Genomic DNA, 72,089 nt, shown 5'->3' on the forward strand with positions numbered 1-72,089 from the left:
AAATTTGAAGAAAATGATCATAACAATCTTTAATGTATGTGACATTTTTCATTTTTCAAAGTACTTTCAACACTTTAAAAATGTTCATAGCATTTTTGTGACAGCTGTAAGGCATGTATTAGTTTTCCTATTATAGATGAGACAACCCAGGAAAGACATCTGATTTATTCTCACGGTTTGAATTCATCAGTCTTACATTTATTGACTGATGAGATTAAATCAACATTTTTAAGTTCCACTGTCAATATCAACATTAATCTCCTGATTTTGATAACTATAGTATAATTATGTCCTGTTCTTACAAAATATACACCAAAGTATTGAGGAATAAAGGAACACAATCTGTTACTCATTCTCAAATGTTTTAAAAAAGAAATATTACGTGAGTGTGTATATATATATGTATATACCTATATACCCCTACGTATCATCTATATATCTATATCTATCTATCATTTATGTAGAGAGAGGGTGCAAACAAAGTTCTATTGGTCACCTTTACAGGTAGATAGGACACTACCCTATTAGAAACCCTATCTGAAAATTGGGAAATAAAAAATTTAAACATTTCTACTAGTCTTATATTAGTGATGCAAAGGTCATTTGTTGAATATTTTGTTTAGAAGGTACCCTCCAGGTATTTGCTCGCACATCACAATCAGTAAAAAATCGATTTTTTTCTTTTAGTTTTATTGAGATGTAATTGAAACCAGCACTATATAAGTTTAAGGTGTACAGCATGATTAGATTTGACTTACATACCTCATGAAATGATTACCACAATAAGTTTAGCAAACATCCGTCATCTCATTTAGATACAAAATAAAAGAAAAAGAAAAAAATGTGTTTCCTTGTGATGAGAGCTCTTAGGATTTACTGTCTTAACTTTCACATATAACATAGAGCAGTGTTAATTATACTAATCGTTGTAATTTACATCCCTAATACTTATTTTTCTTATAACTGGAGGTTTATACCTTTTGACCACCATTAGCCATTTACCATCCCACCTCTGGTAACTGCAAATCTGATCTCTCTTTCTATGAGCTTATTTGTTTTTAAGGTATAATTGACCTACAACACTGTTAATTCCTGGTGCACGACGTAGTGATTTGACATTTCTATACATTACAAAATGATCACCTTGATAAATCTAGTTACCATCTGTCACCATACAAAGATATTACATTATTATTGACTACATTCCTCACTCTGTACATTTCACCCCTGTGACTCATTTATTTTGTAACTGGAATTTTGTACTTGTTAATCTCCATCTATTTCACTCAGCCCCCTAACACCTTCTTCTCTGGCAACCGCCTGTTTGTTCTCTGCATCTATGACTCTATTTCTGTTCTGTTATATTTGTTCGTTTGTTTTGTTTTTTAGATTCCACATATAAGTGAAATAATACAGTATTTGTCTTTGTCTGTCTGTCTTATTTCACTCAGCAAAATGCCCTCTAGGTCCATCCGTGTTGCTGCAAATTGCAAAATTTCATTACTTTTTTATGACTGAGTAGTATTCCATTGTATATTTATACCAGTTTGCCTTTAACCATTCATCTGTTGATTGACACTTAGGTTGTTTCCATATCTTGGCTATTGTAAATAATATTGCAATGAACATAGGGGTTCATAGTAAAAAACTGTTTAAGCACACTCCCCTACGTGTGTTTGTTGGTTTATTTACAAATAACATACAGTACTAATGTACTGAGAGGGAACGCATGAATAGTAAATAAATCATATTTTTAAATAATACACATTTTGTTTATCGAGAAGAGAAAAGCCCTTTTTCCTTTTTTAAAATTAATTGATTAGTTAAGTAATTAATTTATTATTATTGAAGTATAGTTGCTCTACAGTATTATTTATATAAGTTACAGGTGTACAATATAGTGATTCACAAGTTTTAAAGGTTCTACTCCATTTATAGTTATTATAAAATATTGGCTATACTCCCTGTGTTGTACAATATATCCCTGTAGTTTATTTGATACCTGATAGTTTGTACCTTTTACTCCCCTACCCCTTAACTGCCCCTCCCCCCCACTGATAACCTCTAGTTTGTCCTCTTTATTCGTGTCTCTGCTTCTTTTTTGTTATATTCAATAGTTTGTGGTATTTTTTAGATTCCACATATAAGTGACATCATACAGTGTTTGTCTTCCTCTCTCTGACTTATTTCACTTAGCATAATGTCCTCCAAGTCCAACCACGTTGCTGCAAATGGCAAAATTTCTTTCTTTTTTATGGCTGAGAAGTATTCCACTGTATATATGCCTATACCAAACCTTCTTTATCCATCATCTATTGATGACTGCTTCCATATCTTGGCTACTGTAAATAACATTGCTATGAACATTGGGGTGCATGTATCTTTTCAAATTAGCGTTTTCATTTTTTTCAGATACATACCAAGGAGTGGAATTGCTGGATCATGTGGTAGTTCTAGTTTTTTGAGAAACCTTCATACTGTTTTCCATAGTGGCTGCACCAATTTACACTCCCACCAACAGTGTTCAAGGGTTCCCTTTTCTCCACATCTTCGCCAACATTTGTTATTTGTGGTCTTTTTGATGATAGCCATTCTGACAGGACTTTTTAATCCCACTGAAATTAACAAATGATAAATGGAGAGAGCAATGTTATTGAAGATGTTTATTTACTTTTTAAATCTGGGCTTCGCACATTGTGATTCGGCAATTCAAAGTGCTGTTTCCAAGCTTAGTCTACCCCGATTCTTCATTTTGAAGACGACCACAGTGAAAAAGATATCTCACAACATGTGTAGATCCAAATAGGAGAGGTGTATCATTGCCTGCGCATACTGGCTTTCACTGAAATTTGGCTATAGTGAAATTCCATTCGTCTCTGCTATAAACCACTTCTTCTTGCACACCAGTCAGAAGGCATTGAATTTTATTATTTACAACTTCTGGATTTAAAACCCATTGAAAGCCCTTGTTTTGGAAAAATTTTAAGAGAAATAGTTTCTAAATTATTTTTAAAAGTACAGATATGAGTTTTTAAATAGGTGACACACATTTTTTTCTGGTGACAAAATCAAATGTTCATCCTTCAAAATAACTACTCAAAAGCACCTGTTGCTTTTGAAACATTGTTACTTTCTCACTTTTTGTTACTTTGAATGAGCAGATTAAGTCTGTTTATTTTTTTGAAAATATATGCTTGGATATAAACTACTTCCTGTCATAAATTGTCATAGAAAGTCAGTAAATTTGAAGCACTTCTCTTTTGGTAAAAGAAAAATGTTAAATTCCATCTCTAAGTTCACAACTCTTCAAAGTAATTTTTCATGAGTTCACCAGTACATTTCTATGAGGTATAAACAATTTTCCTGGTCACTCCTCATCTCATAAAACGTACTGTAGGACTTCCCTGGTGGTCCAGTGGTTAAGACTCTGCACTTCCACTGCAGGGGGTACGGGTTCCATTCTTGGTCAGGGAACTAAGATCCTGCATGCCACACTGTGCAGGAAAAAAAAAAAAATGTCCTGTAAAGATTCTTCAATGTTTTACTGTTCTTGCTTTAATGAAACCAGCCACACCAGTGATGTCTTATAGCACTTGGAGTACAATGCATTGCAGTTCACTGAGAGCAAAATATCAAGTGAGGTTTCCACTGCTAGCCCCTCCTTGCACAGAGTATACAAGTGGCTTGTGGCCACCAGACACCCATATAGTGAGGTCATCACTGTTGGTCTGTGTGTTAAGAAATAGTAAGACTTATTTATTTCAATTTAGTTAAAACTTAAATATATGGTTCTAATATTTTATTCATGTACCCCAAAGGATTAATTTGCACTTCCCCTGGGGTACACATAACTCCTCTTTAGGGACCACTGACTTAAAGAATATATTCCAACTCATCTTTTCTTCCTTTCAGTGCTGTATCCACCATACTGTAGCATCATTTCCCCATAGTGTTGCTTTTCCATCATTAAGTTCGAACTGCACACAGCTGTCCATTCCCTAATGTCTTCCATGTATTTCAGTGCTTTCCCTCTCTGGACCTCAAGACTTACAGATCTACCCAGAAAAGTATGAAATGGAACATCATTTTATTTTCCAAAATTGATGCTAATTAAGATATAAGCATAAATATTGACTATAATTGTAACATATTGGAAACAACCTAAATGGCCATATGTAGGAGAGTACAGGACGTTACACACTACAGTACCATGCGATTATGAAAGAGAATGCAGAAGATCTCTATGAATGGAACTAGAGTGACTTCCAGGATATGATGGCAGGGACTCTGTTTTCTTGTTTGTCCCCAGTTCCTAGCTCAGAGCCAGGCAGGTAGTAAGTAGTCAATAAATATTTTTTAAATCAATAAATAAAATCAGGCAATATCAAGCAGCCAGAATACAGTCCCAATTCTGGAGGAAGACACAAAGGTCTCTGAGCAGCAAATAGCAGTCACAAAGTCTAAGCAGGCGATGTCTTTAGGGAGGCAGGGTGGCCTTCATGACTTCACCTGAACAGTGATGTGAAGAATGAAACAACTGATTAGAAGATGCAGGACACGCCAGGCCCAGAGAAGTGATAGGTGGAGTAAAGGCAAGAGAGAGAACCATCAGTGACAACAACAAAGCGGACCTAGAGGCATCAAGTGGGTCTGTTAGAGACTCCCTGGTAATGCAGCATGGACGCTGACATCGGTCTATTCCAGGAATCCCTTGAGCATCAGCTGTAGTATAATGTGATGCATAACTGTGTCTGTAGTGATCACCCTCGTCATCACATTCACTTATTTATTGTCTATATGCCCCCTCCTTTGACAACAGACACGAGGCCTCTTAGTCATTAAGAAAAATTAAATCATACTTCATATGGTTCATTAAGCAAACAAATTTCCATCAAAAACTTTTATCAAAATTGGTAAAATCAAAAACTTGGCCAATCTCTATTATGAAATTTTAAAATATAAAATTGCCTCTGGAAGGGCAAAGCTTCTGTCATTCTGGAAAATGAACAGAAACTCTTTTTTCCCGTGGTACTACCAGTGTTACAAGCTGCCACGGCTCCTGGTCAGGGGAGATGCAAGGAGAGGGGAAGGGTGCTGGGGGAGGGAGGCATCTAGGGAAAGCAGAGTAAAAGGAAAGCTGGTGTGGCAAGGTGGAGGCTGAGAACATAGGAGCTAGGACAGCTCTTCTGGCCCACCTCGGCCCTGGAAAATGTCTGTGAGGGCCCTGGGGCCCCTGGGGCACAGACCCACCCCAGCCCACAGGCTCCACTTCCTAGGTTGATTGGGCCTCCAGCCTCCACCCAGGTGCCTCAGATGCCTTCTCACCAGGCAGCTCTTTGTGCAGCTGAGGCCCCTGGGCCTCCAGCCCTGTCATCCTTGCCCTCTGCTCTAGCTCCAAGCCTGCTTTGTGTTCAAGCCTTCCCTACTCTCAGCCCGAACTTCTCTGTGCTTCCTCTTCTCTAATTTGACCTCCCATTGCTCCCCCCCACACACACAGCTCCCAGACATTTTCAGTGAGTCTTCAGAAACCCCTGCTCTGGGTTAGGGATATGCAAGCCACATTTCCCACCTGTCTTGGCCTTAAGCGAAACCTAAGGACATTGCTTCCCCTGGGGCTCTCTCTCAGGAAGGTGGCTGATTCTCCACACCTTCCAGACCTTCAGGTCATCCTCATTTGCCAAGGCTGCTTCTGCACCACTCTCTTCTACCCTCAGATAAATATCCCTACTCCGTTGAGTCTGACATCACTGTGCTTTACCATCTTCCGCCCCTCTCATCTCTATCGCTTAGCAACCTTTTGCCATTTCCCCAAATGCACTGAAACTGTTCAGACTCACAATCTCCCTGTTCATCCCCTGGTGACTTCAGTTTCCATGTGGACAGCCGGGCCAGCTCCCAGCCTAACTCTTCATTGACCTCCTCAAGGTCACCACCAGTCTTCTCTGGCCACTTCTCCCATGGAACCCAGAGTCTTTCCTGGAGTTCTGCTCTCTGGCCACAGTGCACTCCTTCCCATTTTCCTGCTAAACCTTCTCTTCAATCCCAGAGCAACTTCCATTCTGAGGTTCCTCTGGTTTCTCTCAGTCTGTTGGGACCCACTTCCCTTTCTTCCTTTCAACCTGGACCCAGGAGAATCTGGGTCCAGCTTTCACCACTGAAACTGCTGTAGCGAAGATGGCCAGTGCCCTTGACATTGCCAGATCCGAGGGACAATGTTCATTCTTTCTTTTCTGGAATTCTCTGCTACACATGACACCAGAGTCACTCCCTCCTTCTTGAAATACTTAACCCTTTGGCTTTGGAATCTCACCCTCTCCCGCTTGTTTTTGTACCTCTTGGAACAATTCTTTGCTGTTCTCTATGGACTTCTCTTTCCTGCCCCTGTTGTAAATGTTGCTGATGCTTCAGGGACTGCCCTTGGTTCTTGACAGGAGCAGTGGGCTGTTCACAGGAGCAGGGTTTGTTTACTTAGGTGTCCAATTCCCTGATTGCACGCTCATCGTGTGTGAAGCACAGTGACTGCTCCTTTCCATACCAGCTGCACAAATGCTGATATTCCACAGGGCCCTGTACTTGCCCCCTACTCTTTAACCATGCACACTTCTCTGGGTCATGTCATTCACATCTCATGGTTTCAGCTATCACACATGAACTGAAGATTATTTCCAGCCCAAGCTGCTCTCTAAAATCCAGGTTTTGTGACCCAACTGCCCTACAGAAATTTTCACCTGGATTTTCCATTGGTCCCTCAAACTCATTATGCTCAAAATGAAACTCGTCACTGAAGTTACATGCACCCCAATGTCCAGAGCAGCATTATTCACAATAGCAAAGACACGGAAGCAACCTAAATGTCCATTGACAGATGAATGGATAAAGAGGATGTGGTGCATATATACAATGGAACATTTCTCAGCCATAAAAAAGAATGAAATAATGCCATTTGCAGCAACATGGATGGACCTAGAGATTATCATACTAAGTGAAGTAAGTCAGAGAAAGACAGATACCATATGGTATCACTTATATGTGGAATCTAAAAAAAAAAAAAAAGACACAAATGAACTTATTTCAAAACCAGAAAGAGACTCACAGACATAGAAAACAAACTTATTGTTACCAAAGGGGAAAGCGGGGGTGGGCGGGAGGGATAAATTAAGAGGTTGGGATTAACATATACACACTACTATATATAAACTAGATAACAAGGACCAACTGTATAACACAGGGAACTCTACTCAATATTTTGTAACAACCTATAAGTTATAGGAAGAGAATCTGAAGAAATTATCTATCTATCTATCTGAATCATGTGTTGCATGCCTGAAACTAACATATTAAAAATCAACTATACTTCAATTAAAAAAATAAAACAAAATACAAACACCCCCCCACCCCAAACTCGTTATCTGCCTGTAAATCTTTTCTCCTTTTGATTGTCTCCAACCCGTTTCAAGGTAGAGATTTGAGCTCCATCCATGGTCTTACATCCAATTAGTCAAGTCCTGCTATCACCATGGACATATTCTTTGTAGCCATCCCCTCTTCTCTACCCTAACTCAAGCCTCTGTCATCTCTCAGCTAGATCAGTCTGGCAATTTCCCAGCAGGTCTTCTTCCTCCAGCCTGCTTTTGTGCTGCCGACGCAAAGGTAATATAATTCAGATCTTTTCTCCTGTTTAATCTCTTCTAAGTTATGTAACATGTTGTTTAAGACCCTCGATGAACAGGTCCCTACTTAACTCTCTAGATTAATCTCCCTCTACCACCTGCCTTATACTTTTCAAATGAGTAGCATTTGTTTTTCCTCTGCTTAGAATAGCTCCCTTATTCCCTCATTACCTAAGTAACTCCTACTCAACCTTTAAGACTCAGATTTTTTGTTCATTTCTCTAAGAAGCTGTCTCTGCTGTGTACCATTCCTCTTCGTTCCTTTTCCCCTTCCCCCAGAACTGGATTAGTTCTCTCTCTTCTGATCTCCCATAATGTATTGTGCAAACTCTCTCTTGGCACTTGGTGCATGATATGTAAATATTCCTTTTACGCGTCTGTCTCTCTCATAGGACTAAGTTCCTTAAAGGCAGGAATTATATCTTATTCGTCTTTAACTCTGATGCCTTGTATAGTATTTGCCTCATTTTATCACTAAATAAATATTTGTTTTTGAACCTAAATAAGCTAAACAAGGATAAATTTATGCATTAGAGGGGTGATATGGAGGGAGAAGAGGCCATGGTGATACACATCCTGCTGTGGCTTCTGTGGTCCTGTGGCTGCCCCAATGAATTGGCTTCTGCTGAATCAGCTGCAAGGCACTGGAGAGCAGAAATGACCACCACAGTTTGTGCCAGTGAGTGTACGTCTGCCTGAAAAAGTTCCTCAGCCCTCCCCTGACTCTCAGGCCGCTGGTCATTATCCCTTATGACCACCTACCCACCCAGACCCTGTCCCTGCTCCACTTTGCTTGTGCTGTTTCCTTTGATGCAAAAGGCCACTTTTGTCTCTGATGACTGCAATGCTCCCCAGTGCCAAGGCTCAGCCCAAGTGGAACGTCTCCATGTACCTCTTTCCAAGACTCCCTCAATTTGTATTTAACTCCCTTTCTCTACAATCAAGTGGATGTTATCATCAACATGATACAATTTAGTTAATCTATAGTATCTTGGATAGAATTCTATTTTTTTTCACATGGCTGTCATAACTGACCCAGTTCCTTTGGTGAAAGATAAGGCTTCTTGAAAGTAGGGGACCATGTGTTCATGGTACTTATTCAACAATTACAAAATTTGCCTAAGTACAAGACATCAGGCCTATACCAGGAGTTCGGAGGAATAGCAACTGAGATACAAGTTCCATCCTCAGTGGACTCAGAGTCTAGTGCAGTGTCTTTTAAGTAAGGGTGTATGCAAGCCAGGGAGAAGAACAAGAAGATCTGCTAAAATTTAGGGAGAAAAATTATAATTTCTAACAGTTCTAATTTCTCTTTCTAATGTTCTAACAAACTTTTTATCTAAAAAAAAGAAATTAAGGGCTTCCCTGGTGGTGTAGTCGTTGAGAGTCCGCCTGCCGATGCAGGGGACACGGGTTCGTGCCCCGGTCTGGGAAGACCCCACATGCCGCGGAGCGGCTGGGCCCGTGAGCCATGGCCGCTGAGCCTGCGCGTCCGGAGCCTGTGCTCCGTAACGGGAGAGGCCACAACAGTGAGAGGCCCGCGTACTGCAAAAAAAAAAAAAAGAAATTAAGCTTTACTAATATGTAATATGAGGATTGATCCTGGTTCCCTCAATTGATATTTATGTCTTATAATCATATGTCATTCATGGTATAAGAGGATCCTCAGGGAAGAGTGGGAGGTCTCAAACTTACAGGGGTTGACAGTGGAGACCTCTGTCATTTAAGCACTTTCAGTGTATTGTGAAGTATTGTAGTTTGATATGCTTGGTTAAGAGGACTTGCAATTATATTATCTAGCTTTAAGAAAATTAACCCTCACAAAGAGACAAGCGGCTTAAAAATAATTCGTTTAAAGACGTCATAAATTAAACATAATACTAATAACGCAGGCACAAACAAACAAGAAAATGGCAGCTGTCACTCTGTCCACTGCTAAAATGAACCCTTCATCAGCCACATTTTAATAAAAAACAATGTTGGTCTAAACAGATCCAATAAGAACATGTCCCCAAATTCTAAATTATCAAGAATGTTAATTAATTCACAATGAAATTCAACCTATGTGTATCTTTTACCTTGAGATATAGCTAACGATAGTTCAATGCTATCATAATAACCAAGATTTAAAAATATTGAGCCTGAAGTTTCACTTCTGCTTAAGATGTAAAAAGTTGCAGAGAATGTCATTCCCATCCTGACAATGAGAAAAATCCAGATAAAAAACAAAATCTTAAGTTTTATTGAGGGCTTCCCTGGTGGTGCAGTGGTTGAGAATCTGTCTGCCGAGGCAAGGGACACAGGTTCGATCCCTGGTCTGGGAAGATACCACATGCCGCGAAGCAGCTAAGCCCATGCACCTCAGCTACTGAGCCGGTTCTCTAGAGCCCGCGAGCCACAACTACTGAGCCTGAGTGCTGCAACCACTGAAGGCTGTGTGCCTAGAGCCCCCGTGCTCCTCAACAAGAGAAGCCACCGGAATGAGAAGCCTGCGCACCACAACAAAGAGTAGCCCCCGCTCACCGCAACTACAGAAACCCCGCGTTCAGCAACGAAGACCCAACACAGCCAAAAAAAAAAAAAAAGTTTTATTGAACCTATCAGAAAGCTGAGGTCACAAGACAATAGAACAACTTGAGTTCCAAAGAGAGACAAACCCTTCTAAGGAGAGACAGGAGACACAAACTCTCTCACCTATGGCAGAGCACATGAGAATAAGGTACAGTCTATGACACAAGTAGGGAAAAAGAAATAGCTATAATTCTAGGGAACTGCCAAAGGCCAAGTGTGGGCTAGTGTGTCAGTCCAGAATAGTGAGAGCCCCAATGCAAGGGAGTTCATACTGTTCACAGACTCTTATTTTTGGACCTCTATTGAGTGCTCGTAAAAAGACTAGAGATAGAACATGTATACAGAAGGTGACTGACAGGTGTGAGGGTCAGGCACAAAACACCATGCACTTCCCCAGTCTCTTCTTGCATGTGAAGCAAAAGCTGTAAGCTTCTGGGGGAGAAGCAGCAAAGATTGTTGCCCAAGGCACAGAAAAAGATGCGTTGTGGGAGGAAGGAAGGGCATAAGAAAAGAGTATCTCTAGGGGAGAAGCACAAAGCCATGTTGAGCCCAAAATCCTAAACTAATATCACGTAGAGGTTTCCTACCGCTGGGAGAGGGGAAGCAAACTCCTGCCCAACATCGACCGTAAATACGAGGAAGAACTTGGTTGCCATAGGCAGGAGGAGCAGGAACGCAGAGAGGGGACCTTGCACCTGAGGCTCAAGTACATAGGCTCCCCCCTTAGACTGGGGTAGAACAACAGGGAAATTCTTTTATCCCCAAAGGAAGTAACAAAGCACCATCTGTCTAAAGCTGGGGATGGGGCAAGCACATGGTGAGAGATCTTCTCTGTGATGCAGGCATGCAGGAAAGGCATGGTGGAGCAAAAATCCTGAGAAAAGCCGCTGGCGTAACAGTTCCCACCCTAAGCACAAGGCAAAGACAGCCCACCACTAGGAGAATTTGAAGTCTGTGGGGTACTGATGGGAAGCATAGCATCAATAAAACTCAAACCCAGCTCAACTCTTGACTAGATTGACTTTCCTGACTCAACCCTCCACATGCCTAAGAGAAGAAGAGTAATGCTCATTTCCTGGCATAAATAGTATTTATTTTATTCTCTCCTGTGCTACAGGTAATGTCTGGTATTTACTCAAAAATATCACACACACACACACACACACACACGCATATACACCCTGCTGTCAAGAGACAATGCAATCAACAGGAGAAAACTCAGGTAACACCCAAATGTTGGACCTACCAGACAGTGACTTTACAGCAACTATGATTCATATCTAAAAAGATATAGTGGAAAAGGTAAACAACATGCATAAATAGATGGGGAATTTCAGGGAAGATGGAACTGCTTGAAATGAAAAACCCAATACTGGAGATGAAGAATGTCTTCAACATGTTCATCAGTAGACTGAACCAGCTGAGAGAATCAATTAACTTGAAGATCTGTCAATAGAAGTTATCCAAACAACAATCCAAAGAGAAAGAAGAATAAAACAATGACAGTAACAACAAGAGAACAGAGCATCCAAGAGAGCTAGAACAGTATTAAACATTATAACATACTTGAAATTGGAGTCCCAGGAGGATAAGAGAAAGACAATGTGGCAGAAAAGTTATTTGAAAAAACTAATGGCCAAAAATTTTCCAAAAATAATGAATGACAGTAAATCACTGATCCAAGGAGCCCAGACAACCTCACAGAGGATATATGCCAAACAAACAAACAGAAACACCTTACACACACCTAGATACATCATAATCAACGTGCTGAAAACCTAAAATCAAGAGAAAATTTCAATGGCAGCTGGGGGATAAGAGGGAGGAACACATTATATACAGAAAAACAAAGATAAGAATTAAGGGAGACTTCTTATCAAAAACTATGCAACCAGAAAGAAATGAAGTACATCTTTAAGGTACTGAAAGAAAAAATTAAAAAACAACTACCAACTTAGAATTTTATATCTAAAGCAAATATTTCAAAAACAAAAGGAACATAAAGACATTTTCAGAAAAATAATAGGTGAGAAAATTCAGTGCCAACTGACCTGCTCTGTAATCAACAGTAAAGAGTGTCCTTCAGGCAGAAGAAACACGTTACCAGATAGAAACTTGTATCTACACAATTATGTAAAGAGTTCTGGAAACAGGAAAATGAGTAATTTTTTTTTTTGCCTGCACTGTGGGGCTTACAGGTTCTTAGTTCCCAGATGGGATCAAACCCTTGCCCCCTACAGTGGAAGCAAGGAGTTACAATAATAAATACTAGCGAAGGTGCAGGACACCTGCAGTGCTGCTGGTGGAAATGCAGTTGATACAACTACTTCGTAAAACAGTTTGTCAGTTTCTTATAAAGTTAAGCAAATACCATACATGCCAACAATCTTACCTCTAGTTATTTACCCAGGAGAATTGTATATTTATGCCCTCATATATACCTGTATGTGCATAGTTACACCAGATTTATTAGCTATATTCTTAGTATCTAACTGGAAACAACTCACATGTCTATTAACTTGTGAACGGATAAACAAACTGTATTATATCCATACCGTGGACTACTACACAGCATGAAAGAGGAAGGAACAACTGATACAACAATATGGATGAATCTCAAAAATATTATGCTAAGCAAAAGATGTCAGGCTCAAAAGTTTACATGCTGTATGATTCCGTTTTTATGACCTTCTGGAAAAGGCAAAACTACAGGAACAGAAATCAGATTGGCGGTTGTCTGAGGCTAGGTGTGGAAAAAGGGTTTGGCTACTAAGGGGTACAGGGAACTTTTGGGGGTGATGGAAATGCCCTATATTTTTATTGTGATGTTATGTGAATGTATACATTTGTCAAATTCATAGAAGTGAACATCTAGGAAGGGTGAAGTTTACTCTATAAAAACTATACTTAAATGCACTGATTTTAAAAATCAAGCATCCAAAAGCTGAATGCAAATCTCTTGAGTTTTCCAGTGATGTTTAAAAGCATGCCATACTCAAGGTCTAGTACTTTTTTTTTTTTTTTTTTTTTTTTGCGGTACGTAGGCCTCTCACTGTTGTGGCCTCTCCCGTTGCGGAGCACAGGCTCTGGACGTGCAGGCTCAGCGGCCATGGCTCACGGGCCCAGCTGCTCCGCGGCATGTGGGATCTTCCTGGACTGGGGCACGAACCCACGTGCCCTGAATTGGCAGGTGGACTCTCAACCGCTGCGCCACCAGGGAAGCCCAAGGTCTAGTACTTTTGAACATTTCACTAAATATAATGATAAATGTTTAGAAGCCTCTTTTGAGGTTTCTTACTTTATAGCAAAAGCCAAACACTCTGCTGGAAATGGCAAAACCAATAAGGTGACAAACTAAAATGCATTCCCCTGTCAGCAAATCCCACTGACAGATGCTTGAGAAACATTGCTGAAGATGCGAAGAAACAAGTATTAGACCAATTTATATGGTGTTGGAAGTTTGCTATTTAGTTGGATGAAAGAACAGCAGCTATTTCTAACATGCTTCAGCTCATGGTACTTTACAGATTCTGTTTCAATAATGAAATACATGAAAAACTTCTCTTTTTAAGAGGGCATTAAAGGTAAAGTGTATGGGAGAAGATACACTTACAACTGAAATGATCTTTAATAAAAAAATGATTTATGGAAAAACTGTGGAGGTGTAACCACTGAGAAAATGACTGCTTTAATTCAAATAAATATAGGGTCTGGGGCCAAAGATTCTATCACAAACAAAATTGATTCACTAAATAATTCCACTGCAAGAATTTTCCATAAGGAGGTTGGAACAGAAGGGTACAGGATGTAGCCATGTAGTTAGTTTTAGAAATATGAGTCCTTTAAAGTATGGGTGAATCTTTGCAATATAGAAAACTAGAAGAGAGCATATATTCTACTGCCCCACAAGGTGGTATGCTGGCTAGCACCAGCTAGAGACCTGCACGCCGCAACTACAGAGCCGCGTGCTCTGGAGCCAGCGCATGGCAACTAGAGAGAAGCCCATGCCCGGCAACGAAAGATCCCGCATGCTGTAACTAAGACCCAGGCAGCCAATCAATCAATCAATCAATCAATATTAAAAAGAAAGATTAACGTTCCAAATTTATTTTTCTTTGATGATAAAGGGCTGTAATAGCATGCTACCAGCAGATTAAAAATAAACTCACGCTCAATGTGTCTCTTTAAGTAAAATATATATTTTTAAAGGAGTTAAATGATAACTTAAAAAAAAAGAAGTTTGTGCTGTGGAGAATGCATTTTGAAAAGAAATATTTGGACATTTTTCTATCGTTACGTCATTTTTTGCCACTGAAATAATGGAAATATGCCACATATTAAAATCTCTTGTATCTGAACACTTAAAACACTTGGAAATAGAAATTTCCAAACTGTTAAAAACTTTTTCCAAATAAAGAGTGTCAGGGCTTTGAACCCATTTGTTAAAAAGAATAATTCACATTAGAAAGAAAATTGCTAACCAAATTTCAAAGATATTTGGCATATTTGATAGATAAGATAGAAAAATGAGAATCATAATTTAGTACAATCAATGATGATCTTCTATTTGGATCTTTTTTTTTTTTTTTGCGGTACGCGGGCCTCTCACCTCCCATTGCGGAGCACAGGCTCCGGACGCGCAGGCTCAGCGGCCATGGCTCACGGGCCCAGCCGCTCCGCGGCATGTGGGATCTTCCCGGACCGGGGCACGAACCCGTGTCCCCTGCACTGGCAGGCGGACTCTCAACCACTGCGCCACCAGGGAAGCCCTGGATCTTTGCATCTTTGTATTACATCTTCTTCTGCCATATTAACCGTTCATAAATAAATTGAGCTTAAAACCAGACCATCAAATCATGTTATCTCAAAGGATTAACCAATAACTGTAGTAAAGTAAAGCTTATTGCTCTTTACAAAAACTATATATTACCAAAAACATCTTGTGCTGCTAAGAGGTTTTTGTATGATAATAAATAAAATTATTTTATAAATACTGCTAATTTTATGTTTATCGCCCTTTTAAAATGTCTTTTTGCGTATGCCTTATAATTACAGAATATGCTACTACAATAGTACATGTATAAAGTTTGTTAATAATGAACATACATACACTGGATATGTATGCTGCACATTTTTACTGATGGAGTGCAAAATTTAAGAAAATAGATTGGAAATAGCTGTCTAGTTGAATTAACAAATGATTATAAAGCCTCTGTAGTCCGACAGTGTCTGGCACAATACGAGACTCACAGGAAGTATTCAAAACTTACTGTGACTCTCTGACCACCTCTGAATGAAAAATGTGGTAATTTATATATGTTTTGTGTGTATATATACTTCTCCCTCAAAATACGCATTTCATTTGGTGAGTAATTCTTCTGCCTGAGTATATTTGCGTAGAAAACCATGACCATAGAAGCAGTAGTGCATAGTGGTTGCAGTTTCTGAATTTGGACCACCTGAGTCTAAACCTTGGCCTTATAATTTATTAACTATGTGACCTTGAATAGACTACTTCTCTGTGTCCCAGTTTCCTTGTATGCAACAGGGCCTACCTCATGGCTTTGTGGTGAAGATAAAAGAGTTAATATGTGTGAAGTCCCTTGACCTATGTTTGACATATGGAAAGTGCTCACTCTAGGCTACTTGCCAGATATATACATATCTATCTATCTATTTATATACATACACACACAGTTACACACACACACACTGGATATGTGTATATTTTGTGTAATTTCATTTACATTTCCTGTTCTCAGTATGTATTTATTTATATATATTTATATTGAATAATAAGAATCTGTTATTAACAATATTAATAACCCACACTTATTTGGCATGACTAAATATTATATATTTAAATATATTATACATAAATATATATATATATATATAAACTAAAGACTAAATAAACTAGGCATTTGTTTAAGCACTTTACACGGATTATCTTGCTCATCTTTGGAAAAATATATAACATAACATACTTTTGTTATTCCCATTTTACAGATAGAAAACTGAGGTCCAGAAAAGTTAAGTAACTCACTTAAGTTCACACAGCTGGCGTATGATAGAGTCAGGAAGTCTGGCTTTTTCTACTTCCCCACTGATTTAATAATATTATTTAGTATTAGGAGTAATAGTTCATAATCTTTTTATTTGCCTGGTGCTTAGTATTTTATAAAATACTTTCATATACATTGAGATTCATAACCAGCCTGTGAAGTGAGTTGGGCAGGATTATTATCCTCACTTCTATAGGAGAGAAAACTGGTACAACTGAAACCATGCGTGTCTTTTGGAGGAAGTGTTTCTGTGTTACAAACATCCTGGGTGCCTCTGTACCCAGGGAGTCATTTACCATAAATGTACTGAGTCCTTATAACATGTCAAACTCGGACAGGGGTGCTAGCGATATGAGCCACAGTCCTCCCCAGAAGCATCACAGCCTAGTGGGAGACCAAGGTATGGAAACCAAGAACCACAGCACACAATGTAGTCTCTAAGGGAGATATGAAAAGAGTGCTTATGGAGCACAGAAGGAGGGACCATCTGTGCTGGGGAGGTCTTAGAAAAGGCAAGGGTGGGGCCTTTCCTGGAAGAAAGAATGCGTGTGTGCGAGTGTGAACCCATGTTTGTGACCATGACCGTGTGTCTAGGTGGATCTGAGTGTGTACCTGTTTACATGGTCTTACTCATGGGTTAATTTATGCACATGCAGGCTGTTAAGTGTGAAAGCAGAAAGCCTGAATGTAAAAGAAAGTGTGCTTGGATTCACACACACCATAGCGGAATCTGCCCTGCCCTGGATGGTCTCCCCATTTCTCCTTCCTCCCCCTAACACCGGGGTAACCAGTTGCTTGCCACTCTACCAGTTGCCTCGTGAGCTATGGTGATTAGACACACCAGGTTTTCAATCTGTCAGTCTGAATCTGTAGTGGTCTAATAGAGCCCACCAGCTTGTGTAATTGGGGGTGAAGAGTACAAGTATCTGTGGGTGTATATCTGTTTGTATACTTCTGGCTATGTGTGAATGCTTAGCGTTGACTGCTCCTAGCCAGACTGGGAAAACCTCCCCTCTCCCTTCATCTTCACTATCTTGGGAGTTCATACACTCACCTGTTTCCATTGCCATCCAAATGTGGCTGGCTTCTGCCTTCACTTAAATGTCCTGGGATATGTAAATATACTTCTGTGCCAGGACTGGACAGAGGCAAGGCTGGAAAATGCTGGTGCCCATTATCTGTGGAGGCACTCCGTGCTCTCCCCCATTCTGGTCCAGGACTCTCCCACAGGATGACAAATGTGTGCAAAGGCAAACAGGAACGGTGACAGTCATGAGGAAACCAGAGTGTCACTCCTAGGGGCGAGCTGGTCAACCCCCTCCCCTGATGACAAAACCCATTTTTAAGGCAAAATTGATCAAGGAGGGAAAGCGAGGACTTTTCTCTCCACAAGTGCTACCTCAGGGACTGGGGAGGTTGCGGGGTAAGGCTGCAATACTCTATTTCTTTTAAACTTGCACAATCAAAAAAGCTAAAATGATTACAAATAATATGCAATTGATGGTGACTAACAGTATCTCTATAAAGTGGCCAAATAGTTGAACTAGATTTTCCCTTTTGTCATAAGGCATATAAATTCAGGGCTGTGGGGTCATGTAAGGCAAAGGTATTATGTGTTGGAATACACTGATGATTTGTGAGTGTTTATGTCCTGGCCCAGTGCACTGCCACACAGCTAAATATTCTCATGTTAAGATAAGCAAGAATGAACTGCAATAATCAACACATGTAGCATGCCATATTTTAAGTTTAATGAATGAGTGGGTGAAGAGAAAAACAAACATATTCAGAAAAGTAGAATGGTCTCATATAGGGATCCTTGAAATTACAATACCTGGATTCTGTTCTCAATTTCACGATGACTTAATCTATTGAAAGGTTCTTATCATATATGGGAAATTTAGTCCAGTGGCAGCATATCTCTCAAAAATATGAATATGCTTAATCAAGCCTTGTCGAAGTGTCTTTTAAAATGTAAATGATTACAAATAAACGTTAGCTGTTGCATATCTGAATATATTTATTGTAGCACCATATATAGTATATATTTCCATGTTCTGGACACAAGCATTATCCTAAACTTTAAGGGAAGATATTGGTTTTATAATGTGCCAGGTGAATTTTTCCATAGTCAATATGTTGTTTATTTGCACTTAAATATTGCATCAATAATCTGAAAAAGAGAAATAACCTGATTATGGCTAGAGATTCTGATTAGAGGCTAAGGTTTCTATCATGGACTGCTTTCAACTGTTATATTTTATGGCACAGATTCAGTGGGAATCTGATCTGCTAAAATATTTGGGCTGTGAAAACTCCCACACTGTGACAGATGTCAAGTCCAATTAAGTGACTCATGTCCAGGTTTCTGTCCAATAGGATTTCCCATTAAATATCAATTTAGGGAAAAAAATTCCATCCCCCTTCTTAAGCCTTTATCTCTTCCACCATCTCCAGGCTGAATCAATTGGTACCAGGAGAGCCAAGAAGCCACACACTCATCTCTGCCTCTTTGCTCTGGCTCTCCCACCCTCTCGCGTCTTTCTCCGCTTCCCTGTCACTGTTACTCCGGGAGACGTTCACTTTTCACCAACCTTTCTCCAAACATCTCCAAGCCACTGACTATATATATTTTGCTACAAGGTAAAGAAAGGAGGGGGTGGGGGTGGGAGATGTAACCAAGCCTTGAAAGACTTTGAAACTGGAAATATGTGTCTGTTTATACAACATACAAGTAAATGAGGGAAGAGGAAGAGGCAAGCTAAGCCCCGAGTTACAGTATTGTGTTCCTGGGAACTGGGGAGACATCAGCTGAACAAAGCCTTATCTCAGAAAAAAAAAAAAATTACTTCTGAGCAAGATTGCATCTCTGCCTTGCACTTCCCAGTTTCTTCTCAGTCGTATTAAGGGAAGGAAAGGCGTTCTACAGGAGCGGAATCTTATCTTAACCATCTTTCTTATTGATTCTTCCGCTATTAGAAAGTGGAGGAATCAGCCCTTTGATGTGATTGTGTTTATCTCTGCATCTCTTTTGTTATTTATAGAGACCTAGAAGAGGAAAAGAGGCACGAGACTTTTCAACACATCGTTTAAAAAAAAATCAACAACGAATTTCCCGAAATGTTTGAGAACAATTAAAAGGAAAAGCCGTTTTTGATCTATCAGCTAAGTGAACAATCATTCATATCGTCCACATCCTGAGATATTATCGTCCCTCGCTGTGGACACCAGCGAGATGACAGCTGCTTTTTCATTTTTGAATGTAATAAATATTTGCTGCTTCTAATATATTTCGGAATTTCTCCCTGCTATTCCCTGGGATTTTAACTCTAAAAGATCGGAGAAAAGATTATCGAAAAGGCTTTTACAAGGTAAGCCTCCTTTAAATGATTTTTTTTCCAGCTTGGAACTAAGTTAGATGATTCATATCGCATTTATAGATGTGTTTCAGTGAATGGCTGAAAAAAAACAAAATGCATACACGACATGCTATTTACGAATATTTTAAAAAGATATCTGGAGAAGAATTTAACCTGCTTCGAGGGCAAGCCGGGAACTTTTTATGCGAACTACAACTATGTTGTGATTTATTGTGATTTTCCATTGCTCGCCTATTCATTTATACCCTTTCAAGGCGAAGGTGTAGCTGCAAGTTGTTCTCCTTATAAACGTATCCGTGAAAAGCCCACAGGGAGTCACATGTATTTCACTTGGGGCATTTGTTTTTATTTTGCCTTAGAGGACTTGTTTTCCTCACAGGGAAATGAAAGCTGCCTTGGAGCCAAATTCGCTCCTAAGCAAGTGCGGTGCTGGGAGCGGAGAGCACAGCCCCCGCTTTTGTCTAGGAGCAAACGCTGCCGCACGTCGCCGACTCGATCTCTCTTCCAGCGAGCATCCCTCCAGCGGCACACTAGGGCCCGGGGCTCGCAGCCTGGTCCTCCCTCCCGGTGCCCGCGATCGGTGCGCTTAGCCCCCGCAGGTGCCTCCCCGCCTGCCGGACCCTTTCTCGAAGCCCGAATTTCCTCGAAGCCCCACGGCTGGGAGCGGCCCCCTCCCCGGAGGGGCGCGATCGGGGCTGGTCCTCCAGGCGTCCGGGAGGAGCCGGGCAAGGAGGCCTTTCTAGGATCGCATCCTTAGAGAAAGGCTGAGGACGGGCTAGCTCGGCCTCGGCCAGGCCGCCCGGCGACAGCTGAGGGCTCCCGACTCCGGGCCCCAGAGCACCAAACTTTGCGGGCGGGGATGCAGCTCGGGCCGGGGCAGCAGGCGCGGCGCCCGTCTTTCCCCGGCCCTTCCCTTCCCTCCCCAGCCTCTCCTTCCGCAGCCACCCGGCCGCCGACCTATTCCCGGGAGGTGGTCGGCAGACTGCGGGCGCATTGTCTTATCCCACGTCGCCGTGTCCCTAGGTCCCCGATGTGTGTGGCTGTCTGCGTGACAGATGGTGCTTCGGGAGCCTGCGAGGGCATGAGAGTCCATTTGCTGTTGAAAGGAGCCTCCACGTTTGTTTAGTCATCTATTATTTCGGAGAAGCGCGAGGGGTACGGGGAAGCCTTCCCGCTCCGGGACGCCTGCTCTCCGTCCGCGCTCGGGGCTGGGTTCCTCTGGAGTCCCGGCCGCCCCGCGCCCCAGACCCGCGCGCAGCCCGCGAGCGCCCAGTTCTCCGGTTGCTTCGCCCCAGGCCCTCGGGGCGGGAAGCGCGCTCCGCGTCTCCCCGCCCCCCCGCAAACCCCAGATGGATTCGTCGTTCGGATTCATTCGTTTGTCAGGGTCGGAGAAGAAGTAAGGGAGGCGGAATGGCCGAGTTGTATTTAGCCGAAGGAGGCACAAAACCCAGGAGCGGCCTCGCAGGCCTGCGGTCGTTCCCCGGAGCAGGCCCGCAGGCCGGTGTGGGTCTCCTGCAGGCCTCGGTGTCGGGTCCAGGATGCGGCCTGGGCCAAGGAGAGGCCTCGCTGGCTCCTGAGCCGGGCGGTGGCGCAGGGCTCGGCTCTCGGGCCTGCCTGCCTCGGCGCGCTCCCTCCCCGCGGGGTCCGCTCCTCGGAGCTCGCCGTCCTGCCGTGGGGAGGCGGCCCGGGCCGCGCGGAGGCCCGGCAGGCTAGGCCCTCGCCCGCTCTCGCTCCTATCCAAAGAAGACCCCCATTCCTTTTATTGATCGCTTTTCTGACTCCCCCTCAGCCTCCAAAATGATGCTGAGTCCAGACCAAGCCGCCGACTCGGACCACCCCAGTTCGGCGCCCTCGGACCCGGAGTCGCTGGGTGGCGCGGACGCCAAGGTGCTGGGCAGCGTGTCGGACCTGGAGCCGGTGGAGGAGGCCGAAGGCGACGGCAAGGGCGGCAGCCGGGCCGCGCTCTACCCGCACCCGCAGCAGCTGAGCCGCGAGGAGAAGCGCCGCCGCCGGCGAGCCACGGCCAAGTACCGCTCGGCCCACGCCACCCGCGAGCGCATCCGCGTGGAGGCCTTCAACCTGGCCTTCGCCGAGCTCCGCAAACTGCTGCCCACGCTGCCCCCGGACAAGAAGCTGTCCAAGATCGAGATCCTGCGCCTGGCCATCTGCTACATCTCCTATCTCAACCACGTCCTGGATGTGTAGGGCCGGGGTCGCGGCGCGGGGCCGCCTGGCCGGGAGTGGGTGAAACGCGGCCAACCCGGGCGGCCGCCGCGGCGATGGAGGACGAAGCGGTGGCGCAGCGGGACGGCCGCCGCCACGGCCTTGGACCGGGTAGGAGGCTCGCACCGTGTTCTCTCCTGTCGGCAGGGCGACTCTGGAAGGTTTCCGACTCCAGAAGGGTGGGGTTGTCTGGCGAGCCCTGGAGCTTGTAGGGAGCATTTTCCAGGCAAGGCGAACCTCCTGGAGGCACCGAGATGAGTGGCCTCCAGGCCTCCCCTCCACGTGTTAGGATCCCTTTAGGGGTTGTTGCTTTAGCTCACTGGAGACTGAGTTCTCCTACATTCATCTCCCACAGATCTTCATGTTTTGAAAGAATGAGGGCAGAAGCTCAGAGTCTGGGCTTCTAACTTTAGACTATCTGGATTTTTTCTAACTGACAAATCACCAAACATCATGAGGGGAGGGGAGGGAATCTCCTCCAGGGCAGAGATCCAAGACACAGAAAGGTGGAACAGGAAACTTTCTGATCCGTTGTGAAAAGAAATATTATATTAGAATCCAAGTAAAACAGACAAGCCTAGAACATATGGTAAGGTTAAAAAGATACATTGAGAACAAACAGATATTGTGGGAAGATTTGAGTTTGGTGAGATTTTTAACCCCAAGGTCTGACGCTAATGTAGACAGGAATATCCATATTTAAATGGAAAATTTAATATCTGATTGCTTTTTCAGGCGAAGTGCCCCTTTATATATCCAAAAGCATCTATTTGTGACCTTAAACATGTGGACCCATAGGTGCAGTTAGAAAAGACAACCTATTTTTATTTATGTTAGAACGAGTAGAGTATTTTTTTCAAGACACTTATTTTTCAGAGTGGTGATAATTTTACTTTGGACACTCTGTGCCAATTTATTTATAGTCAAGTGTTTACACTTTCTCCTGTGGAATAATTATGTCTAACTTTTTACGTGTTTGTTGAGATTATACTGTGGTCTTTCTTTTTGCTCTAATTATATTGCACTTGTATAACAAATTTCCCACATCTCCCTGTTTCTAAGCATATTTTATATATTAAGATGTTTGTTCCTGAAAGGTTCTTTTGTTGTGAGATCAGCAACACTAGCACTTCACTGTTATAGTTTTTTAAAAAAAGTAAGTGTTGTTATCCTTATCTGTAGTTATGTCTGAAAAGTACTTTGCAAACCGTTTATAAGGAGAGTAGCTTCTTTGTGTGTGTGTGTGATGTTTGTGTGTGGGATGATTTTAGGAAATTAAGTTATTTTCCTAAAAAAAAAAAAAAAGAATTCAGAACTACTTTCCTCTGTGACAACCAAAAAGAAAAGTCTATAACCTGAAAATGTTTCATGTTCTCAGCTGTGAAACTCTTAAAACAAGGAGTGTATTTTAGAGACAAGGGAAAAAAAAAAAAACCACATCTGCTATCCAAAGAATTTAGTCTTTTTCAGGGTTTTTTTGTGTCTCTATTGCTTTATATAATGCAATATTTTGTAGTGAAAATAGATATAATCTGGTTTCTATCTGACGAGTTTTTCATATCTCATGAATGGTGCGCTGTTTTGCATATAAATAAAGGTATCAAATAAAGTCATCTCCTTTATTTTAAGCATACTGTCTAAAAATAATGAACATACTGGCTGAGCAAGAAATATCTTAATGGACTCAATTCCTCAGAAAGGAGCTAAAATTAGAAAACAACAACAACAAAACCAAATCTTGACATGTACTGAGATATTTGATGCTCTTCCTAAAGTTGGACGCTGATCAGTCTATAAATGGATGCCCCACATATGATGGTGACAGAAATCATGTTTCTCTCAATGAAGAAAAAAGATTATCAGTGTTTATATAAAAACATTGCTTGAATCATAGATTCTTTTGCCTTAAAAGCAAATTCAGTAACTAACCCAATCTCTTCAAATTAGAGTTGGGAAACTGGGGTCCAAAGAGTTTATATGCCCTGCACTAAGTCCCATGGCTGCTTAATGAAAATGAGAAGACCCCAAGATGATGATTCTAAGTCCTCATGGCACTTATCAAGAACAAGGTGCATTTCACTATTGTACTATAGCACTCAGACATCTAATCAGGACATAGATTTAGGACATGACATCTGCAAGCAAGAAAAGACAACTAAACCCTGGACCAACCTGGAGATATGAAGAATGTTATCTACAAAAGCCTATACTTAATATAAAACTGTGGAATACTTTGTCTATAAGCAGAAGACACGAATAACTTGAAGACTATATACATGTGTGTATGTACACACACATATAGAGAATATTATCAACTGGGAGTCCATATCACACCAAATCTCTGGTTGCAAAGTAAAAAACGCAACTATGTGGATGCTTGGTTTTATAGCTATAAAATATCTGGGATTCTGAACATTTTTCACCTTTTCTTGTAGTCAGGTTCACAGATACCTGATCAGGGAGACTTCATTCTCTTCTTCAGCTGCGGAGAGTACTTCCTAGGACATGAAAAATAATGGTGGCTTCTTTGGCCTTGTGTCTGGACCAAGTTGTGGTCCCTGCAGCAGTGGCTAGTTGCCCGGCCTGCACACACACTACCTTTGGACTGAGTGTTTGCAGGTCTCCCTTCCCGCCTCAAGGAGTGTGGTGAGGTAGCTACTCCGCGTCCTAATAGCACTTCTCTGTTGTAGGGCAGAGAAATCGGCCCTGCTCCTTTGCCAAGGAAATGAAGTCAACATCTAGCCTCCCTTTTCTGGTTTATGAGCCCAACTTCCAACTGACCAACACAGTCCTCCCTCTGACACCTAGGAGGAGCCTATTAACTCCCCTCTCTAGACTAAGTCCCTTGCCCTTGGAGTTGGACGTAGGGCAGACGTGGACAAAGGGCAACATCCCTTCCCAGGTACACAGCCCACGGGATCTCAGGAGAGGATCTTTGCAAAATCACTTCAAATCCGAGGCTTGTGAGCGGCCCCCAAAAAGAAGGGCAACACTGTGGCGCTCTGCTGGACCAGAGGGTGACTGGCTGCTCCCTAGCACGTGGCAGGGACTCTGAGTACTCAGCCATACGTAAGGGAGTAGAGTCTTCTCCGAATAATGATGATGGCGATCACTCAGTCTGACATTCAGCAAATATTTATTGAGGACCTACTGTGTACCAGGCATTGTTCTAGGTGCTAAAAATAGAGCAACAGATGAGACAAAGTCTACTGGAGAAGAGCAGTACACTGACGACAATAAATAATAGTTAACTTCAGGTATTGCTCAAGGCTATGAAGAAAAATAAAGCAAGGTAAGGAAACAGAGAATGTCAGCTGAGGGTGCTGGTGGAGGGTATTATTTTAGACAGAGCTGTCAGGAAAGGCCTCTCTGAGGAGGAAACCTCTGAGTAGCCACCTAGCTCTGCCTAACCAGCAGCCTCCACAATTGCTGCCCCTCGTGCCCTTTCTTCTAGCATCCCGTTAACCTGACCTGTGCTCAGGCCACCAACACAGCTCTTGGGGATCACTCACCATTCCCCACTGGCAGCAGCCTCACCCTTCACCCCCAGTTTGCTCCCTCTGTAGGCAGACCTGGGACCACAGTTCCTCCAACTGCTCCTCACCCCTTTTGCTCTCTGTCCCCACTGCCCAGCAACTCACCAGGGCATTGCTGCTCCCCAGAAAACTCAGCCCCACCTGGCCCAGCTGATAAGGACACCTGGGCTGCATATTTCTATGCCCAAATGTCCCCTCACATCTGCCACTGTTCGGAGACATCCAGAGAAAAGGGGCAAAGGCTCTGGGCAAGGGCTTACCTGGTGGCGCAGTGGTTGAGAGTCCGCCTGCCAATCCAGGGGACGCGGGTTCGTTCGTGTCCCGGTCCGGGAAGATCCCACATGCCGCGGAGCGGCTGGGCCCATGAGCCATGGCCGCTGAGCCTGCGCGTCTGGAGCCTGTGCTCCGCAACGGGAGAGGCCACAACAGTGAGAGGCCCGCATGCCGCAAAAAAAAAAAAAAAGCTCTGGGCAAAAAAACCCCAAACAAAAAACCCACAAAAAAACCCTTCCCTTGCATGGGGAAGAGAACGGGAGGAGCAGCGGCAGAGGGCGTGGGTGGTGGGATGCAACGGGAAAGGAAGAGCAGCCTGAGGTCAGGGGAAATGGGTACAGAAAGAAATGAGGCTGAGTGGAGGTGGAGGGCTGGGGCCGGGAATGCCTGCTTCCCACACGAACCCTGTTCCTGGGGCTTCCTCCAGTGGCCCTGCCCCCTGAACAAGCATCTCCTGATGCTATGATGAGGTTAGTAGACAGAGCCGACCTCTGCAACACTGGGATTTATCCAGCTCCCATCGCTGCTGTCTGTTTCTGGATGCCTGTCTTCCTCCCATGGAGGTTCAGGGCAGCAGGAGTTAGGGAAGTGGGGACAGCTAATGTGAACGTGTGCACAGCTGATACACTTTTTCTGGGCTTAGAAGGGCTATCTCATTCAGTACTGGTAGTGGTAGAAATATTAATAGCTAACATGTATTGAGTGTATACTATGTGCTTACCGAGTTAAGTGCTTTGCAGGCATGATCTCATTTAACTCACAACAACCCAGTGCAGTAGGTACTTTTGTCTCCATTTAACATATGAGGAACTTGAGGCTTAGAGAAATAAAATAACTTGCCCAGGGTCACAAAGTCATGTTTGTCAGTTCATCAAAACCCCTGCTCTTACCCATCATACTCCATGGCTTTCCTTTGCCAGAGGGACGGCGGGGCCATGCACATACCCCCACCCTTAGCTCCTGCACCCCATCTCTCCACCCATGTGATCAGGGGAAGCTTCAGATCAGACATACCAAAGGAGTGCAGGATCTGCAGTGCACGCACCAGCTACCAAACCAAGGGGCCACGTGGAGGCTAAGACTGAGCCTCTGTTCCGCTTGCCGGGTCAAGCATGAGCCCTGACTTGGGGCTAAACTCTTGGGAAGACACTGCAGGCTAGTGGCAGTCCTGAATCAGCCCCTCCTGCAGGAGTCTGGCGCTGACACTGTCCATGGTACTACTCTTCACCACCACACGGGTGAGCCTGACTCCTCAGCTTCCCCCATCCACACGCCTCTGCACATCAAGGCCCATCCTCACACTGCACATCATCCCTTGCCTGGACATTTTTCTTGACTCTTCAATGCCTATAAAAAAATAAAACTCCAATTCTTTCTCTGGGCACAGAAATCTTTCGCAACCTTGTTTCAGATCCTCTCTAGCATCACCTTCAGCCACTTTCCCTGAAGTTAAGTGTTCCTGCCAAATTCAGATTTCCTCACTTCCCTGGAGATGCCTGTCCTTTATAACCTCCACTTGTTTTCTCTCTGCCTAGAATGCTCTCCTCCAACTTTATTTTTGCCCAGAAAATTCCAATGATGCCATTGTCACCCAACTCAAGTGTAACCACTTTACAAAACTTTCCTCAATTTCTTTGGGCAGCGTGAGCTGCTCTGCTCTCTGAATCCCAGGTACAATCGTCATTATGCCAGAATTTATCTTTCTCCCATCCCTGTGTTTGAGACCTAAAACTCTGGGGCCAGGTTCAGACCCTGGCTCCAACTTACTCTAAATGTATGATGTTGGGCTTCCCTGGTGGCGCAGGGGTTGAGAGTCCTCCTGCCGATGCAGAGGACACGGGTTCGTGCCCCGGTCCGGAGGATCCCACATGCCACGGATTGGCTGGGCCCGTGAGCCATGGCCACTGAGCCTGCGTGTCCGGAGCCTGTGCTCCGCAATGGGAGAGGCCACAACAGTGAGAGGCCCGCGTACCGCCAAAAAAAAAAAAAAAAAGTATGATGTTGAACATGTGACTGTATTTCCTTCCTTTTCAAATGTGTGGGATGGGACAATGCATGCACCTTTCTCAAATGCTGCTGTGAGGCTTCCATGGGATAAGGCAGAGTGTTTCCAGAGTAGGAAGAACATAGTAAGTGCTCGATAAATGTGAACGATTATTATTAACTTTGTATTTATAGTATGCATAGGAAGCTGTATGAGATAAGCTAAAAATAATAATACATTAATAATTCATTTATGTATTCATGATTTGTGGTCTCTACCAGCTGTATTCACCTGCATATGACACATTATTAACTCTACAGAAAGTCAGACAGTAATAATCCCTGTCCTATAAAACAGAAAACATCATAGGTAAGTAAATAGTAATCCACGGGATAAACCATAAACATACACATCGAAAGTTATGTACAGGTCTGAGAATCCCACTCCACTCCATGTGGGAGGCCTGGCCAATGCCTTTTCTTTTATCATCTTGGTTTTTCCCATCGCACTTAATGCTGTGAGCTCCGGATCTCCTACTAACTAGCTGTGGCCTTGAAAAATTACTTAATTCTGTGCCTCAGTTTTCTCACCTGTAAAATGGGGGGGGGTGATAGTAGTACCTACCCTGTAGCTTTATTAGGAGGATTAATTAAGTTAATTCACATAAATCACTTAGAACATATCCAGTGCACCTTCAGATCTCAATAGCATTTTCTGTATTAGCTCTTATGGCAGATAACTTTTTCAAAAGTTAAATAGTTAAATTATTTTTGAGGTAATGAAGAGAGAAATTGTTGAAATTTCCTAATGAATTTTGCTAAGTATTTCTGGGTCAGGAGGGAGGTTCCTCATCTCCTTGCTAATCATTCCAGAAATATACCAAGAAAAGGGAAGAGTTCATAATGCCATTTGTATCATCGTGGATGGATCCAGAGATTATAATACTAAGTGAAGTCAGACAGAGAAAGACAAATACCATATGACATCACTTATATGTGGAATCTGAAGAAATGATACAAATGAACTTATTTACACAACAGAAATAGACTCACAGAGAGAAAACAAACTTATGGTTACCAAAGGGGAAAGGGGGTCAGGGAGGGAGGGATAAATTAGAAGTTTGGGATTAGCAGATATACACTACTATATATAAAACAACAAGGACCTACTGTATAGCACAGAGAACTATATTCAATATCTTATAATAACCTAAAATGGAAAAGAATATGAAAAAGAATAAAATATATATATATAAATCTGAATCATTTTTCTGTACACCTGGAACTAACACAACATTGTAAATCAACTATACTTCAATTAAAAAAAAAAAGAAAGAAAAAGTATGGAAGATTTCATGAGCTTCTTGAATCACAGGAAAAGTGTTAAGATTTGGTGGATGGAGGAGAAGGGGCAGACTCCCTAGGATCACCTGGAATCAGGATGGGAGAAGTAGGAGGAAAAGGACATTGGGGTCTGCCTGCCTGAGAGGGTCAGACTGATGGAAGGGCAAGAGAGGAAAGAAAATCCTCGAGAGGCGATTCTGTGGAGCAGTATGAGGGCTGGGGCTTATCCCCTGAGCAGCGGGAGGTGAGCTGCACTGGAGGGGGAGGTGAGGATGAGGGGGGAGGTTACCTTAGTTCAGATGCGAGTCAAGTGGGGCCTGGTGAGTAAAAATCAATCTGCGTGAACTTTCTGAGCAACTACATTAAAAACAAAACCAAAATAAACAAACAAACAAAAAACACTCTTATGGATGATTTAAGAACATCTACCAAAGCTAAGGGGATAGTACACTGGTTTCTAATGTAACTGACATTTCTTTGTACACTTACCCATGCTTCCTCATTACCACTTTGGGCAATTTGAAGCAAATCGCAAATATCACACAATTTCATTCATAAATACACCAGTAAGTATCTCTAAAAGTTAAGGGACTCTTTTTCTTTTAACAAAACTGAAATGCCATTATTACAGTCAAAAAAATTAATAGTATTTCCTGAATACTGTCAGTGAGCACCTACATTTTTGAGGGGAATTTCACAGCTGGTCTAACCCATGTTTCCTGATTATCTTTTTCCGCCAGCCAGTTGGATTGTCTCTCCGGTAGTCTTCCTTCTATTTAAAAAATCCATCCCCTGTCCTCCTTAACTTTGGCATGTTCTCTTACTCACATATCGGACAAGAGTGCCCCTCTGGCCACCCTCCCCCTGCCCCATCATGGATGGACATAACTGGCCACTTTGGCACAGAAAGCCATTCCACACTCACGGCTGCTGTGTGGGCCGTGCTCGGGGTAGCTGGTGGCTGGTGGCTGGCTAGCTACAGCTCAGGGTGATGGGGAAGGGATCGCTAGAACACGACAGAGTGGACACATGGCCAGAGCACAACTTAGGCTGATTTTAAAGATGTAAAAACAAAAAGTCAGATGGATTCTTTTAGCTGTGGATGAAGAACTGGGGTGAGGGGGTGACGTGGCATAGAAAGCATTCTGAGGACTCGGGAGTGAGGACCTGCCAGCCCCCCTGGACAGCAGCACCTATGAAGGCCTGAGGACCACTAACAAGCTCCCCTAGCACGTCCTTTCAGGTCACAAATCTGTCACACATGCTATCTCTGTGAGTCCCTCAGGCCTGGCACCGGGGTACGACCAACACTCTGAGGGGTTAAGTGACTCACCCAGTCTCACACCCTCTCAGCGCCAGAACCACCTAGAAGCCTTTGACACCAATCCTGTGCTCGTTCTCCACACCGACCTCACGCTGTCTGACCTGGTGTGTAGTCAGTAGCCCGGTGACTAATAATAGTATCATCAAAAACAACTGCAAACACTTAGCACTCACCCTACGCCAGGCACTTCCCATTAACTCACTTAACCCTCCGACAGCTCAGTGAGACAGGGGCTCTTATTATTCCCAAGTTACAGACGAGACCCCAGGACACAGAGAAGTCGAGTAACATGGCCAAGGTCATGCTGCTAGTAAGGACTTGCATGGGAAAATAAGGCTGAAGGGCAGTAAAATTCAAAAGCTTATATTTTGAAAAGAAGGAAAAAATACAAAAGTTTCTCTTTTGTGAAAATCATAAAATAAAAAAACTACAGCAATTGAAAGAGCAAGTTTTCTCTTTGAAGCAGCCTTGGCCCTGGACTAGACATTGGCCTGGGCCCCTGGACTTGTCCTCTCCTGTTGAGAGACCTCCGTGTCGCAAAGAAGAGGATCAGGTGACAAGGCGTAAAGGCAGGCCGCGTTCTGAGTGTGGCTATAGAGGATTGGGGACTGACAGCGCCGCATCTTATTGGTCTGCATCAAGCCTCAGGACAAGCCAGAACGAGTCACTCTAGCGGGACCATCCTGACAACACTTTAGACTTTGGAAAATGTTCAGAAAACCTAATGGTTAGCGTCCTGGTCCAATTCTAAATAAATGGAAAAAAGAAATGAGTGTTCTTACTAGGGAGGCTGTGTGTGGGCACTGAACACTTACACAAAGAAAATGAGCCCATCCAGGAATGGAACATCTACTGTGTCGTGGGTGTGACAGACCGCCAGTGGTCTAGGGCTGTCACATCTACGTATCTCAATTCCCCTGTCCCTCTATTTCGGAACTTAGCTATCAGGACCTCCAGTGGCAGCCACTTTGTTTTAGCGTCTTGTGGTGTGAGCGGGAGGAGATATTACTTGCTACAATCGCTAATGATTACTTTTGTTAAAACTAATGATTTTTAGTGGTTGGAACCTCAAGCGGGCTTTGATGTTCTTGGTCTGTGGGCAGAATGCGGCGAGTGGCTGAGCTGCAGGCCGCGCTGCTGCCCCTGTGCTGTCGTATTTGCATGTGGACCCAGATTTGTCTTTGGCTGCTTGCATGGTTTGGGATGAGACCCTCGCATCCCAGGGGAGGGGGGCAGGTGTTGCTCCAGTCGAGCGAATGGAACCAAATTACAGGCCCGTCTGTCACCTCCTCTGGGAGAAGGTGGAGGGAGGGAGAGGACGGGTGATGGGAGGGAGGGAGGAAGGGGGAGGCGGGGGAGGGGAGAGGACAGTCTGCTTGCCTCCTGAGGAGCCTGGCCAGCGCCGGGGACGTGGAGCAGGGAGACACTGCCACCCTGGGGACGTGGCGTGGGCCTGCGACCCCAGGCTCTTCACTGATCTGCCGCGCTCTGCGGCCACTTTGGCCGCGTCTACGTGGCTCCGGCCAACACTCAGGCTGGAACTGGTTTTCACTAAATTGACTGATATATTTTCTGACTGCACTGATTTGGGGGCTGAGTCTCTATTCCACGAAATCTCCTGAAAAGAGACACACACACTCTCTCTCTTATTAAGCCACACCAATTTGCACGTGTAGACACAGATGCACCTCTGTGATTGTAGCCCTGGGTGGGCACAACTACTGCACCTCTGCAGGGATTTGTCCTTCAGTGAGAGAGCGAGAGGGGGCAGTGGTAGAGAGAGATAATGCTGATTCTACCCTGGTGATGTCCTGAAGCTTCATTAACATTTGGAAGTTACTTTGAGGCCGCCAGAGATAAGCAGAGATAATGTGAACAGTTTGCTGTCTGGGGCAGCCTCTAGAGACTCTAGGGCCTTCTCCTGAAAGCCCCAGTGTGGGAGAGCAATGTTTTTCTAAGCTGCCTGAGAAAAATGCAAACAGATAATGTGGGCCTTTCATGAAACACCATGGACAGGAATGATAAAGTGTCATCATTTTGCTTTCTCTCATAGAGTGGTACCAAGAATATAAGAGAGAATGGGGGGAGTGGGGGAAACCTCAAACCAGATAGAGTGGTTCTAATAAGAAACAAGTTCTTGTCAAATTCTCCAGACTTGTGTGGAGAAAACCATGTTTCACATGTCTTACCCCTTCTTCTTCCTGCCTCTGGGGTGGGAAAGGTCGAAGCAATTGTCAGCTCCCACTATAGCTCTTTCAATAAGAACTGAGCCATAGAGTGGTGATGTACTGCAGGCCCAAGAAGAGACACGTTTCTTCCCCTTTTCTTCAACGAGATGATTGACAGAGATAATTCCCTGAGAGGAGAGAAGAATCGCTCGCAGATAATGGGCTGTGCTCAGGTTGCGGCTGGTAAGACCCTGTCCATCCGATGTCAGGTGATGACTGAAAAGTAAGAAATTAATTCCAGTATCCAGCTGTTGTTGCTGCGGGGTGCCAAACTGCCCAGATGTTTGGAAACATCTGCGTATTTGACAGCATGTTTGCACCGTACATCCAGGTGCTTGCTATTGTGTAGACAAAGCCCGAACCTAGACGTGGAGAAGGAAAATAACTAACTGGGAAGAGGGAGGCCAAGAGATGGGGGAAGAAAAGGAGAAATTAAAGGGAAAAAAATGTGAAAAGAGGAAAAAGGAAAACAAGTAAATATTCAAAAAGAGAACAACTTTCTGTTTCCTGACAGCCCACCTCCTGGCCTCATTCTTATCTGGCTTCCTGAGAAGCATTTCTGCTTGTCCACATCTGGGTGAGGGAAAAGGGGACAAAAGGATGACCTGGAAGACACCCAGGAGGAGACTGTGCCCAGGCATTAGGCTCTCCCTGGGTGGGCGGCTGTGTGTCTGAAAAGAGGTGCAACTGCCAAGTGAAAAAGTGATGACTGTATGGGGAGGGGGTGTTCTCACACATAGGAATGAACAGGCAAAATTCCTGTCAGGGATGCCCGCATCAAGCAAAGCACTGAAATGTCCCGATTAGTCAGCTGTTTCCAGTTATCAATCAGGATGATGAGCTTGCTATAGACAGAACCAGTGATGGTGTAACGGAAGGAAAAGGGTAATTGACTGGGGGAAGGTTGCACCGTTGGGTGACAGATTTAGAGGAGGGGACGTGATGTGATTGAGGTGATGGTGGGAGTGTTAGGCTTTCAGAACTGCTCACAAAGCCTCCTGTAATTCCCAAGCTGTCTGTTATCTATGAAATGCAAATCAGGAGGGGAGTGACATCATGTCGGATTCTGGCCACAGGGAGTAATTATTTAGACATTAAAAGCTACTGAAGGGAGTGGTTGACAATATTAATGATGTCCAGATGGACAGATGCTAAAATTATTTTCTAGTACAAAGGACAGGGGAATTTTTATCAGGTTTTCTCTTCTATTGGACGATCTGTATCTCTTGGAGGTGTGCCCCTCAAAGAGGTGGTGACACTATAGGAGATGGCCTCTGGAAGCAAAGCACAATGGGTTTTGCAGAAGGGTCCAGTCTCCAGCTCCTTGGAGGAAAGGCACAGTTAACACGTGAAAACATTCACATAATAATTATGATTTTAAAAGGAGGAAATAATCTCAAGGTTGCGTATGTAACAGGCTGCTGTTTGGAAACCCTTCTCTTCCACCACTTGCCCCACCCCACCCAGGCTTTCTTACCCAAACGCAGCAGTGTGTAGCAACTTAGTGTCTTCGTGACCCTCTCCCCTCTCCTCCCCCTGCAATACAAACACTAGTCCAGAAGCCTTGCCCATCAGTACCGGTATCGACTGTATAAGCGCAGGTGATGATATTCTCAGCTGTTGATAAACATGAAGAGAAGTGCAGCCTGGCCAAGCCCACAGTGTGAACAAAAAAAAGGAGGAAGCTACATCCTGGGATCCAAATCGGGAAAGATTAAAGAAAGGTTAAAGAGAATCAGTTTCAAGAAAATTAAGAGGCAAAGTATGCTGATCTGAACTGTAGATCTAACAATGCTGCCTGGAGTTCTACTCTCTTCCCAGAGCAGGAGGTGAGATTTGAGTGGGGATCCACCAGGCTTCCAAACTTGCTGCTCATCTTTCTGACCCATACCAGAGTGAACGGTGCAGCCAGGAGAAACCAAAATGTGTCTCCAATATATGTGGCGTTCCTGCATAAAATTAAAGGGATGGGGCACAGGTGATGCTTTAGCCTCTTACATTTGAAAGTCATTAAATGGGTAAAGAGGAGGATTCAGAAAGTGAATAGATAATTGCAAAGATGGTTTCAAAGATTCCCCTCTGGTAATTCTTTTTGTCTTAGGTTATATACCACTAGAGATACATAGTCATATTTATTGTATTTTAAAATTACTTGAAATAGTTTCTCTCTGGATGGTAACACCACCAACTGGATTTATAGTTGGGAATCATTTATTTCACTTTACTTTCAATTTTCCAGAATTGCTTCTTTAAATTTAATTTTGTTTTAGAATTATGCAGACTATTTACATGTTTCAAAAACCATATCTATAGAATTAGGTATATATATATATATAAATATATATATATATATATATTTTTTTTTTGCGGTACACGGGCCTCTCACTGTTGTGGTCTCTCCCGTTGCAGAGCACAGGCTCCGAACGCGCAGGCTCAGCGGCCATGGCTCACGGGCCCAGCCGCTCCGCGGCATGTGGGATCTTCCCGGACCGGGGCGCGAACCCATGTCCCCTGCATCGGCAGGCGGACTCTCAACCACTGCGCCACCAGGGAAGCCCCTATATATATATATATATTTTTTTTTAAATACATTTATTTATTTTATTTATTTATTTTTGGCTGCGTTGGGTCTTCGTTGCAGCACGCGGGTTTTTTCTAGCTGTGGTGAGCAGGGGCTACTCTTCGTTGTGGTGTGCGGGCTTCTCATTTCAGTGGCTTCTCTTGTTGCTGAGCACGGGCTCTAAGCACACGGGCTTCAGTAGCTGTGGCATGTGGGCTCAGTAGTTGTGGCACAATGGGCCCAGTTGCTCTGCGGCATGCGGGATCTTCCCGGATCAGGGATCAAACCCACGTCTCCTACATTGGCAGGTGGATTCTTAACCACTGCGCCACCAGGGAAGCCCAGAATTAGGTATATTTAAAGAATCAACTTTATATTCCCATCATTGCCTCCACTATATTTCCTCCCTCTCCCTACAGAAAACTTGTTTTTATGGTTTATCCTTCTCCTTTTTATATAAGAAAAAAAAATATATATAAGCAAAATATGGATAGAGAGATATCATATCTTTCAATTTCTTAAACAGTGGCATGTTATATGTACTTCTTTTCATATTGTGTTTTCATTTAATATATCCTGGAAATCTCTCTATAAGAACATGTAGACATAGTCACATGTCTTTAAAAAATATTTTAAGGGTGTAATGGAAAGATAATAAACTACAAATGTTTAAAGTGTAAAATTTTATCCATTTTGACATGTGTGTACACCACAACCAAGACAACAAACACATCTACTACTCCCAGAAGTTTCCTTGTGCCTCTTTATAATTCATCCCTCCATCCACCCTTGTCCCCAGCCAATTTCCAATTTTTCTGTCACTATAGATTCAAGTTCACCTTCTAGAATTTTACATAAATGTAATCATATCATCTGTATTCCTTTTTCACCGGCTTCCTTCACTCTGCACAATAATTTTAAGATTCATCCATGTTGTTGCATGTGTCAGTAGTCTGTTCCTTTTTATTGCTGGGTAGTGTTCCGTTAAATGGATAAACCACAATATTTACTCATTCACCTACTTGTGGATATCTGGGTTATCTTCAGGTTGGAGCTATTCCACATAAAGCTGCTATGAACATTCATGTGCCAGTATTTGTGTGAACATATTTTGTGGACTTCTTCAAAAGTGCAACATACACTTATGTTACAACCTAATCATTCCACTCCTAGGTATTTCCTTCTTTTGTAGCCACACAATACTCTGTTGTGTAGAGGTACCAGTTCCCTATTGATGAACATTAGGGTTGTTTTTAGCCTTTTACTATTATAAATAACACTGCAATATATAATCTTGAGCATCTGTCCTTGATGTTTTTGCCAGTGTATGTGAAGGGCAGATGCCTGGAAGTGGGATTTTTACCCAAGTTTTTCCAGTGGAGGAGGGGCTAGTAAGCAGAGATATCATTTAGTTATATGCATCCTCATAGTGATTGGATTCTTATCAGAGTAGAATCCAAACGTGAACCAAAAGTATCTGAAATTACAGTCTATTCCAACATTCTCTTAGGGCAAATAATGACAAGATCAAAGAGAGATTCGCTTTAAATTCAAAGTTCCAACAGTTTAAAAGCACAAGGATGGAAAAAGGTATACTATGCAAATAGTAATAATAAGAAATCTGATGTGGCTATATTAATAACAGACAAAGTAGAATTTAAGACAAGAAGTATTACCAGAGGTAAAGAGGGTACTTCATATGATAAGGTCAATTTACCAAGAAGACACGATCCTAAATGTGCATCCTCCTAATAACAGAGTTTCTCCTTAATCCTATACTAAATTTCCATATGCCATTGAATATTTCTGGATTTTATAAGATCTTTTTCCATTGTTTTGTCTATTCATGGACAAATACCATCTTGTTTTCATTATGGTTTACAAAGCTTTGTAAGGTTCTTTTAATACCTGGTAGATCTCGGCCCTCAACCCAGCCCCACTGCTCTTCTTCTCAGAGTTTTTCTAGCTATTCTTGCTTGTGTTTTGTTTTCCGAATGGACTTTATAATCAACTTATCTAGCCCAGAAAAAAAAGGTCCGATAGTATTTTTATTGTATTACATTAAAACTGTAAACTAATTTAGGAAGAGAAGACCTTTTTCATGTTGAATCTTCCTATTCAGGAAAGGGTATTTTAGAATTACCATATGACCCAACAGTCCCACTACCGGGCATATACTCAGAGAAAACCATGATTCAAAAAGACACACGCACCCCAATGTTCATTGCAGCTCTATTTACAATAGCCAGGTCACGGAAGCAACCTAGATGCCCATCGACAGATGAATGGATAAAGAAGATGTGGTACATATATATAATGGAATATTACTCAGCCATAAAAAGGAATGAAATTGGGTCATTTGTAGAGACATGGGTGGATCTAGAGACTGTTATACAGAGTGAAGTAAGTCAGAAAGAGAAAACCAAATATCGTATGTTAACGCATGTATGTGGAACCTAGAAAAATGGTACAGATGAACAGGCTTGCAGGGCAGAAATAGAGACACAGATGTAGAGAACAAACGTATGGACACCAAGGGGGGAAGGGGGCTGGGGGTGGTGGTGGGATGAATTGGGAGATTGGGACTGACATGTATACACTAATGTGTATAAAATAGATAACTAATAAGAACCTGCTGTATAGAAAAATAAATTAAATAAAATTCAAAAAAAAATATAACAGACCACAAGTATGAGCCACATATGTAATTTTAAATTCTCTAGTAGCCATATTAAAAAATATAAAAATAAACAGATGGAATTTAAAAAAAAAGAAAGTGTATTTTTTCATTGATTCAAATCTCTTTTGTTTATTGATCTTTAAATTATAGAATAAAACTATAGACAAATTATGGCAGGCTTAATAATGCTTACAAAATACATGTTATCAACCTTGGAAATGCAAAAGAAAAAGCACAGCTGATCGTACTTGCAGGAGAGAAGGGGAGGTGGAAAGAAGTGTAGGGCTTTTACTATCCTTAACTTACAGATTAAGAAATCAGAGTTGATAAAACAAGAAAGAGGGGTTTACATATTTTTGCTGAAGTTAGAGAAATTAAAAAATAGTTATTTTACTATGTCGTGGGAATGAAGAAGGGCGGAGAAAGGTGTATAAAGTATTGCCCACCTTAAATGGAGTTAACAGGGAATGTCTAACTGATAATCTGATGATTTAGAGGTATGGAAGGAACCACCATAAGAATTAAAAACAATTACCATTAAAAGTGGTTGCCTTGGGCTTCCCTGGTGGCGCAGTGGTTGAGAGTCCGCCTGCCGATGCAGAGGACGCGGGTTCATGCCCCGGTCCGGGAAGATCCCACATGCCGCAGAGCGGCTGGGCCCGTGAGCCATGGCTGCTGAGCCTGCGCGTCCGGAGCCTGTGCTCCACAACGGGAGAGGCCACAACAGTGAGAGGCCCGTGTACCGCAAAAAAAAAACCAAAGTGGTTGCCTGTGGAAAACAGACTTGGGCAGAGGGGCAAAGGCTTGTGGCATTTCATTTTTGGACCATTTACTTTCATAACTATTTGCTTAGGTAAATTTTTAAAACTAATTTTCATGTGACACAAATTAAAAGATAGCTTTATATTGATCGACTGTAAATAAAATATTGTGATTTATGAACATTTCCCTAAGTAGGAGAAAGTAGTTGAGTCAATAGTAATTAGACTTCTGCCCGGATATTAGCAGACAATAGCCAATTAAAGATCAGCCTCACACTTCTGATATAATGGCCTTGGGGGAGTCAGACCATGGGAATATGGTTATGTAATGGGTGGTTTCGGAAAGTAGGACACCCTTAAAGATTTGGGCCCTGTTCTCAAACTTGGGTTGGTAACACTTAGGTTGCCTTCTTTTCATCAGTTGGATCTATAGGTGTCCAACTATAGATCCAACCTTATTTTGGAGGTTTTCCTCCTGACCAGCAGAGATGGGAAATTGCTCACCAGTTCATGTGAGATAATCCCCAACCTTAGGGGGAGCACGCCAGGACCAGGGGTTGGGAAATAAGAACTAGATGATAGCTATCTTTCTGTCTTTCCCATCTGATCCCTGTGCCCCAAGAGGCACTTCTTTTCTTTTTATTAAGTTCCAGGAGTTGATTTGATTCCTCATGCATACTAGGGAAAAGTAAGTAGGCTGTAAATTACTGAAGTGAGTTTGCTGAGTTCAGTCTACAATCACAGGCAGTAATTTGGGAAAGTAAATGATGGAGTAAAAGGACAAGGCTCCCTCAGTCAGGGCTTTCAAAAGCCCCAGGCTCAACCACACAACCAGCCCCCACGTCCTTCCATGACTCTGCAGCCAAGCTTCTCCCCTCTCCCAGCTGCTCCCCTCTGGTACTTTTACCTTTTAGTGCTGTCCATTTATTCATTTATTAGATAAAAACACGTGGACTGGTGGGGAGAGAGTGGGAGCCAGGGAACACAAGAGTATGTAGTGCTGTCTCCAGTCTTATATCATTTCCCCCCTTCTTTCCCAGGTCACATCCCAAGTGTTAACTTTACCATGAGAAGTATGATTATTAGCAGACTGTATTCTCAAGGCTGCTGCCCACCACATCGTCTTTCTGTGGTGAGCCTACAAGGCCAAGGGAATTATGGTCCGAAAGAGTCCTTGGTGATCATGGAATAAAAGCAATGAAAGCTGGAGAGGGCTGCAGGACAACCCTCTACCAAGAGCAGAGAAAAACTTGGCAATGACAAGCCCCCTCGTAGTCTCCAACCTCTTACCTCTGGGCCTCACGGAGCACCTTAGGTGTTAGCTTTCCAGGAAAGTTGTCCACCAAAGCCTAATTAAATAAAACAGAATGATAATTTCCTATGGAGTTTGTTCAAAGCCAAAGTTATATGATGGTACATTTTGCATGTCCAGCCCAACCATGGTGGGAGAGTATAGACAGGGTCAGCACAAGGACAGTCAACTCCCAAATTCTTCATTCCCAAATCCTGTGTGATGGAAAACGCCCCATCTTACGTGACTTTCCTGATACTTTTCATTGGGGATTATCACATACTTACACTAGGAAAATAAAGTGTTTGTAAACATTAGCCTGAAACAAGGAAGCTGACGGTCTGGGCATTGACACAGTTACTAAGGACAAGGTGACCCAAGGTGACTCTGATATGGGCAGGGATGAAGAAGAGAAAAAGAATTGACAAGAGAAAGGGAGGGAAGAGTCCAGCAGGAATGAAGGAAAAGTAGGGCAGTTTTGTGTCTGGGAAGGAGTTGTGACAGAATATGAGTTGGGGAATATGTTTTCCTTTGCCCCAAGGCCCACCCTCTCTTGTCCATCACAGGCTCAAAGGACTGGGCTCCCCTCAAAGCCACGTGCAGGAGGGATCACATTCCCTCTCACACTGGGTGCATAGTTAGGGGTCTCCTCTCTCTAACCCTCTCCTTCGCCTGACTTGGGACAATGCATAGAGTTGGAGCCTGTGCTCATCTCATTACTGGTGAGGGATGGAACTGCAGTTATAAACTACCTCCATTTTCTGGTGTCTCTCATGCAGCTTGGCCCCTGAGGCTGTGGAGACAGTTAATCTTCAATCAGTCCCCACTCAGATAACGTCCACGTCCTCTCTGAAGAGCAGACATCTTCCCTGGACCACTGATACCAGATCTCTCTGGTACCTGGAAGCCCAGCTTGGCTGCCCTGACACGGATAAGCTTCCCTTGGCCTACTGTCCTCGCACGCCTTCTCCATCAAATTCAACTCCAACAGCCTTTCCTGCAGTTCTGTTTTGCAGGCTGGGTCTGCCTCACCCACATAGTTTCTATCACTGGTTGCCAACATCCCCCGTATTCAACAAGTCAAATATGTTTTTGGACTTCAGGTTCATTCTCTAGTTGAAAGAAGTCTGATAACAGAATTTACTAACACAAACATAGCGCAAAAGTGGGTAGGGTGGAAATATAAATTAAACCCTATGGGAGCCCAAGAGAAAAGGTGATTAATTACAACTAAGTGGATCAGGAAATGCTTCATGGACATTGTACATGCACTGGGCCTCAGTGGGCAGGTTGCGACAGGCAGAATGGAAAAATGCATTCCAAGGGGGAGGAATGCCATAGGACAAGGACAAAGTGAAAAAGTTCAGGGTCCGTGGAGCTCTGACCATTGAGGGTCTTGAATGCTGTGCTCCGAAATTTGAACTTCATTCTGTAAACCGTGGGGAACCAAGTGAAAGTTTCTAAGTAGAGGAATGACATTATCAAATCTGACAGTATGGACCATTTATGGAGTGAGTCCTCACTGTGATCCAGGCATTGTGCTAAGTAAGCACTTCACAGGCATTCACTCACTTAACCTTCATAATGACCCCTGAGCATGGTGAACTCACACAGTAGTTTGAGGATGGACCAGAGGCAGATGGTTAGTGGAGAGAGAGTAGGAGAGGACGTAACTTCAGCGGCTTAGGGTCCAGGGATAAGGGCCTGGACTCTAGAGTCTGCTAGCAGTAACATGACAACTGGAGTTAGAATTCTGAGAGGGTAGAATCAGAGGATCTGGTGGCCAATTTGCTCCTGGAATCAAGGAGGGCAAGTGCCTAGGAGATGGAGAAGGAAAGGCTCCAAGTAAACAGCAGACCCCTGGCTTGGCATTTAGGTCCCCTCCCTCCCAGCCAAATGCCAATCTCGGGAGGATGGGGTATTCTGCCATCCGCTGACTGTAAGAATTGGAGATTCAGGGGAGTTACAGCCATGAGGGTTTTTCCAGTTGTCCGGCTGGAAGACCAGGTAGGATGCAGAGGCAAATAGATCAGTAGTAATGAAAGCACTTCCCTACACGAAGCACTATGTGGCAGGCCCTGTGCCAGGCACTTCATAGATCTCATGTCATTTTATGTTAATATCAACCCTGTGATGGTCCCTGATTTAGTATAAGGAACCTGAGATTCAGAGACATCAGGTAGCTGGTCTGAGCTCACATAGCTACTAAGGGGAGGAACTGAGACACACAGAGTCTGTGCTTCCGACTGGTGCATGAAACTGCAGAGGGGAAGATAGACTTCTCAAAAAGAAAGCAAGACAAGTCTGGCTCAAGTTGGGCTCATTCTCACATCTATTCATACATGGATTAATTTACTCATTAACAAATGAATTCATTAATTCATTAACTTATTCAAACACTAAGCAATTACTGAGCACCTACAATATAATATGGTTGGCACTGCGCTAGGTATTTAAGATAAAAAACTAATAAGAGATCATCTCTGCCCTTAATGAGAACAGTCTAGACGTGGAGATAGGAGGGAAGGGGGCAAAGGACAACCTTTGAAAGAATGACATGGCCACTGAGGATATGACATAAACTAGTTAGAATTGATTGGACCCGACGTAGCGGAAGATTCAACTTCCAGTAGACCTTGAGCGTCATTATAACACTCGTTGCAATAAATTAGCACATGCTACATGACACATTCACAGGTGCCATGACAGTTTCGAGGGGACCATAAAAGGCCAAAAGGTGGGCGGTGGCCTGATTCCTGGAAATCCCCTCCCTTTCCCCAAAATAGTTGCAATAATCCTCCCACTCATTAGCCTATGGGCAGCACCTGCCTTCTGAGGTGGGTTGCATTCTGTCCATGGAATGTGTATCTCTACTTTCACTTTCCTATGGCTCACCCTTGCATTCTCTCCTGCATGAAGCCAGGGACCCTCACTTGGCAGCCCGTCCCAGGGACTCATCCGAGACCTGGGACATGACTGTCCTCTGGTGCCCCATTTTCCTGCAACCTCTTACAAAGATTATTAATAACTCTGTTTCTTACCTATCATTTTGCCTCTTGCTTAATTCCTTCTGCACTGAGATATAAAGAACCGGAGCTTCATTAAGTCCTGAGATGAGTTGTGCTGTTTCAGTTGGAAGATTGTGGGTTCGAGTCCCATCTGAGGTACAGTTTCAGCGTGGAGGCAGACAAGTGAACAGCTAATTATAACACACAGAGGAGAGCAGGCAGCTAACCTGGCTTGCGGGGTGAAGAGGAAACTGGAGAAGACTTTTCGAGGTGATACCCGGGCTCAATCCAGAAGGAGTAGAGGGTGGTTACAATGAGGTGGGGAAGTGAGAAGAGATCCGTGAACCAGAAAGCAGTGCTGGTGCAAATGCACAGACCAGATGAGAAACAACAACGAGCTCTGTGCCGAGAACCAAAGGCAAGGATGAAAGGCAGAGGAGGCTGGAGGCTGGAGGAGGGGCAAGAGGATGTTCCATTCAGAGTCCCTGAGCCTGAATTTCACCCTGCAGGCCATGCGGAGCTACTGAAGGGCCAACTTACTTTCAATGAAGCTCACTCGGGCTACAGTGGGGAAGAGACAAGAGGCCAGGAGGTGAGGGAGAAAGCTGCTGCGATGGTCCAGGTGAGGGAGGACAGAGATGCAGAGGATAGGGGAGATCCGAGAAATGTTTAAGGGTAAAGTGGGCGGGTCCTGGGTGGAAACAAAGGGCCGAGCCTCCGTGAGGATGACTCATGGCCTCAGCTCCATCTTTCAGCAGGCTTCCCACACTCCCCAGCTCTGCACGGGTCGTTTGCCTGCTCATCCATCCTTATGCCCAGTGCAGGAGGCCTGATTGGACGCCTGTGGTTACCAAGCTCAGCTACTGGGGGCGCTGAGACTCCATGGAGCAAGGCTTCAGTCCTGCAGCCACTGACCAAGAAGGGTGTGCCCTCCCCATGCAGGAAAGGGGTAGCTCAGAAGGTCTGGGTTTCTCAAACCCTGCACATTTCCAAGAAAAAAACCTGACTTCAGGAATGGCCCTTGGCCAGCCCCTGGGTGATGAGCTCTGAGGGCCTGGAATAGTCTGCCTAATAAAAGTGTTTTTGTAGGGCTGAGGCCTTGGGCCAGGTGTTACCAGTTTGATCAGATAGTTTATGCAAACAGTGCAATTCGTGGTGAACACCTGTTTTGCTCTGGGGGCTGGAGTCCGGGTAGCTGAGGTCAGCCACACAGCACAGCATGACTAGGTGACAGGCCCCTCAATAAAAACCCTGGACACCAAGGCTTGGGTGAGCTTCCTCGGTTGGCAATACGTTGTATGTGCTCTCACACACTGCTACCAGGAGAATTCAGCACGTCCCCATCACTCTGCTGGGAGGGGACAGCTGGAAGCTTGCATCTGGCTTCTCCTGGGCTTTGCCCCATGTGCTTTTTCCCTTTGCTGATTTTAATCTGTACCCTTTTGCTGTTATAAACTCTAACCATGGGTATAAAAGCTTTCCTGAGTCCCGTGAGTTCCTCTAATGAATCATCCAGCCTGAGGGTGGTCTTGGTGGACCTCTGACACACTCCACCCTAGGGGGACGGCAGCTGGGACAGCTGGGAAAGCACTCAGCCCAAACGTGGAATTTCAGCCCAGAGTAAGGCATCATGAGGGTCGAGTCCTGTGCAAACGACCTAAGTGGAACACTGCGTGTGCTGCACAGGACAGGTGGGCAGGAGTGCCCAGAACGCCAGAGGCTATTTTCCAGTTTATCCCAAATCCAAGGTCACTCTGCTGTTCTCCCAGTGGCCTCTTGGTCCTGGCCTCTTGATTCTGACCTCTATTATCCAACAGAGCACGTTACCTTTTCATTTTCAGCTTTTTCAAAAAGCCTAATGTCCTCCCTCCACCCTTCCAGTTTGTTTCTTTCCTCAGATAGTTGTAGCAAAATTGGACCCATAAGTGTAGGCGATTTCCAGATCCTGTAAAACATTATGTACCCTGAACAACAGATGTGAGCATCTACAGTATGCCCTAGAAACTCAATACGTCGCTGGGCTGTAAATGTATAGGTTATTGGAACAACATGATGTAACACAACAGGGAAATTAAACTTCTCAGCAATGGGTATATGAGCTACAACCAGGAAATGTGAGGTGTGATTCTGTGTGAATACAAGCTTTGTGTGCACAACTTTTACCACTTCGTCAGTTTATTTATAGAACATGAGAGGGAATTAATGAACAGTACCCACCTCCTCTTCACATTTATCTGGAAAAGGACTTTTAGATTAACGGGTATTTCTGCTTAATTTGCAGTTCGAGCTCATCCTTGTCTTCAACTCCAAGCCTAGGAACTAGAAACTTTTTGTAATATTTCAGTTAAACTAATGAGCTTCAAGAACATATTCTAGTGCGTCTTTGTAAAGCAGCCCTGAGGTCTCCCCAGGCCCTGACACACCCTGGCTTAGTTTCCTGTTTATTATTTCCCACTCTCTGTTACACTGGGGCCCTCACTTCTGTGCTTAGGTCAGTGGAAAGCAAGACAGAGGTTCTTCATCTGTTTATGACTTTGTATGAGGCAGGGTTCAAAGCAGGAAACAGAAATCTGGTTTTAAGCAGAAAGGAACTTAATACAGGAAATGCGGTAGGGCAAAGTTATTGGAAGAGCCAGGGGAGTGGATTCTAGGCTGGGCTCCAGAAAGTCAGCCCTGGAACCGTTGAACTCAAGTCCACACTGCCGTGCCTGCTAACCAAGCATTCATGGCCTCTGCCACCTCCACCACAACTGCCTCTAGGCACCAGGAAACTAGAAACTGACGCTGCTGCGGGACACGCCTACGTCCTGGACCTTGCTCTGCGGCAGCAACAGCCAGTGGAGCAAGAAGACAGCCCCTGCCTCACTTCCATGATTTGAACCCTGCTTATGCATGTAAGTGGCAGAACCTAAATTGCATGCAAGACCCGAGTTGCAAGGAAAGCTTGGGAAATGAAACGCTGAACTTTCCAGCACCTGCAGGAAGCATACTAGGAGGTGAGGATGGAAGCTGAGTCAGGCAATTTGCTGCATCTACTGCAGGCCGTTAAAGTCCCTTCAAGTCTACCATTCCACATATGACCAGGATCCCTGAGCAGGGCAGGGATCTATATCTCTAGAGAAGAGTATAGAAGGGGAAACTATGCCTTCTGCTACCATCTCCTCTCCCACTGCCATTTCCTTGGGAAGAAGTGATTTCCAGGTCACGTGCTGAAGCAAGAAGAAACCCAAAGAAGACATTTGAACCTGAATTCTGACTGAAGCTTTGCCCTAATCATTTGGGGACCTTCATGGGAAGGGTACATAGCTTTTAAAACTATGATTCAAAAGTTGCAAGAGGTTTCTGTCTTGTAAGAGGTAGAGGTACTATTCTTTTAATCTGGGAAAACTCTTGGAATAGAAATTTAAATATGTAAGTAAAAAGCAGGGCCCATAGTTGTGAAGTGGGATGCTTGAGACACCATAGCTGGGAGAAAACAACTGTAAGTTATTGGACGAAAGTTATCTTGGTTTTAGGCAAAGTTGCCTCTCTGCAGACCGTACTTATTTTGGAAAAAAAAGTTTCTAAACAGAGATTTCAGCTCTTCTGTTGCTAATGTGAGCCTGTGTGTGTGCACGTGTGTGCACATGTGTGTTCTTGGCCAATTAGTAGCCTCTGAAGCGGAGGCTGTTTTCCTGAATGTCTTTTGTTGAGTTCTGGGCAAAGCTTTGAGGGGCAGCTGCACAGATCCACACAGAGATGAGGAAAAGACTTTCCCCCCACTTTTCCATAAAATTCAGCACAGCTCTGCCACTTTAAGGACTGGTGGTGACTAGGAGCATCCTGGAATGGATCCTGCCTGTCTAAAAAAGGGAGGACATCATCTAAAGTGTCAATATTGCCATTCCTTGAAGCTTCACGATTCTTCAAGAGGAAGAAGATGACAGGTACCATGTAGTGGTTTGTGAACTCATGAGTGGCACCTCTTCTGGGACTATCAAAAATATGGGGGTAGGGGAGAGAAAGAATTGAAGAGGTGAGGCAGGTGGTTGTTAGTGGGGACAAAAATAAAAGCTTCTACTGGTTGTTAGTAATTTTTTTTTTTTTTTTTGCGGTACGTGGGCCTCTCACTGTTGTGGCCTCTCCCGTTGCGGAGCACAGGCTCCGGACGCGCAGGCTCAGCGGCCATGGCTCACGGGCCCAGCCGCTCCGCGGCATGTGGGATCTTCCCGGACCGGGGCACGAACCCGCGTCCGCTGCATCGGCAGGCGGACTCTCAACCACCGCACCACCAGGGAAGCCCAGTAATGTAATTTTACTTTCATCCACAGATTGAGAAAGCTGGCAATCTAGACCACTTACAGTTCTAAGAGGGGACAGGGAAGAGATACAAAAGGTTGGGAACTCACCACGTGGCATTTACTAATACGGACCTCATCAGATGGTGAGGCTGAGCTTGTCAGTCTTCGGTGAGTGATGGCTGGTCTGTCTCGTTGGGCACTCAAGAACTTGAGACCAGGTTTTGCTCCTTCAGAAGTCCTCTCTCCATTTTACTCTCATCCCAAACTCCCTTCCTCAGATACAAATATGTATACATCCTTCCCATCCTTGAGAAAATCGCTTATATTCTATGGACTTTAGAAAATTATTTTGAGGATTGCGGATAAGCAGGTAAAGCATTAGCACTTGGCTTATGGTGATGGTGAGGATTCATAATACTCCCAGGAAAAGGTATGAGGGGATGAGACAGCTTCACTGAAGCATCTTCCTCTTTGCAGCCCAGCTTGCCTTGCCCACTTAACTTCTAGCTCCTCTGACTAGTTCCAGAAAGACTTTCAATCTAGCCCCTTGTTCCTAAGAGTGGGCACTGACTGTAAGTCTATAGCTGGAAGGGGTCCTGGAGACAACCCTTTATTTTACAGGAAAAGAGCTAGGACTTGAGAGTTTCTGTAACTCTCCAACTCTCTCATTTGGGTTTTCTACCACCTTCATCAAAATATTTAAGGAAACTCACTGATGGCAGAGATGCCATAGCTTTCCCTTTTCAAACTCAGCCAAGGTTAAAACCCCCTAGCCTTTTCTGTCAAGCATCAGTCTCTTAATTTTGATTGCAGTGTGCCCCCAAAAGTGCCCTGGTTAATTGGATCTTGATGGGGGGGGAACCTTCCTTAACTCCGAAATAGGGAGTGTAGGGAGTATTCAGGAAAAATAAATATTTTAACCAGAGATGTTTTCGTTTGTTTCATTGGTTGTTCTATATATTTCTGTATTATCTTTCCTAAAACAATATGAGGTATGAAAAGCAAAGCTTAAAAAACAACACACGCATAAATGGAATAGGGCACTTGAATGGGGAAATGGTAGAGATTTGGCTAGTAAAAGAGAAATGCATTTGGGACCTCTGATTTTGAAGAATATTACAGAACTGTTCCTTGGATAAATCTGAAGGGAGAATCCAAGGAACGTGAGAGTGGATTTTAGGAATTCAGGTGGAAGACATTAAACTGAAGTGTCTCACAGTTTGTGCAATTGAATGTGACTATATAACTGGTGAAGGGACAAAAGATTGTTTGAAGGTAGGGTTTTTTAACCTCAGCCCAATTGACATTTTCGGCCAGACAATTCTTTGATGTGGGGACTGTCCTGTGCATTGTAGAATGGTTAGTGGCATCTCTAGCCTGGAGTCGTAAGATACAAGTAGCAGTTCCACAGTCTTGATCACCAAAAATATCTCCAGACATTGATAAATGTCTCCTGGGGCACAAAATCATCCCCAGTTGAACCAGTGTTTTAACGAACACTGCGTGTCCGTGTGTAAACTCACATTAGCAGAGGGAGTAGGGGAGAGAATGAGGTTGTTAGCATTTGGAACCTGGAAAGTTAGCAGTTCCCTTTTAATTTTACATATTTCTTTTAAGGGGTGTCTTCAGAACCTCAGCAAGTACCTCCGTTTAGCCTTTCCTCCTTATTCCAAAATACCATCGGCATCTTCATTGGTAAGGGCTCCCCCTACTGGACATGTTGTTATTAATCCTTCAGCCTCCCAAAACTAAGATCTTGCCCCTTGAGCTAGGATATTGAAGCAACCCACCACATTTTAATTCCTGTCACAAATACACTGAAGAAGCTCAAAGGTCATCTACCATCCCACAGGTGGAGCAGTTTGGAAGCACTGTTCCACACGAGGGCTGTTAAATTCAAAGACATCCTGGAAGAAGGGGAACAAAGTTCAGTGCAAACGTCAGTGATCCCTCCACTCAGAAATAGGTTATTGGGGTTCAAAGGAGGCAAAGAGGCATATAGGAAATTGTTGCCTGGGGTATTCCTTGCTTCCCTCCAAAGCAGGAACTTCTGTCCCCTCAGTAATTCTCTGCCTGTGACCATGTATATGACCCCGAGAGATCCGTTCCTTGACTCAGAGACTGAGTCTCTCCTTACCTCCTCTGTGGCACCATGGGGCCTGGGAACCCCAGTCGTGTCTTAAATACCTGTCTCTGAGGTGGCGCCAAGCCTAATAGTGGTTGAATTTCTAGAAGGAATTCCTCCTATATTGCCAGGCTTTTAAAAGTCCTGGACACCTCCACGAAGAATGTGACCGAAGAACCAATGCCTGGCGGGCATCCACTTATCTCAGGAGATGTTAGCAGCAGAATTCACTCGTTCAATAACTATTTACTGGGTATTAACTCTATGCGGGGTACTGGCTTAGGTGCTAAAGAGAGGCGTGATCCTGCCTTGAGGAAATTCACCATAACGTAGGGAAAATTGGTGAACAAAGTGGTGGGACAGGGAAGTGCAGAGTGCTGCAGGAACACTTTCAAGAGTGCCAACAGGGATTATCAATGATGGCCAAAACTGGAAGCCAAAGGATGATGAAGGGCTTTGTAATAGGTGGCTCAGGTTAACATCATCTGAACACAAGGATGAATCCTAACATCTCTAAAAGTGAAACAGCCAGTCCTATGTTCCTCCCAATGTGAGAGACTAGGAAGTACATAGCACCACTTAAGGATTATTACTTAACAAACAAAAAAAAAGGGTACTGAATCTAGTCAAGTCTCTGGATTTAACTACCTATTTACAGGAAATATAGAGGTTACAGGAACATGGTAAATGACACCAAGAGGATGCAATCAGACAAATTCAGAATGAGGGAAATTCTACAGAACAAATAACCTAGTTTCTTAAACAAATAATTGGAATGAAATAGCAAAAAACAAAACAAAACAAAACCAAAAAAACAAACAAAAAAAGAAGAGCTGTTAGAGATTAAAAGAGATTTAACACATTAAGACACAAACCAACCAAATGTAATTTGTAGACCTGACTTAGATCTAGATCTTTTTTTTTTTTTTCTTGCGGTACACGGGCCTCTCACTGTTGTGGCCTCTCCCGTTGCGGAGCACAGGCTCCGGACGCGCAGGCTCAGCGGCCATGGCTCACAGGCCCAGCCGCTCCGCGGCATGTGGGATCTTCCCAGACCGGGGCACTAACCCGTGTCCCCTGCATCGGTGGGCAGACTCTCAACCACTGCGCCACCAGGGAAGCCCCTGACTTAGATCTTGATTCAAACAAACCAACTATGAAAAGACACCTTGGGGATAATTATCTGAAATTGAACATGAACTAGATATTATATGATATTAAAGAATTATTAAAGTTTTTGAGAATAATAATGGTATTGTGGTTATGTTAATCTTAAGAGTCCTTATGTTAGAGATAGACAAGGAAGAGCTCACAGATGAAATGATATATTTAAGTTGTCCAAAATAGAATTACTTGCACAATTAAAAGGTAAGTGAAAAGAAAAAGAAAAAAGAAAGTTTAGAGACAGGTCTTTCTTGTTCACTATTAACATACAAGAGAAACCTCATTTAATTAAGGTGTTGAGTAGAAGGCCTGACTATAGGAACCAGATTCCAACGATGTAGAAAATTGCAGGGAAGTCTTCTGGAGGGGAAGCAGAGAATTCAGGTAGGATATGTCCTGAGACCTTGCTATTGAAAGAGTGGTGCGTTACCCAGCGGCATTAGCATCTTCTGGGTTATTGTAAATGCAAAATCTCAGGCCCACTTCCGACCCATTGAATCAGAAAGAGCCTTTTAACAAGATCCCCAGGTGACTCAAATGAACGTTAGTTTGAGACCCACTGCTCTAAGTGCATGCTCACTTTTTAATGAAGTTGCTTCATTATCCACTCCGAAGGCTCCGAGTGACCAAATCTAAGATTTCATGCAGGATCCCCTGAGAGCAAAGACTTGTGTATTAATCTGTTGCAACACCTACACTGGTTCCTTTACTAATGGCTGATCCACCATCTATTCCTGGCCCCCAGCCACACAACATCCTCCCTGCCATGCTTTCTAATTGGTAATGTGCCACCCATGACCTTGACCAGATGGTGTACTGCCTTGAGACCCCTGGCCTCATTAGCTGATTCCACACTCAGGCAGAGTCACATTCTAGAAGGACGCTAGTGCCTGGAGCAGCCATAGAGATGGATGGGCCCCCAAAGATTGTGGCATGCAATTAAAGGGAAAGAAGTCTATTAAGTATTTTTATGAGAGGCCAAGGCCCTTTACAGATAAGGGTCACCAGTCCAGCTATTAATCTAGTCTTGCTCTGTCCTTCAAATAGAAAATACTTTACATATGAAGAGATAGGAGCAGGGCACAGGGGCAGCTGTGGAGTGCTTCAAATCCATTCAGATAAGTGGGACTCTCTTCTACCCTCTCTTTTCCCAAGATAGGAAGAAAGGTTTATCTCCATTAGTGTTATCTATCCTTTTGGACAGAGTCAACTTGGGAGCAGCATCTACGTCTTCTTTGTGATTAACTTTTGTTCATGCACATGGCTGTTTAATGAATATTGATTCTAGAGATTGCTTTGGTTAATAGGGTCTGAGGAATTTCACACTTAATACCCAAGTTGAGGTGAGGCACGTGGCATCCTTTCAGTTCTCCAGGAACTGGCAACCATATCGCAGCCTCTTTTATGAAGTGTCTTAAAAGAAATCCTTTCCATATTTCTGAATGTTTGCCATCAGGTTCGCCCAACGTCTTCAAGTCTGACTCTTTTAGTGTTGCTTCAGCTGCCCTGGGGTCAGAGAGACAGAGCTGAACAGGGGGACTGCATGGAGGTAGTGGTTTAGGATGTGGGTTCTGAAGCCACATTGCTTGGGTTTAAATCCCAATTTTGCTATTTACCAGCTGTGTAATGTTGAAATTACTTAGCCTCTCCATGCCTCAGTTTCCTGCATATAAAGTGGGGATGATAATGACTTCTACCTCACAGTTTTGTTGTGAGGATTAGATGAGCTCTCAGAACAGTGCCTGGAACAGAGCAAGGGTTCATTAATGTTATTTATTTTTACCTACGCAAGTACTTACTATGTTCCAACACCAATTCTCTGACACCAACTAGGTGTCCTATAGTTCAATTCAATTCTGATACTAACTACCCAGAGTAAGCACAGACCCCACAAGTTAAGGACCCTGAAGTTAGTGTCAGATCCCACAAGATAAGGGGCAAGGTTCCCAAGACTGCCCTTACTTCAGACGCCAGTTGCAAGTGGTTTTCTCAGGATACCTGCACTTCTGTCTGACTTGGCTACAAATTAGGGGGCTTCCATGACCCTCCTTCAGGTTTGATAATTCACTAGAGTGACTAAAGGCTACAACTCAGGAACTGCCTAATAGAAGAGACACGTAGGGCAAACTCTTGGGGAGAAAGGCACAGAGATTCCTTGCCTTCTCTGGTGTGTCACCCTCCCAGCACTTCAATCTCTTCACCAACCAGGAAGCTCTCCTGATTACTGGGTTTCCTTATAGGGGCATGACTGATTAAATCATTGGCCATGTGGATAAAGAAGATGTGGTACATACAATATATATACAATGGGATATTACTCAGCCATTAAAAAGAATGAAATAATGCCATTTGCAGCAACATGGATGGAATTAGAAATTATCATACTAAGCCAGGTAAGTCAGGAAGAGAAAGACAAATACCATATGATACCACTTATGTGTGGAATCTAAAATATGGCGCAAATGAACCTATCTACGAAACAGAAACAGGCTCACAGACATAGAGAACAGACTTTGCGTTGCCAAGGGAGGGGTTGGGGGAGGGAAGGACTGGGAGTTGGGGATTAGCAGATGCAAACTATTATGTATAGGATAAACAACAAGGTCCTACTGTCTAGCACAGGGAACTGTATTCAGTGTCTTGTAATAAACCATAATGGAAAAGTCATATATATATATGACTGAGTCACTTTGCTGTGCACAACATGGTAAATCAACTATACTTCAATAAAATTTTAAAAGAATCATTGGCCACATGACTGAACTCAATCTACAACTCCCCTCCCCTTCCCAGAGATCAGGGGTGGGGTTGAAAGTTCTGACCCTCTCATTATAATCACATGGTTGGCTTTTCTTACGTGACCAGTCTCTGCCTTTAAACTATTTAAGGTCCCGTCAAAAGTCACCTCATTAGCATAAATTCAGGTACGGTCAAAAGGGGCTCTTATGCTAATAAAATACATTACTATCACTCAGGAAATTCCAAGAAGTTTTGCAACTCTGTGCCAGGAACCAAAAATAAAGGCCAGCTGTATTCTTTATTTTATTGTACTCAACAAATGTTCTGAGCACTTATGCTGGGCCAGACGCTATGCTAGGCATTGGGGAATAATTTATGTATTCCGTGGTTTTCATTAAACCACAAGCCCGGAAGACAGTGCCATATCCAGACCATTAATCAGAACCACTGCCTTTGCTTCTTCATCATGACCACCCACACAGAACCATATCTCAGGGGTTTTGAGAATCACAACCTTTCTGAGCTGCAAGGCACCTAAGACCTTACTGGAACAACTCTGCCCCTTTTAGATGAGGAAACCAAGAGTTAGTTGGCCAAAGGTTATATTCACCAGTGACTGACCACATCATGACCGCCAGTCTGGAGCTATTTCCATTCACCATGAGACATGGGATCAGACACACTGGAACCTGTGTCAAAGGTGGGAGGTAGATATTTACAGTCCTTTGGATTCAGGGCCTAGTCACCTTCCTCACTTACTGTTATGGCCCTCCCAGTTGGCTTGGAAGATGAACAGAGCATGCTAGGGAGAGCTGTTGGTGTGAGGAATAGTATGCTCTTTCTCCCTTCCCCTCCTCCTCAGTCAGCTCTCCTACCACCACCTTCTACCCCTGGAGGAAAGGTCCTAATACTGTGGCAAGTCCATTCCATTCGATATTTGGGGAAGGGGGTACCCACTGGGTACAAAGCATCCTGCTAGCTGCTGAGTATACAGAGCTGAGCAGGTCTTATATGACATCTACGTACATAGCTTGAATGCGAAAAAAATGCGGGAAATGTGGTACCAAAGGCATAATATACTATCAAAATATAGTATATACAAAATAATATACTATCAAAAAAGTCCTAGTGTAACACTGCTTTTACAAGGTATTTACCCATCTGCTAATCTGCGGGCCAATGAGGAAGGATCAAGAAACTAAAATATGTTGAGTGCCTGCCATGATATGCAAGCACAGGTTGTTTTATTTACCTTCAATCTCCTAAGTTAGAGGTTTTCAAACAATTTTGATTATGTAGATTCTACAACCAAAGACAAAGAAGAAACCACAAAGAGAGGGTAGGAGGGGTGCACTCACAATATAATCAAATCCTATACCCTCTGGGGTGGGTGACCCACGAACCGGAGAATATTTATATCACAGAAGTTCTTCCACAGGAGAGTTCTGAGGCCCACGGCAGACTACCCATCCTGGCAGTCTGGCATCGGGAGGAGGATCTCCCAGAGCATTTGGCTTTGGAGGCCAGTGGGGCTTGATTGCAGGAGCCCCACAGGACTGGAGAAAATAGAGACTCCATTCTTGGAGGGCACACACAAGTTGTCCTGCACACCAAGATCCAGGACAAAAGCAACAAAAGGAGCCTGGGCCAGACCTACCTGCTGGTCTTGGAGGATCTCCTGGGGAGGCAGGGGGCAGCTGTGGTTCTCTCTGGGGTCATAAATGCTGGTGGCAGAAATATAGCAGAGTGTTCATGTACTTGAACTCTGGCTGGAGCAGACATCTTGCTTGGGTCCTTTGCACCGAGATCTGACCCCACCCAACAGCCAGTAGGGTCCAGTGCTGAGGTACCTCAGGCCAAACTACCAACGGGGAGGGGGGAACACAGCCCCACCCATCAGTAGACAGGCTGCTTAAAGAATTCCTGAGCCTACAGCCACCTCTAGACATGCCCCTTGACATGGCCCTGCCCACCAGAGGGCCAAGACCCAGCCCCACCCACGAGTGGGCAGGCACCAGTCCCTCCCACTAAGAAGCCTGCACAGGCCTCTAGACCAGCCCCACCCACCAGGGGGCAGACACCAGAAGCAAGAAAACTACAGTCCTGCAGCCTGTAGAACAGAGTCTGCAAACATAGGTCAAAACTACCCTGGGGCTAGCTGGTCTCTGGGCCGTGGGTGACAAGGGGGAAGCATACTGCTGGGACACATAGGACATCCCCTATAGAGGGCCACTTCTCCAAGACCAAGAAATGAATGAAACTTCCACATACATAAAAATACAAATAAGAATTTAGACAAAAAGAGATGGCAGAGGAATATGTTCCAGATGAAGGAACAAGATAAAACCCCAGAAGAGTAACTAGGTGATATGGAGATAAGCAATCTACCTGAGAAGGAGTTCAGAGTAATGATTGTAAAGATGATCCAAGAACTTGGGAGAAGTATGGATGCACAGAGTGAGAAGTTACCAGAAGTTTTAAATTTTGATTATGTACCCTAATTTTTGAAACATATTGACAATGTCACATATACATATTTAGTTATGGATAAAATGTGAACATGTACTGATATATTGTGCAAAATACATAAAATAGAGTAAGATAATAAAGATGAAAAATTTGGAAGATTGTATTTTCCAAAAATGGCGTATCAATATGATCTACTCTTTTGCAACATGACACTGACACTCCTTGATTGAAGAGTGATGTCTGTGTTCCCTGCCCTGGGACCTGGAAAGAACTTCGTGACCACCCAGCTAGACTAGGTCATAAGAGGAGATATTGCTTTGCTTGGCTCTTTTTCTCGTGGGATGTGTGCCTTGGGGGCCCTGAGCCAATATATAAGAGTAGTTGGCCCACGTGGAAAGGAGCTGACAGTCAGCTCCACTTGGCCAGTTTGATTAATTAACTTCCTGACTTCAAATGATTCAGGTCCCAGCCTTAGAACTGACCCAGGTGACACCATGTGGAGCAGAGAAAAGCTTTCCCTGCTAAGCTGAGCCCAAATTGTGAAACAGTAAGCAAAATCAGTATTGTTGTTGTGTTAAGCCACAAAGTTTTGGGATGATTTGTTCTAGAAAATGAGAAAGATGAAGTGAAAAATATTTCTAAAATTATTTTACTTTATTAATGGTACAAAAACCTCTTAGAGTCTTTTAATGTTATAATTCATAATATTTTTAGTGAGAGCAATATAGTTGGATACACTTTGTTAAAAATCAAACAAATTTGGTTTAACATTTTACAATGCAGTGATTCAAAACATGGTTCTATGCCCAGTTTATTTTCCCACTAGATTTTTTTTATTGAGATGCAGTTGACATATAACAGTATATTAGTTTCAGGTGTACAACATGATAATTTGATATTTGTATATATTGCAAAAAGATCACCACAATAAGTCTAGTTAACATCCATCACCACACACAGTTACAATATTTTTTCTCTTGTGGTGAGACGTTTTAAGATCTATTCTCTTAGCAACTTTCAAGTATACAATACAGTATTATTAACGATAGTCACCATGCAGTACATCACATCCCCAGGACTGACTTATTCTATAACTGGAAGTTCATACCTTTTGACTTCCCTCTAGATTTTCATGGCAGACATGGCTGAAATGACACCTCATTTTTTGAACAGACAATATACACCATAATTGTACCCTGTGGTTAGTGTTACAAATTTGCTCTTTCAAGAGTCTTGATAATTTCTAATTTGGGGGCTTTTTGTTAGAGCTAATTATGTTGTTTTTGCTTTTACCCCATAATGTGGCTGACAGAAAGTTCAAGAGTAGAGGAGTGACCTTGCCCTTCTCCTGTCTGCTTTGGTCTGCTGTTTCTATGCAGGAATCTCTTAATGCCACTCATTCATCTAGTGACGAAGAGTTTGGTTAAATCAGATACAGACTATAAGCACTACTGTCGCAGTGATCCGCTCTGGTCCTCCCTGTTTCCCACATCCAGCACCTCCTCGTCACCCTCAGGATAAATACCCAAGCCCCAAACCTGGCAGACCACAGCCTCCACTCCCGCACTTGCAACTGGGTACCAGCCTTTCCAAATCACCTGCAGCCTCTGTTCAGTCTCTCACAATGAACGATTATGGAATGTATTGATACACGGGCATTTAAGTCAAATGGTCAGAAGACAGCAACTCTTTCAAACGTATAAACATCTTGCCAATGATGGCCGAGAGAAGGGATCCAATTTACTTGTATGACTACCTTCTTACACAAAACAGTGGCAAAAACCAACAAAATATTCCTTAAAGGTGTCTGAAATTTTATGGTTGGGAGCTGGGGAAGGGGATCTCTTGTCATAACTACCATAGTATACTTGTCTTTTGTGACTTAGTAGGGACAGTATAATGATAGTCACCCAACAATTAGCCTTGATCAACTTTCCTTTAAATGCACTTAACAGCTTTATTATCTTTTAAGTATGGTTTCTATTATCTCCCAGAGCAAGGTTTTTCATCTGGTGCAGAACTTCAGTTTTCAGATAGAAAACCATGGCAAAACAGAATTCTGTTCACCAAAAATTTACATTTGTAGCCAAGCCTTTAAGAACTCATCTATTCTGTAAAGTAGGTATAATTATATTCCTCTTTTCCTTTAGGGATAGAGGAGGGAGATGGAGTAGGCAAATGCATTCAGCTCACCAGTTATTAATGTGGATTACATTCTCTATGGATTATAAGGGGTGTGTTTTTTATTCTGGGCCAACACTGACCGAGGTACCTAGGGAATAAAAACTCATTTTAAAATTAGCCCAAGTGAAAATAAATAATGAGGAAAGAAAATGCATTGTAATAAAGAACAATATGATGTAGGTGAAAGCCAGATACTACAGTTTTGATCAATCACCACTCTGGACTGTCTTTTCCCTGCTTTCCTTTCTATTTACATGAATAATTGAATGTTGACTACGTGATGAAAAGGAACACTTATGAGAAAATATTGCTACCAAGATGATCAAGATTTGTAAAACTTGTGCCTTACTAAACTTCAAGGCTCCCCTCTCAGGAAATGTCTCTTGTTTTCAGAGTCTGTGCCTCCTTAGATTTTAGGTCTGATTTGCCTTTCATGCTCATGGACCTTCTAGGGGGTGAATTAGCTCTGCACACCTCTGTGTGTCCTAGGGATCTCTAATAGCATTTCGTTATGAAGTTTCCTCAGACATTCACAATTCCCAGGAGATTCTAAAATGACATTTCTTAACACTCACATTTTCTTTTTAATTTCCACTTCCTTTCTCTTTTTCATCCTTTGGAAAATAGTTTGAAGATGTGGTCTCCTTTCTTAAATATATAGTGACCTAAACAGCTTTGGTGATCTCTGTTGACTCTCTCCCTCCCTTTCTTATTTTCCTTGTCACAGGAGTGAAAGCATCAGAGTTCACTCAAGAGGAGAAGACAAGACTTCATTTTACACAATTTCAAAAGAATGATCAGGCTGTCTGTACATGATGGCAACACGGCTATTGTGATGAATCATTTATTAAAACATAAGATTAGTAATACCGATAAAAGAAAATTAATTGTTTGATGGCAAATTCACTTTCCCCACTGTGGTTAAGGACATCCAATAGCTCAGGCCTGGAGTTAGTGGAGCAATACCCAGTAAGTCTTTCTGATGGATCAGAGCATCAGGAAACCTTGTAGGATAATCCCTTGAGGATGTCCCATTGGTATTCAAGGAGCCATCTCTAGGAGCCAGTCAACCTCAATGAACTGTTCTGGGGAAAGTTCTTAGACCTTCCGGAGAGATGCTTTCCAGGCTTCTGTTGACAAGCTATTGATCTGAAGGGCAGAGGGCAATTTGTTTTCTTGTCCACCACCGGAAATTCCAATATTTTCATAGACTCTCTTTAGGAAGAGTGGGAAGTGCCTTCTTTTACTCCTTTCGTGATCATATTAATTACTAGGACCTTGAACTTGATGCAAAGTAAGTGAAAACTGTTCTTCTACAACTCCCTACACAGGTGGGTTTTACTCAGCAGATTTCACTACAGCCAAATTGCTTTTATCCCCTTACATGTTTTCCAGTTTTTAATCTAGACTTACAAATGCAGTCACTGGAAAAAAACAAAACACTAGCCTTTGGGCCTAATGTATTTTTTTTTTTAGTAATGATTTTTTTAATGGAACCTACATTGGTCTGACTTCCTTTTGTCTGAATAAAAGCTCTAGCACAGTATAAAAGGGTTGCATGTGCTGAAATGTTGCCCAAGGATATGTGTTATTATTCCTCCCCCCTTGACCAGCAGGGTCTCAGTTCTCTTTCCCTTTCAGCCTTTTGTTTGAACAGATGGGATTGGGGAAGCAAGGGAAAGAAAGCCATTCTGTTCTCATTAACTCTCCCCATACACAAACACAAACCTGGCCTTCTGGGACTCAGAAACGGGACAGCTCCCACTCCATTGCCATTGAGACCTGATGTAGTGTAATACAAAGAAAGCCAGGCCAGGACCACATCACCATTTCAATGAGACAGCTCACCAGTGAAATTACATTTATATATGTTTTTATAAATACATTTGCAAAAAAATGCGCCTATGTAATATACAACACAAGCAAATATTATGTGTACAGAATAAATCAATTTACTATGTATGCTATATAGAATATATTATTTTCATAAATCCCTTTATCATGTATAATGACATCTTAAGAATACAAATAACATTTGTGTTGATAGATAAAGGTATTCTGTGAACTATAAAATTCTTTTCCCTTTTGTCATATCTTCTCTCTATACAATAGAGTTAAAATATATTGAGAATAGGGGGGTTCTTACTATTTCATGCTGTTTGTTCAGTTGTAATGTAAAAAATATTATTAAGTTTTCCAGTTTGGATGGTTTTGTTTGTTAAAGCACTCCTGGCCAAGAAAAATGTCACAAAAAATTTAAAAATATGGTCCAAATATTGAAGGCTCTCCCTTTGAGTCCTTATAAAAACATAAGACATATTTATATATATATACATTTTACACACACACACACACACACACACACACACACACATATATATATATATAGAGAGAGAGAGAGAGGGAAAGTGAAAGGTATAACAGAACTAGATGAGGTTGATTCCCCCTTGGTGAGCAAATTCTGAGAAGTGCTATCTTTTGTTCTGCATGCTGGATGAGGAAGTGGTCTGGCCTATTTGTTAGATCATATTTGCTTTTAAATCTCCGTCCATCCTCATTACTATGATGAGGGTACTGAGGCAAAGATAAACAGAGCTTGAAAAGATGTCTTCTCATGGCCAGATGCTACCACCTGAGCTTTTGACTCCATAAGCGCCATGTCTCAGGAGGGCAAGGAAAAAAAAACTCTGTCCAGGAACAGATGAATTCAAATTTCACAGCACATTTATACACTCAGAATGCAGTCCCAGAGCAGTGAGATGTTACTTTTATTCTTCTAGGACTTCTAAAAGCGTGGTATATGCAGAATAGAAACGCAATGGATAAAGCTATGGAGACTGTAAAAGGATAAGTGGGTGCTGGGGCATTAGGAGGAAGGACAGATGAATAGGCAAAACACAGAGGATTTTTAGGGCAGTGAAACTATTCTGTGTGATATCATAATGGTGGATACATGTCATTATACATTTGTCAAAACCCATAGAAGGTACACCACCAAGAGTGAACCCTAATGTAAACTATGGAGTTTGGGTGGTAATGATGTGTCAGTGTAGGTTCATGGATTGTAAGAAATGTACCTCTCTGGTGGGGGATGTTGATGGGGGGGGGAGGTTATGGGGAGGGCAGAGGATACATGGGAAATCTCTGGACCTTCCACTCTATTTTGATGTGAACGTCAAACTGCTCTAAAAAATAAAGTCTATTTTTAAAAGAATCTTAAAAGTCTATTTTAAAAAATAGATCTTAAGCTGTCACAAAGTGAGAGAGAGGCATGGACATATATACACTACCAAATGTAAGGTAGATAGCTAGCGGGAAGCAGCCACATAGCACAGGGAGATCAGCTCGGTGCTTTGTGACCACCTAGAGGGGTGGGATAGGGAGGGTGGGAGGGAGGGAGACGCAAGAGGGAAGAGATATGGGAACATATGTATAACTGATTCACTTTGTTATAAAGCAGAAACTGACACACCATTGTAAAGCAATTATACTCTAATAAAGATGTTAAAAAAAGAAAAAAATAAATAAAAGCCATCACTTAAAAAAAAAAAAAGATCACTATGGCATCTCTCTAGGTGGGATCCCCAAACATGGGGGAATATTTGTGTCAAAAGACAAAAGCACTTCTAGGCGGTAAACAATCCTTTGTAGGTCTATTAAATACTTCCTTGGAGTTTGTTATAAACACAAATTTGTCAGTTTTCTTTTTTTTAATACCGGAAAAACTGGAGCATAAAATGGTCCAAGCCTGAGTGAGAAACTGAGTGAAACTTTTACTCTTTATTAGCAATTGTTAGCTCATGAACACAGGATTGCAAAGAACCTGTTGAAAATAAAACATTTCCTCAACTCTCTAGATCACATCAAAATATGCTGACATTTAATGTCTTGTTAGGAAAAAAGGACTCTGTTATATACCACAATTATTTCCTGCTGTACAGGAAAAAATTACAGATTTGGACTTTAGAAAATTTTGGGATATCTTTCAACATTTTTATTTTCAAAATCAGTTTAAATTGACTAGGCTGAGGACAGAGGGAGATGACTATAAATTGGCCAAACAACTGCAGGAAAAAAAGGCCAGTGATAAAAGGCAGCCAGTCCCAAGGGGGGGTTGTCTAGCAGGGTGCTGCAGGGGTCAGCACTGGGTTTAGTCCTGTTTAATATTTTTATTACCAACCTGAAGGGGGAGGGGAGACTGCATAAAAATGAAATCTGCAGATGGCTACTCATTACGGAGGATTTGCAGACCCCAGGAAGAGCAGGGATGAAATTCAGAGGTTCATTTGGAAAGGTGGTTAGAAAAGGACAAAGAAGGCTGGAAAGCAGTGAAATGGTGAATCCGAGGCAGGAACTCCATCGCAGTAGGTGAAAGGCATCTCAGGCTGCAGGAATTCTGAAAGCGTCCTGGCAACGGTCGTTAACACAAGCAACCCCTGCTTGTCAGGGAACATATCCATCATTTTAGGAGTTTGGACGGGCAAGGCAAAGGTCTATGAGATTGTCTTTAGAGCGCTGAATTTAATCATAAGAAGACAAAGGGAATTTAAGTTAGGATCTCTGCCTTTTTAGTCGCAGGTGCTCTTGCTGAGGGGTGTTTTAAGGCATATGGATGATCGAAAAGATCAGTATGCAATCAAGTCTGTGCCATTCTTTGATGTGCAGAGACAGCCCCTTGTCCTCAGAGCCTGTCATTCTGTACAGCTTGGCTCCTTAGGGGCACAGTTAGCATAGCACAAAGTCTTTCTTAGGAAGAGCCCTACCCACCAGTCTGGCTCCCCTTTCCAATGGCCCACTCATAGTTTGAACAGCTGCCCCTGAAACTTCTGCAAGTATTTATTCGGCCTTCCTTATTCACTCAACAGAGAAGTCATCATTCACTGATACGACTTCCCTATTGCTTTGAACCCTCTGTGGCTCCCCACTGCCTGGAGAAAATTGGCATTCATTGGCCTAGGATTCTGACTATCTCCCAAATAGTGTATAGGTTACCACACAACCCCCGGAATCAGCCCGATTGGGTTCAAATTACATGATTCAGAAATGCCCATTGTTTTCGGCACTTTCAGCTACCAAATGGGGATGGTAATAATATCTGCCTTGTAGTGTCGTTCTGAGGGTTAGGTGAGGTAAACGTATATCAAGTGCGTACATCGTGCCTGGCGCGTCATATGTGCTCAGTGATGCCAAGCTCAAATCTCCATTTGACAATTATTCTCAACCCAGCCTCAACCCCATTTTATAAAAGGATCTTTTAAAAGTTATCTTCCTTGGATAAAAGATGTGGTACATATATACAATGGAATATTATTCAGCCATTAAAAAGAACAAAATAATGCCATTTGCAGCCACATGGACGGACCTAGAGATTGTCACACTGAATGAAGTAAGCCAGACAGAGAAAGTCAAACGCCATCTGTGGCGTTTATATGTGGAATCTAAAATACAACACAAATGAACATATCTACAAAACAAAAACAGACTCGCACATACAGGGAACACACTTGTGGTTGCCAAGGGGGAGGGAGGTGGGGGAGGGGAGGAGTGGGAGTTTGGGATTGGCAGATGCAAACTATTATATATAAGATGGATAAACCACAAGGTCCTACTGTGTAGCACAGGGAACTATATTGAGTATCCTGTGATCAACCATAATGGAAAAGAATATGAAAAAGAATATATATATATATATATATATATATATATATAACTGAGTCACTTCGCTATACAACAGAAATTAAACACAACATTGTAAGTCAACTATACTTCAATAAAATTATAAAAAAATTAAAAGTTATCTTCTTTGGTTTATCTAAATCAACTATACTTCAATAAAATTATAAAAAAATTAAAAGTTATCTTCCTTGGTTTATCTATGACATGTACTTTATCTATCAGAAATTGATACATCCAGGAGAAATATTTGATCTATCATATAAAAGTGATATTTTCTTATAGAAGCTTGATGATCTGCTCCGTGTTCCAACGGGTGCTGACGTTGGTGACTGCCTTCCTCACGGTGGAGGAAGGTTATCATATAACATCCTTCACCTCTGATCCCAGCCCTATTTTCCAGCCTTATTTTCGCCCTTCTCCTTCCCCAGGCCCCTCCTAGTGTGTCTTCCAGGCACATCTGATTGCTGCCCTTTCTCCACTCACCACGGTCGGGTTACCTACCCATGCTGTTTCCCCACCTCACACACCTCGAGTTTTCATGCCTCTGTGTTACTCACAATGTTCCCTCTGTCCTTCCATCACTTCCTTATTTGGAAAAAAAATCTCAGTTACTCTTTAAGGCCCAGTCAAGATGGCACATCTTCCATGAAGCCTTCCCAGATCTACTCTGTTCTGTTGTTCTCTGAGAAAAGGAATCTCTTCTCCTGGGCTCCCACGACTACAACTCCCCACACTGCATATCTGTCTGCATCCCACTGTGAAAGATCCTGGGGTCAGAACCGCGCCTTACTCAACCTACACCTTCACTTCCTCGCACAGAAGTCCTCAATCATCGTTTGTGAGTGTGGTCAAGCTTGTTAAATTCACGAATGGGAGGCTGTTCTCACGAAAGTAAGACAGACACACACACACACACACACACACACTGCACCCCCCCACCGGAAGTCCAAGGATTGCCTAGGAAAGGGGCAGATCTGAGGTCTGCAGAGAGAGGATAGCCAGGTCTAAGTCACTAGGACCTCCTGCTGGAGAGAGAAAGCCAGCACAGGTAGCTTTGAAATTAACTGTGGAACCGGGGAGCCCTTTGTCCCCTGGAACGGGGTTTGGGTTAGCCCCAGAGAGGTGTTGGAAGTGAGCCTCCAAGATGCAATTTCACAGTTGGAGCTGCCTCCATCCTCCAGCGCGGCTGTGGCATGTCTGTCCTGGGACAGGCACACAGACTGTGTAGCCAGGCTCAGCTGGTAATCAAGGAGCTGCCAAACAGACCCAAGACGAAGTTACCTCCCTGTCCCAGACAAAGTGGCCTTCTTGATGAGGGCTAAAACCAGCGATGGTGGAAAAACAAAGGAAGGGAAGCTGCAGCTGCTACCAAACACCTGGCCAGTGGATGGCTCCCAATCTGTCCCTACTTGCCTGCAGACCCTCTAAAGCCGGGGCTGCTTAACGAGGATCAGGCGTTTCAGACCAAAGGTATTTGGTGCCAAAGTCATCATTACACGAGGAAAACAATGTATGACCACGGTGACAACAAAAGGGCAGAACCAATTTCCTGTCAACAGCTCTAACACTTGCCAATGTTGGCCAGATAAACTCACTGGGACAATGTGCCTCAGTTTCCCTCTTTATTAACTGAGAGGCAGGTGCCCTCACTTCCATGCAGATGGTGAGACCTTTCTGTGAGCGAAGATTCCATTTCTGTTCCTGCATGTGCGACCTTGAGGGACCGAAAGGGACCTTGTAATTACGGTCAGAACCATACGAGTTCGTGAGCTGTGGGATTAAAAAGTGCGAGAGAGGGCTTCCCTGGTGGCGCAGTGGTTGAGAGTCCGCCTGTCGATGCAGGGGACACGGGTTCGTGCCCCGGTCTGGGAGGGTCCCGCATGCCGCGGAGCGGCTGGGCCCGTGAGCCATGGCCGCTGAGCCTGCGCGTCTGGAGCCTGCGCTCCGCAACGGGAGAGGCCCCAACAGTGAGAGGCCCGCGTACCGTTAAAAAAAAAAAAAAAAGTGTGAGAGAAAGGAAATAAAGCCCAGGAAATCAAATAATTACCTAGGAAAGGGGCACTTCTGAGAGTTGGGAGAGACAAGAGCCTGCTCTATTCAATTGATATTTACTAAGGTTCTGCGTGCCAGGTACATGCTGGGCACTGAGCATGCAGTGGTGAAAAGAACAACCAGAAGCCTACCCTTGGCTTCATGAAGCTTACAGTCTGGGGTCAAACAGACATTAAACAAATCAAATGTGAAACTGCACCTCTAAGTGCTCTGAAGAAGCAAAGAGCTATGGGAGTGGCTAGTGGGGGACTTGACTCATTGGTGAAGGCCACTGAGAAAGTGGCAACTGAGTTGAGAGCTGAAGGACAAGTGGCATTAACTCCCTGAGGGAGGGAAGGGTGAGCATTCCTGCTGGAGCAGCATGGGCCAAAAAAGCTTCTTCAATCGCAGGTATTCACTGCATCAGTTATTGTCTGGTTCACACATTTTATGCTATAGGTCTACAGTATACAGCCAAGGCTGTCTGCAAGGCAAGGCTGCTTTCCACTGAGAAGTGAGGTGATGAGGCAGGGGTTCTTCCTGAGTAAGATGGTAAACTTCCCCCTCTGCAGGGGGTGGAAGGCAGGTCCTGTGTTTCACTCAGTTGTCTGTCTAACAGGAACAAGGTCAAGATGTCCTGCTACAGCTCTTGGGTAGCAGACAGTACGATGGGCAGGACGTGCTCTAAGGGAGGGATTTCGACAGGGCCTGTGACACTGGATCGTCTGTATCAGTCAGCTTTTGTCACGATGCTGCTGAAAAACAAGTCAGTCCAGCACTCAGTGAGTCACCACACCCAAATTTATGCTTGTGCTCATGGTCTGCAGTTTTTCTGCAGTTCGGCTGATCTAGAATGGGCTGCCTGAGAGGCTCTGCTGTGGGTCAGCTAGGCAAGGCTCCTGGCTTCAGGAGGGGTTCAGGTCTATTCCATGTGTCATTCTAGGGTCCAGGCTGAAGAGGCAATGCTACCCAAGGCATGTTCTTCTTGTGGCTGATCACTGGATGCAAAAATCAGCCATGCCAGCACATTTAAGGCCTCTGCTCATGTTGCACCTGTTAACATTTCAGTGGTCAAAGAAAGCCACATGGCCAAGGTCAATATCAATGGGACAGGATGCATATTCCACCCACAGTGAGAGGGTGTAGGGAATGAATATTTTCTGAACAATAATCCAAATTATTACCCCATCCTTAAGGCCAGTGTTTGGTTATCTTAGGATTAGAAAACTTGTGCTCTGGAAACTCGCTATTTGTATTGTCTGCTATTATTTCCTTTTTGTTCTCCCTTAGTATTTAGTTAAATTCTTTTTGAAAATGTCAGATTGTCTCAGCTGTGCTGTGAAGAACCAAGGGAAACAATTTTGTCCACCCTCGAGCCTGAGTTTAAATGGAAACTGATGTCCCCTGTGGTGAAAATCCCAAGCGGGAGGTGAAACTCAGGGGAACTGTTTCTGACAATTCTTGTTCACAGCCCCTCCCCCCAGCCTTCTTCTCTGCTTACCCCTTGGAGGGTTCTATGGTTTGATTTTATAAGAAAACAGATCCTTGCAGTGTGCATGATGTGTCAGGCTCCAGCATGCTGGATACAGTGTGTTTCCATCCTGGACCAAGATGCTTCCTGTTGACTTGCCATCAGCAAGGCAAGCCTCCATAAGTATCACTAGTCATTCTGACCACCAAGGCAGGGCTCTCTGCACCAGGTTTCAGGCATGTCTTCATGCCCAGCTAGGAAAGTGAAGTTTATCAGTGCTCCTTGGGACCTATTTCTGTGGCCAGAAGAGTAGAGTATGCTCTGTGGTGGGCAGAATCCATTGGAGCCATGTGGCTGGGTCCAATGGAAGGCTGTTATGAGAAGGGGGAAAGAGGAAGGGACAAGAAAAAGAGCAGACGTCCACTGCACTTGACATTCACAGCTTTGCTCAGCCCGGGTCCCATGTATGTTCACAGCATTATTGCTCATGAAGGCTGCACACAACCTTCACTCCAGCCAGAATGCCCCTTGGAATAACCTAGCGAAGAGTAGGGAGTCTGAAATACCTATGGATCATCTAGCTCATTAGTTGTGTCACCTCAGGAAAGTCACTTAATTTCTCCGAGTTTAAGGATTCTCATCTGTAAAATTGGAGTAAGCGATACTATTAAATGAATGTGTAGGAATTTGTTGGGGCAGCAAACAGGTGGAGATTATTTGTGGCCAGGGGGCCTCTCTGTCAAGCTGTACAAGCTCACCAGTTTGGAAGCTGGTTTTAGTTATGAGTCAGAGGGAGGATTAGCCGTCCTTCTGCCCTTGGAAGGATTGGCAAAGGAATGTTTCTGGACGTCACAAACCCAGACCACCCATTGCCAGATAGAGCAGCTATTCCTGGAACATTGCTGACATGATGGTCTAGAGGGGATCATCCCTGCTGTAAAGCCCCCATGTCTCAGGGTGTCACTGATCTGCCCCTGCCCTAGTTTGGTCGTGTGTCCATGCCTCATTAGGCCTGAGAACTCTGCCACAGGACACAATCCCACAGGACCTTGAGTACCTCCACTCCATCAGGCTGGTCATGTGCTGAGGATGGATGATCAGGGTGTTGCAGGCAGTGGGTAGCTACCATCACAGGACTCAGCAAACAGGACAGGCAGAAAGAGTAATCGGAGGACCATATTAAAGGATAACCTCGGGAAGAGCAAAAGAATCACGTAGGCTGTGATGACTCATCTTGGAACAGCTAAGAATAGAGTGTCCTTCCCAATCGAAACCTATCCTGCGGCCCATGAGGCAAAGAGACAGAGCTGTAAAGAGCGACAAGCTCTACAGCCGGGGCTAGAGATGCAGGCAAAGCCAGTGCCCTTGCACAAACAAGGAATGAGTGTGTCACATCCTCTTCACGTCCTGTGCGCAGGGTTAAGATCACTGCTACACAAGTCACAAAGATCAAAACACTAGGGAGGGTCCGCAGAGGAGACTGTCAACCAGCCCATCGTGGTCTTTGTGTCAGGTTCCACCCCAACACTAGTGGCATCTGGGGATCAGACAATTCCTTGTTGTGAGGAGATGTCTTGTGCATTGAAAGTTTAGTGCACCGCTGGCTTCTAGCCACTAGGTACCAGTAACACCCCAAACCCCTCCGCCAGAGTAGCGACAACTGAAAATGTTTCCTGGCATTGCCAAATGTCTCTTGGGTCTTCAAATCATCTTTGGCTGAGAATCACTGATTGGGCCATCTGGACTTAAGCCTCAGAAGAACTGCTAGCACTTGCAATAATATTTCCTGAGACAAGAGCTTGGTGTGAAATACAGGGACCTCTTATGTTGGTTTACTTATAGCTGTGAAGCCAACAGCCATTATTTGTATAAAAATTTGCCCCAAGCACTTCACAGAGGCTTACAATGTAGTGATTAATTATACATACTCTACAGCAAGAATCCCAGCTGCTCCGATCCCAGCTTCACCACTTATTGTTGGGTGGCATTGGGCAAGGGACCTGCATTGCTTTGTGCCTCAGTTTCTTTATCTGTAAACTGTGGATAACCACAGGAACAACCTCACAGGGTATCTGAGACTACGTATTTGCAGTTACATGTAAAGTGCTCCCACAGTACTTGGCATGTGGTGAGCCCTAGAGGTGACCTATGCTAGCACTTCTCAGCTGGGGGCTATGACACTCTTCAAAGTGCTCGTGATATGATGGCATTAAGACTGCTTTTTCAATTTTGTTCTTTTAAGTACCTAAAATACTAACTTAAAATCTTGCCACCTAAAATAAAACTGCTTGGGAGCCTCCAATGAAATATCACTGTACATGCCCCTTAGCGGGGTCAGATAAGCCAGCTCCTGACTCAGGCACTCAGAGTATCCCTCAGCTGCCACCGTGGTCTTGGCGATTGCAGAGCTTTCAGTAATCTTTATTCTTAGTCATCGCCTTCAAATTTGTGCCTATAATGCACTATTGTACAAAGACAAGAAATACAAGGGACGTTGGTGCCGAAACACACATTAAGAGGAAGCATGTAAGTATTCATTAATTCTGTGAATGCATCTGGAGGTCAGCTATATATATAACTCCCCAATAATTGATCTGACCCAAATCCTAATTTACATATCCAGACATATCCAAAATTTCTAAAGTTGGAATCCAAAAAATACTATCATAATTATAATGAATTGGGGTTTTTATTTATTAGGAATAGACTACTCACACCTATGCTGTATTATTTGTTCCAGAGTACTTATAAATAGCCTGCCGCCTACCCAGGTGGACACTGTGATTGCTTCCCCTCATCCCTCTGACGCTGAGTGTTGTTTGGGTATCCCACCCCTTCCTCGCAGCCCAGGGCTTTGAGGGAAGCTGACCCCACCAGTGTCCCAGGGATTCACTGTAAGTGAACCCCCTGGGCTCTAGTTTTCAGAGGTGGGCCTGTGACCTACTCTTAGCTCAGGAGACTAAAGAAGATGGTTGCTGGTGGTTTCTGGGAAAAATACCCACACTGTCTTCCTGGAAGTGGAAGAGAAAGCATGAAGCCCAAGAGTGGTTTGCAGTCAGCTAACAACAACCAGGCACAGCCAATTATATGTTGAGGATTTAAGACAAGAGAAGGCAGAGCAGAGAGATGAAACCAGAAAAGATCCTGATGACACACTGTCAAGCAGATGAATCAAACCAACCCTACAGCCTTCCCTGCCTCCAGTAATACAACCTAAGCCAGCTCGCATGGGTGTTTTGTTACTTGCATCCTAGCATAATCTCACTGCTATACCTTTAGCTTTTATAATTCTTTAGAAATAAACTAAAAAAATTATAAAAATGAATTTGTTGAGATAAGTACAATCTACAAGAATGACCCACATCTTTATAATAAAAGCAGTTGTTGTCTAGTTTTGCTTGTATAATCCATAGCTAAATTTCAATTTTCAAAGATTTCTACTTCTAGCCAATACTCTCCCATCTGAAACAACCAAAAAAAAGAAACTAGAAAAACATTTGAAATAACAGTTTTTAAGACACTGCACATTAGGCAGCAAAAAAGCATGATCCCTGAGAGAGAGGAAACAAAGGATTTAAGCCCTACAGTTGCCCCAGCATACTGCCTGGAGAGAGCCTCTAGGTAGTAGAACAGGAAGTGGTAACCAAGACAGAGTCCCTGTGTTGAGCAGAAGGAGCTGAGGGTCTAGGGAGACCAAAGAGCTAAAGTTCACAGGCCATAGAACCAGAGTAGAGAGCTGCACAAGGGTATTCTCTGCTCATATAGAGCCACTAAGAGGGCCTGTTTCCACCAGCCGGACTGAAAAACCTCATAATTCATGGGACACTGGGTAGACTGCTCAGAAGAGTCTTGTCTCAGCCATGGAGAATAATTAGTCTTAGGCTAATTGCTGCTCTGGTCCTGCCAAAAAAAAAAAAAAAAATCTTAAAATTAAGACCAGAATGGATTAAGCTGTTTCCAAAAAATTAACTTCATCACAGAACAGAGTTGAAGAAGACTTATACAAAATTTAAAAATAAAGCACTTTATTTATAAATGAAGATTTATAAAAAATTTAAAAATAATTCACAAAGTCTGGCAGCCAATCAAATATTATCAAGCATTCAAAGAAGCAAGAAAATATGACCCATAATGACGAGAATAATAATAATTGAAACTGACCCAGAATCGACACAGATGTTAGAATTAGCAGACAAGGATCTTAAGATAGTTATTATAATTATATTCCATATCTTCAAAAATTTAACTCAAGGAAGATATAGAAAGACCTAATCAGACTTTTAGGGATGAAAACTATAATGTCTGAGATGAAAAATACACTGGCTGGGATTAACAAAAGATTGTATGTTGAAGAAGAAAAAACTAGTGAACCTGAAAACTTAGCCATAGAAACTATCCAAAATGAAACACAGAGAGGGAAAAAGAATTTTAGAAAATGAAAAGAGCATCAGTGAGCTGTGAGGCAACCCCAAGTGACTCATTATATGTGTAGTTGGAGTTCTTAAGAGGGAGAGGAGACAGAAAAAACATTTGAAAAAATAATGGTCAAACATTTAACAAATTTAATGAAAACTATAAACCCGCAGTTCCAAGGAGCACAACAAACCCCAAGCACAAGAAACATGAAGAAAACCAAGCCACTAAACCAAGGCTAAAAATCAGATTGCTAAAAATCTATGAATGAAAAGAAAATCTTTTTTATTCAACCACAGGGAAAAAGAACATTTATATACAATGGAACAAAGATAAGGATGACAGCAATTGCTTGTAAGGAACAATGCAAGCAAGATGACAGTAGAACGACGACTTTAAGAAAAAAAAACAAACAACTGTTAGCCTGGAACTTTTATCCAGTGAAAATATTTTTCAAAAACAAAAGCAAAATGAAAACATTTTAAGACAAACAAAAGCTACAAGAATCGTCAACAGACCTGCACCACAAGCAATGTTAAAGCAATTCCTCTGGGTGGAAGGAAAATACCGGATGGCAATCTGGAGCGTCACAAGGCACTACAGACCAATATCTTTCATGAACAAAGGTACAAATTTTAAA

The 72,089-nt window shown here is 43.3% G+C and overlaps 1 protein-coding gene across 1 annotated transcript; it reads left to right on the forward strand.

Annotated features, from left to right (window-relative positions):
* The first annotated feature begins 20,759 nt into the window (after nucleotides 1-20,759).
* Nucleotides 20,760-21,910, forward strand: NHLH2 (nescient helix-loop-helix 2). The gene has a single exon (XM_089896209.1). The coding sequence runs from the start codon at nucleotides 21,484-21,486 to the stop codon at nucleotides 21,889-21,891; it is 408 nt and encodes a 135-aa protein (XP_089752335.1). The 5' UTR covers nucleotides 20,760-21,483; the 3' UTR covers nucleotides 21,892-21,910.
* Nucleotides 21,911-72,089: the final 50,179 nt, after the last annotated feature.

The sequence above is a fragment of the Delphinapterus leucas genome, chromosome 1 (assembly GCF_059928025.1).
Source record: "Delphinapterus leucas isolate spDelLeu-1000000601 "Yukka" chromosome 1, BTC_Dleu_Yukka2, whole genome shotgun sequence".
NCBI classification, from domain to species: Eukaryota; Metazoa; Chordata; class Mammalia; order Artiodactyla; family Monodontidae; genus Delphinapterus; species Delphinapterus leucas.

Bases quoted from the DNA above. Each gene is read 5' to 3' on its own strand.
- NHLH2 (XM_089896209.1), top strand. From the start codon at position 21,484: ATGATGCTGAGTCCAGACCAAGCCGCCGACTCGGACCACCCCAGTTCG.